The sequence below is a fragment of the Cajanus cajan genome, chromosome 4, assembly GCF_000230855.2.
Source record: "Cajanus cajan strain Asha chromosome 4, NIPB_CcT2T_4, whole genome shotgun sequence".
In the NCBI taxonomy this organism is placed as follows: Eukaryota; Viridiplantae; Streptophyta; class Magnoliopsida; order Fabales; family Fabaceae; genus Cajanus; species Cajanus cajan.
The window spans coordinates 22,342,402-22,414,490 of NC_138520.1; the positions used below are offsets into that span (position 1 = coordinate 22,342,402).

The 72,089-nt window shown below is 35.3% G+C and overlaps 1 protein-coding gene across 4 annotated transcripts; it reads right to left on the bottom strand.

Moving 5' to 3' along the window:
* Positions 1–40,869: 40,869 nt before the first annotated feature.
* Positions 40,870–56,899, bottom strand: SYN2 (Rad21/Rec8-like family protein). Of its 4 annotated transcripts, XM_083072401.1 has the most exons (14): positions 56,559–56,891; positions 55,659–55,792; positions 53,247–53,499; positions 53,113–53,150; positions 52,979–53,025; positions 52,693–52,751; positions 51,856–52,565; positions 51,617–51,731; positions 43,233–43,369; positions 42,877–43,160; positions 42,157–42,193; positions 42,024–42,045; positions 41,810–41,942; positions 40,870–41,291 (listed from the first exon to the last, which is right to left on the bottom strand). In XM_083072401.1, the coding sequence occupies exons 3-14, from the start codon at positions 53,315–53,317 to the stop codon at positions 41,196–41,198; spliced, it is 1,749 nt and encodes a 582-aa protein (XP_082928527.1). In that variant the 5' UTR covers positions 53,318–53,499; positions 55,659–55,792; positions 56,559–56,891; the 3' UTR covers positions 40,870–41,195. The 4 variants fall into 4 exon arrangements, 3 of the variants coding, with proteins under 3 accessions (XP_082928527.1, XP_020239334.1, XP_029124648.1); XM_020383745.3 differs by lacking the exon at positions 55,659–55,792 and having other exon boundaries at positions 56,559–56,892; XR_002241430.3 differs by lacking the exons at positions 42,157–42,193; positions 55,659–55,792 and having other exon boundaries at positions 56,559–56,899.
* Between the last annotated feature and the right edge of the window lie 15,190 nt (positions 56,900–72,089).

Consider the following 72,089-nt stretch of genomic DNA (forward strand, 5'->3'; position numbering starts at 1 on the left):
TGAACACGTTTGATATTTTAAATTATGAAAGATTACGTTCTTCAAATTTTATTATTTATGTGTTATGGTGTGCTGGGTAGAGGGTGTCACATTTAGTGGTATCAGAGCTGGTCGATCCAATCGGTCATGAGTTATGAGTCTACTATGCTTGTTTGGTAGATGAATGATGGAATGAATTGATTGTGGAACTTATTGATATGCGTGTGTGATGATTGATTATATTTATGTGTATTGTTTTCTCAGAATTTGGCTTATAGACATTATATTGCTTAGATGATACTATTTGTGATTGCTTTTCTTCATTCTCATGATTACTTGTTTGTTTTGATACTTCTTGCTTACGTAAGAAGTAGTAGTGGAGGAAGCATCGTCCTAACCAACTAGAAACTATTGAAATCTTGGATGTGGGTCAGACATTGATTTGTTGAGTGTTTTAAGATTTTATGGTTGATGGAGTTTCTAAAATCTATAGTTGTAGCGATTGAATCTAAGGAGGTTGTATGTTGAGAATTAGAGTTTTGGTATTCTTGATGAGAGATTGAAATGTTGGTAATTCCTTGAGTGATGGTGCTTGCATGTCAACCATTTATGGTTTAGGTAGCATGTATTTTTTATTTTAGTTTCTAAGCCTTTTGTACTGAATATGTGAGTTGTTTTGGTCGGAAGCTTGGATATGAGTTTGAGGTGGAAAGGAGTAAGTTTGGAAAGGTTGAGGTATTTTTGTGGCCTTAGATGTTGATACACTATTGTTGTCTGGTGTAGAGGATGTTTTCATTGCAGTTTTGTTGTGCCAGTATGAGTACCGTATTAACAGAATTAGATTTTGTAGTTTTCAGGAAAGTTGAAGCCTTGGATATTATCTTTCCAATGGAACTAGAATCAGGTAAAAAGGAGGTCTAGAACTCTAGTTATAGCTGCTTTGGTGATCAGAGGTCTAGCTATAAGCGTTGAATACATCTATTGTGGTTTTTGAATTTTTAGCTAAGTAGATGATCTTTTTAGAATTTCATACCTTCACAAGAGTTGTAGATTATTATCTTAGCTCTCTTGAGATAAGTTTGAGATCATTTGGATGAGTACAACTCTTTGTGTATCATGTTTCTTGACAGTTATTGAAGGGATATGTATGGTGTCATGATATTTTTGAGTTATTAGGCAATGCAAGGATAAAAACTGATTTTTGTTATGATGTTCTGAGGTGTTATCATGTAGATTGAAAGGTTGTTTAAGGTTGTATGATGCTATGTGGTAAAGTTGGTTCATGTACATGTTATATTGAGTAAATGGTGATTGATTCTTACATGCTTAGGGATGGTATATATGAATGTTTATAATAGGTATTCTAATATAATTTGATATCCGTGTATGTTGATATGAGGATAGATGACCTTATGGATCAATTAGTGGATGTTGTGTGTTTAGTAAGATAGACCTTAAGGTGTGATTTCATCATATTGGAGTTGAGGGTGAAGATATATCTAAGACAATTTTATGCTAAGTTAGTTGAGTATGACTTTTTTGATTATATGAAATGAGTTTTCTAGGTCCTGTAATTTCTAGTAGAGGTATAATGTAGATCTATCTAAGGTACAAGTTGTGCTTAAGTGGGAGATACCAAATTCGGTTAGTCAAGTTAGGAGTTTTCTTAGGTTAGCTTATTATTATAGGAGGTTGTTGAGGAAATTTCTGAGATAGCATTACCTTTGACTAGATTGACTAGGAAGAGTGTTGTCTTTGTGTGGGATAGTGTGAGAGTAGTTTCCATACTCTTAAGGAAAGATTGGCTAGTGTTAATCTTACCAGATTTTAGTAAGTCTTATGTGGTATATAGTGATGCTTCTAAGATAGATTTGCATGGAGTGTTGATGCAAGTGTAGACCCCTAAAATTGTCCGGGTCGGAAATAAAGCTAGAAGGCTCTCAAAGACTGAAGGAAGATCAGCCAGAAGGACTCCTGGAAGGCCCTAGGAGGGTTCTCTGTAGGTCTAGAGGTCTTAGGATAGCAAAAATAAGAAAAGTGGGAGGAATGAAGCTCAATACGGCCTCCCAGAGGATCACTACGGCCGTATTGAGTATTTTGAACTGCAATACGGCCGCGGCGAACTCAGTACGCCCGTATTGAAGTCTTTGAACTTCAATACGGCCGTACTGAATTCAATACGGCCGTATTGAAGTTCAAAAACTTCAATACGCCCGTATTGACCCCAGGGGCCGTACTGCGCCTCATTCCTATAAATATGACGTCAATTTGACGTCATTTGACACTTTTCCACTGAGTTTTGACTCCCTCCTTGAGTATTCTGGGGTTTTTGAGCAGTGTTCTGCCCTAGAAATCTCTCTGGGAGTCGATCCGACGAAGTTCTGGAATTCCGAGCATTTAGCTTGGAGATTCGAACTTAGTCGAAGGGAAATCCATCGGATTTCCAAGTCAAAAATTATTTTTAGGAAGGAGTGAGCGGGCTTGTAGAGCGAGGGAACGCCAAAAAGCTTCCCAGTTTTACTTGATATATAAAAAGCACGCTTCAAGAGGTTTCTTTTCTAAAAATCCCTTCTTTTACCGCTTTCTGTGTGTACATATTTAACTGTCATCATGTAGATAGTTAATTTATAATTGCTTAGAATAAATAGGGGTAATTTAGTAATTTTGCACTATTATTTTTAAATAATCTGTCATAGGGAACCCGAAAGGGGCGTTGTGGGGTGCTAACACCTTCCCCACGCGTAACCGACTCCCTTACCCGACTCTGGTTGTCATGGCCGAAGTCGATTTTTGAATCGATTGCCTTAAACTTCTTTTTCCAATGTTTTGAGTAAAACATTGGTGGCGACTCCATGAACCCTTCCTTTTTATGAAAACCGCTAATCCATGGAGGGTCCCGCTTGGGATTAACATGGATTGGTGAGCCTTTTAATAAAATTGCTCGTTTGACAAGGTCTCAGTTTGAGAATAAGTCATTCTAGCAATCCATATTTTTAAACAAATAAAAGAGTCCAACCATCCTTCGCGAATGCCGAAAGCCCGTTTCGGGCCGGTGGCGACAGATGGCGACTCCACTGGGGAAGCCTCGAGAGTCAGTCCCATTTAGTGACAGATTATTTTTAACAAATAAAAGTTAAAATTACTTCATTACCCCTTGCTTGTATGATAACATGTTTATCTATTTGGCTTTAATAACTGTTGTATGTTTAAATTCTCGCAATTGTTTGAAATATAAATTGCACACAAACCTTTGCACACAACAGTTCCCTCTATACCCGGGGGCATGAGTGGTAAGCCATAGGGAGTGGATGTTAGTACGGCCGGTTGTCGAATGGGTCTATAGGTGCCCGTAGACCGTTGTCGGAAAGCATCACTCAAGGTGATAACCATGAACTCGAGTCCGACAGTGCGTTGGAGCTTTCCATCGACTTACGACGAGAGGAATTGGGTCCCTATAATGGGGGGGACCTTGGGGGCCTCAGACCGGTGAGAACAGTTAGAACCACCTTGAATATGCACTTTTCTGCAGGATACCCCTACCTCGTGATTCGCTCGTGACTGTTCGTGGATGAGTGAATTGTTTGTGCATTTTTATGTGACATTGTATGAGCATACATTGCACCTTTTAAACATACAACATTCTTTTTTAAATAAAAAGAATAAATAGAAATAAAGATCTTCTAGTACATGGTGTTAACATCTACCTTCATTGCATTCATATAGGTAGTTTCCCTTTTCACCCAAAAAATACAAAAAAGATACAAATTAAATATCCAAAAGAAAAATGATATTTACCCAAAACCAAGCAATATCATGCATCATCTTAGGGACATCCCGAAAACATGATAATGCTTAGTTCAATAAACACAATGCATGCATATTCAACATCATCATCTCATATCATGCATATAGATCATGGAGGGATCTAGGAGTCATTCATTTCATACATCCCTCCTAGTAATTCATTAATAAACATTAATAAAAAGAAAGAAATAATCGATGCGTATGTTCAAGATGGATCGCACGCCATTTGTTATTAAGTGTAAGCCAACAACCGCGCCAAGCGAGCGCACGTCAACTCCGTTGTTGGTAATCAAGACAGACGAAGGGAAAGGTCCAACGCCATTAAGGATCATCGCTCCAAGGCCTTTTCCCTACGAATCAAATAAGGCTGTGCCATGGATATACGACATCCATTCTTCTGTCGACAGCGATATTTCCAACATCGCTGGACTTGGGGGCATGACTAGGAGTGGCAGGATCTACACTCCCGAAGATCTTCATGATAAAGCCCCCAAGAATAAAGAAAAAGAAGAAAAGAAAACCGAGGAAAAAGAATCCGAGGAGGAGACAGACGAGCTGTTAAAATATATCTGACAGAGTGAGTACTCCATCGTGGATCAACTTCATAAGACGCCAGCAAAGATTACGCTGTTGTCTTTGATCCTAAGCTCCGAACCGCATCGGCAAGCTCTGTTAAAAGTCTTGAACGAGGCATATGTGTCGCACACTATCTCCCAAGACAAGTTTGAGGGGATTGTTAGTCACATCACGGCTAGTGATCACCTCACCTTCACCGATGAAGAGATCCCCGCTGAGGGACCAAATCACAACAAGCCCTTGCACACCTCTGTAAAGTGCAAGGAGTATCACATCGTTAAAGTCTTGGTAGATAATGGATCTTCCTTGAATGTGATGCCAAAAAGAACGCTCAAGCAATTGGCAATCAAGGGAGTCCAAATGCGCCCGAGCAACATGATCGTTCGAGCTTTCGACGGTTCTAAAAGAGAAGTAGTGGGAGAAATCAATCTTCCAATCCAAATTGGACCCACTATCTTCAACGTTGAATTTCAAGTGATGGACATTACTCCGGCATACAGCTGTCTCCTTGGCCGACCTTGGATTCATGATGCGAAAGCTGTACCCTCTACGCTCCACCAGAAAGTCAAGTTCATAGTGGGTGACAAACTGGTGACCGTACAAGCTGAAGATGACATACTCATCAGCAAGCCATCCACCATACCTTATGTGGATGCAGCAGAGGAAGCTTTGGAAACCGCCTTCCAAGCATTGGAAATTGCCAATGTTGAGACGTTTCCCCGAGAAATGAAGAAAGTAGCCCATATGCTCACTAAGAACGGATACTTGCCAGGACAAGGATTAGGCAAGGACTCCCAAGGAATCCCGGAGCTACCCATTATCAAGGACAATCCGGGGAAACAAGGGTTAGGATACAACCCTGTTAATGATCAAAGAACGAAGAGGAATCAAGATCCTTCTCGACGTTCTTTAAGCCAGATCTTTAGGAAGGCTGGTTCACAAACGTCAAGGCCAGCTGTCGTCATCAAGTGTCCTTTTCCTTCTAATAGGGATGTGTAAATTCAGTGACTATTAGAGATCACTCCTCGGGGACAGCCCGACCCCCGAGCCTCGATAGGGCACATGTTTTCCACTATGATTATAATAAAATCATTCTTTCTTATTGCTTCTTTTCTTGCTTGCAATAAAATTCTAAACCACATTATTTAACCCTGTTTGAATGAACATAAGTGAGGTTAAAATCGTCTTAATAATCAATAAACCCGCATCATTTTTATGTGGAAGTGTGTGTGACAACTTGGAGCACCTTTCCTTGGCCTCAATAAGTGCCGTCATGGATAAAAAGAAATCCATTCAGGACAAAAATCCTAAAAAACAAAAAGCTCGGCAGGAAACCCAAAAAGGGGACTGCGCAAAAATAAGAGCAAAAGACCCGCTAGGAATCCCACAAAAGGGTGACCTAGGCAAAAATTAGGGTTACAAAATAATGAACAAAAACAAAAGCCCGCTAAAACTCCACAAATGGGTGTTTTAGGCAAAAGTTAGGGCAATCGAAAAACAGAATAAATCCATGATGGTACCACCAACTGAATTCAACAAAGGGGCTCAAGAAAAGCTATCCAAGTTGTCAAATCACAAATGTTAATAACCAAGACGTGCTTAACTTCATAAGTGTTTAATCAAACAAGTCTAAACACTTAAGCCTACCATTGGCCAAGCCATTCTTACAAAATCCATTTTTCAAAAAATAAATAATCCCCTCTAAAACACAAACTTTCAAAAAAGAATATACCTTTCCTTTCTTTTCTCTCTTGTCCCAAACGATTTTAGGATAATCTAGTGGAAACATGGAGATATAGTGGTCAATAGGAGGGTTGACATATCTTTTAAAGGAAGGGAAGGATCTTTTGGTTGATGACACCAAATCTCAATATAACATGCATCATTCCTCGGTTACAGAAATCGGCAGCACACAGCCCGTCTAGAGGAATGGCAAAAATCCAAACAGAAAAACGCATCGGTTAATTCTTTTGAAAAGTGAATCAAATAGAATTAGGTGCATCATACTGCATACATGCATACAGATGATAGGTGTAATGGAAGATCACTTATTCTCTGTTTATTGAAAAAAACAAAAAAAAATATATATAAACTTCAGAAAAACAATACGCCCGTATCATGTTCAGTATGCCCGTACCAAAATTAGGGTTATGAACAAATTTTCAATTCAATACGGGCATACTAAAATGAATAACGGCCGTATTGGCAATAACAGAAATCCTCCCTCACATCAATGACAAAATTCCTCCAAGAAGAAGAGGATAGGGGGAGCCATTCATTTTTTCCAAAAATAAAATAATTAAACTTGCATTTTGTGCATCGCGCACATTAATTGCACATTCAAAGACCTCATCATGAGGCAATTGCATAAAATAGAAAAAATAGAAAATTGCTTGTGTATGACAGCAGTCAACAAAAGCCGAAAACGAAAAAAGGCAAGGATACAAACAATACTCCTCAGTTTGTACAGAATGATTGAGCCTGGAGAGGCTTGCTGAAAAAATACTTCCTCAGAATAATTAAGCCTGGAGAGGCTTGCAGAAACAATACTCTCTCACCATACAGAATAACTGAGCCTGGAGAGGCTCGCCGAAATAATACTCTCAGAATAACTGAGCCTGGAGAGGCTTGCCGAAATAATACTCTCTTAGAATAATTGAGCCTGGAGAGGCTCGCCGAAATAATACTCTCACAGAATAATTGAGCCTGGAGAGGCTCGCCGAAATAATACTCTCTCAGAATAACTGAGCCTGAAGAGGCTTGCCAAAATAATACTTCACAGAGACATTTCTGTACAGAAAAAGCCGAAATCAACCAAAAAAGGCAAAAACACAGAAAAAGCCAAAATCAACAAAAAAGGCGAAAACACAGAAAAAGCCAAAATCAACAAAAAGGCAAAATACAGAAAATCCAACAAATTATACAGAATAACTGAGCCTGGAGAGGCTTGCCAAAATAATACTCTCCAAAAGACATCTCAGCTCGCATTCTTGGGCTGAACAAAAAACCAATTCATCATACAGAATAACTGAGCCTGGAGAGGCTTGCCGAAATAATACTCTCATCAGAATAATTGAGCCTGGAGAGGCTCGCAGAAATAATACTCCCCAGAGAAACCCCAACTCAAGCTCACGGAACAAATCCCCAGCGAGAGCTATCAAAGCAAGATCGACAAAATTCCCAATGGAAGCACGATCATCTAAACAGAATATCCAAGTCGAAAGGACTTAAACTTCCCCAGTGGAAGATAGCTCTCCAACTCAGGCGTTGAGTGAGTCTAAGCCTGTAGAGGCTTCCTAAATAATACTCTGGGATACATAAGATCCCCAAAATCCCCAGTCGCTTACTCAAGAGGCATTCCTACAAAAAAAGAAAATCAAAAATATCAATAAATATTCCCCAAGCGGAATGCGGCATCCAGCCAAGCACCAAACATCAAGATTATTTGCCTAACAGAAGAGGCCAGTCAAGAAATGAATGACAAAATCCCCAGTGGATAAACAGCCTACACAGAGGCTACAAAAAATCAAAAAAATCGAAAAGAGACACCCGAATAAGGACAACCGGGATACTCCACCAACGTCAAAGGACGTCAGCCAAACATAAGGCATCGCTCAACTCAAAGAGAGAGCATCTGTGTCCACACCCCAAGGATTCAGAAATTCCCCATGGGTACCAACAATGCAATGCAAGTTGGGGCACAGGAACCTATGAATGACTGCACATCCCCTAGACGGATCCCTGCGTTATCCAGCCCTCAGCGGCACAAAATCAAAAAAAACTGTCGAAGCAGCATAGTGGACTATGGAGACAAAAATCATCTCAAATCCCTGGAGAGGGTAAACTCGCATTGCCGAAGTGATCAGAAGACACGGACGCAGTCCCTGGAGAGGGCAAACTCAGCTGCCGATGTTAAGACGCAGTCCCTGGAGAGGGTAAACTCACCTGCCGATGTTAAGACGCAGACCCTGGAGAGGGCAAACTCAACTGCCAAATGTTAAGCGGCAGAGCCTGGAGAGGCGGTACTCAATCATCAGGGTGATGTTAACACACTGGTGTCTAGCTTCCGGCTCGGGCGTCGAGTGAGGCTAGGTCTGGAGAGACGGTACTCAACCATCAGCGTCATCAGAGGTGCGTTGGTGTCCAACTTCCGGCTCGGGCGGCGAGTGAGGTTGGGCCTGGAGAGGCAATACTTAATCATCAGTGTGATGTTAACACATTGGTGTCTAGCTTCCGGCTCGGGCGTCGAGTGAGGCTAGGTCTGGAGAGACGGTACTCAATCACCAGCGTCGCCAGAGGCACGTCGGTGTTCAACTTCCGGCTCGGGCGTCGAGTGAAGTTGACCCTGGAGAGGGTAAACTCAGCTGCCGAGGATGTCAGAAGCGCCGAGGTATGCACTCACCTGGAGAGGCTACTCAACAATTTTCCACCGGAAGACATTACAAGTCAGAAGGTCGGCACATCACCCGGACAATTGGATCAACTCCTTTACTTGTCAGCCGGTACACCAAAAGGCCGTCCGACTAAGTAAAGGGGGGGCAGCTGTAGACCCCTAAAATTGTCCGGGTCGGAAATAAAGCTAGAAGGCTTTCAAAGACTGAAGGAAGATCAGCCAGAAGGACTCCTGGAAGGCCCTAGGAGGGTTCTCTGTAGGTCTAGAGGTCTTAGGATAGCAAAAATAAGAAAAGTGGGAGGAATGAAGCTCAATACGGCCTCCCAGAGGATCACTACGGCCGTATTGAGTATTTTGAACTGCAATACGGCCGCGGCGAACTCAGTACGCCCGTATTGAAGTCTTTGAACTTCAATACGGCCGTACTGAATTCAATACGGCCGTATTGAAGTTCAAAAACTTCAATACGCCCGTATTGACCCCAGGGGCCGTACTGCGCCTCATTCCTATAAATATGACGTCAATTTGACGTCATTTGACACTTTTCCACTGAGTTTTGACTCCCTCCTTGAGTATTCTGGGGTTTTTGAGCAGTGTTCTGCCCTAGAAATCTCTCTGGGAGTCGATCCGACGAAGTTCTGGAATTCCGAGCATTTAGCTTGGAGATTCGAACTTAGTCGAAGGGAAATCCATCGGATTTCCAAGTCAAAAATTATTTTTAGGAAGGAGTGAGCGGGCTTGTAGAGCGAGGGAACGCCAAAAAGCTTCCCAGTTTTACTTGATATATAAAAAGCACGCTTCAAGAGGTTTCTTTTCTAAAAATCCCTTCTTTTACCGCTTTCTGTGTGTACATATTTAACTGTCATCATGTAGATAGTTAATTTATAATTGCTTAGAATAAATAGGGGTAATTTAGTAATTTTGCACTATTATTTTTAAATAATCTGTCATAGGGAACCCGAAAGGGGCGCTGTGGGGTGCTAACACCTTCCCCACGCGTAACCGACTCCCTTACCCGACTCTGGTTGTCATGGCCGAAGTCGATTTTTGAATCGATTGCCTTAAACTTCTTTTTCCAATGTTTTGAGTAAAACATTGGTGGCGACTCCATGAACCCTTCCTTTTTATGAAAACCGCTAATCCATGGAGGGTCCCGCTTGGGATTAACATGGATTGGTGAGCCTTTTAATAAAATTGCTCGTTTGACAAGGTCTCAGTTTGAGAATAAGTCATTCTAGCAATCCATATTTTTAAACAAATAAAAGAGTCCAACCATCCTTCGCGAATGCCGAAAGCCCGTTTCGGGCCGGTGGCGACAGCAAGAAGGAAGGGTAGTAGCTTATGTTTCTAGGCAATTAAAAACTCATTAGAGGAATTACCTTACCCATGACTTTAAGTTAGCAGTTGTAATATTTATACTAAGATTTGGAGACACTACCTATATGATTCTAAGCTTAAGATATTTAGTGATCATAAGAGCCTTAAATATCTTTTGACCAAAGGAGTTGAATATGAGACAAAGGAGATAGTTGGAATTTCTTAAGGGCTAGAATTTTAATTTTAGTTGTTATCTGAGTAAAGCCAATGTGGTGGTGGATGTTTTAAGTAGGAAACCTCTACATTTATCTTCCCTTATGACTAAAGAGATGAATCTTTCGGCTCAAATCAGGGATTTAAGTTTGACATGTGAGATTACTCCTAGTAGTGTGAAACTAGGTACGACTCGAGTAACGAGTTGATTGTTGAAGGAAAAATGGAGAAACATAATTAGTTGATTCATTTTGGTGACAAGACATGAGGCTATAGGACAAGGTAATGGATAGAAACTTACCTTGGGTGTGGATAGAGTGGTGAAATTAGAGATCTGGTATGTGTACCTAGTGAGCTTCCGCTTAGGTGCTTGATCTTTGGCGAGGCTCATAGAAGTAAAGCTATTATTATATCAGATGCCTTGAGTAGGATGATCATTCATCTATCGTTTTTATGATTTAATGGTTGGATTTGATTGAAGAGTTTAGAGACTTAAGCTTGGTGTGTGAAATTACCCTTAGAAGCATTGAATTGATTATGTTGAAAGTGATTGGTGAATTAATGGATGAGATTAGAAAAGCCCAGGAGTCAGATCCTTTCTTAGTGAAGTGAACCAAGTGGAGAAGATTGGTAGGAGTATAGATAACCTTTTCTGGGTAGGAATCGAAGTTGTTTTGAGGTGCAAGAACAAAATTTGGGCGCCTAGTAATCCTGAATTAAGAGAATGATCTTAGAGGAAGGACATAAGAGTACTCTTAGTATTCACTCGAAAGCTACTAAGGTGTATCAAGACCTTAGGAAGATGTTCTGGCGGCTTAAGGTGGAGAGAGAAGTAGAGGAATTTGTGTACTCATGTTTAGTATGCCAGAAATCTAAGTAAAACACTAGAAGTCTTTAGGACTTTTGCAGCCTTTAGATGTCCTAGTATGGAAGTGAGATGTTGTATCTATAAACTTAGTTGTAGGTTTGTCTGAGATGCTTAAGAAATTTGATTCTTTTGGGGTTATAGTGGATAGACTCACCAAGTTTGCTTGTCTTACCCTTATTGATGATAGATATTCCTTAGAGAGATTGATAGAGTTGTACATCAGTGAGGTAATGAGGTTACATGTGATTTTCTACTAGTATAATTTCTACATCAGAGTGGCGCAACGGAAGCGTGATGAGAAATATTTAGGAAAGTGTTATTTGGCACTAGAGAGCAAGATCCATGAAGTTCATCCGTTCAGGTTTTTGGTAAATTTTGGGGACGAAATTTCTAAAAGGGGGAGAATTGTAACACCCCAGTTTTCAAACTTTTTATGGAGGGTAATTTAGTAATTTTCATAAACTTTATTAAGGGTAATTTAGTAACCCAGAACGGGCCGTTCCCAAACTGGAATGGGCGTTCCAGACTACTAAAAAGACCTATTTTTGGTAGCTCAGAACGGGTCGTTCCCAACTGGAATGGGCCGTTCCAAACTACTAAAAAGGCCTATAACCCTAGTTTGGAACGGGCCATTCTGATTTAAGAACGGGTCGTTCCAAACATGGCCGTTGTGAGTTAAAACTTATCTCCAGAACGACCGTTCTAATTTTAGAAGGGGCGTTCCAGATGTGAATTTTACACATGATGAAAGGATCCAGAACGGACCATTCCGGATTTGAAACGGGTCGTTCTGGCCACTCCTAAAATCTATAAATAGCAGACTTTGGCACTAATTTTAGACACACTCTTTGAAGACCAAGGAGAGCCAAGAGAAGGAGATCCAGTAGATTTCGCTCTAGCTTCGTCTTCTACTTATCCAGGTAAGGGGGGAGTGAGAAACCTCGCTCTGGGTGTGGGAATATATGTTGGGTAGTGGGATTGGCCCCTAATCCTATGTTTGTTGCATGCTCATTTATGAGGGGTTTTTCCCAATTATATATGTTTCTTTTATTTGCTCTTCTTATATGTAAATAACTGTATGATTTGAGATCTCTATGGGTTCCTATGGGAAACCCTAAGGGAATGCATTGGTGATTGTAAGAGGAGATTGTTTGAAGAGGTAATTGTATGAGTAAATTGTATTATTTTAAATGTTTATTGTATGAATTAGAGTGCTCTGTGGGTTCCTGAGAGAACCCTATGAGAAATAGGAAAAATATGAATGTTTTCTATTTTGCTTTCTGATTGTTCTGTTGTATTGTTGAATGAGATGTACAAATATGTATTTAATTTTGCAAATAGACAAGTGTTGATATGAATTAAAGTGCTTTGTGGAGACTATGTGAATATGATGAGATAATGTGAAATGTGAATATGAGACATCAGATATGAGGATATGTGATAATGTTACATAATGATGTTATATGATAATGAGACATGATGATGTTATATGATAATGAGACATGATGATGTGATATGATAATGAGACATGACGATGTGATATGATAATATGATATGAGAATGCATAGAGTCGTGATTGACATGCATCATTTGCATAAATGTTTTTAAGGGTACGATATGAATACACCGCCAGGGAAGGCCCCCTTGTGTAAAAGCTTGGGGATTAGTCCTTGGGGACAGCTTAGTTTGTAAGTCCTAGTCTCGCCCATTGTGTGCATGGGATGTATCTTGCGCGACTTAGCTATCCCGACGAGACCCTGGTAGTATGTCCTTCTAGTGAGAATGCGCAGAGGGTGTGACCCGACATGTACTCCTAGACTACTCTCCTGTATTGCTAGCGGCAATATGCCATGTGATTTGTGTTACTGGCGCCACATGCATGATAATATGTAGTCCGTAGCCATTACATGTGCATTTTAATGTTATATGTTAAAGTGATTTTTATGCCTTTGATAAGTGGAATGTGATATTGTTGTTAATCTATCTATGTTATGTACATATACCTGTCTTGTTTGTGTTTGACTATCCAGTGTGTATTCCTACATTGTGAGCTAGAGTGAGAAGTTTCTCACTCCCTTTTCTTTTGTATGATTTTCCTTTGATTGATAGACAGGTCATCATCAGCATGAGGCTGAGGAAGTTGGTGACGAAGCTTAGGCTTCAATGTTAGGCTTTGCTCTGATAGGACATGTGACATCGGGGCATGGATAATATTAGATTAGGATGTTGTTTCTATGAAATTATTTTGCAAACCTTAGCCTTATTTCTTTTGTTATTTCTGCCAATTATGTTATTTGTTTAAGTCATGGATGTGGTGCTCTCTATCTGAACACGTTTCATATTTTAAATTATGAAAGATTATGTTCTTTGAATTTTATTATTTATGGGTTATGGTATGTTGGGTAGAGGGTGTCACAAGTGTAGTTCTTTGCATTAGGCATGGAGAGAGCCACGCCGGGTGAAGGAATACTAGAGAGGTCCCTAACTACTCTAAGTTAGGTGAGAGATGTCTTGCTTGACCCTAGCTTGATTTTATTTTTGAGAAAAAGGTGATGCCAAGCATAACTTAGATAATGCCAAGAGATTTGGTTCCATAGGAGTCTCTAACACCTCAATGCTAAGCATGGAAGTTACCATGTCAGATTCAATTCAAATAGAGAAGTCCTTAACTTCCCCATGTTAGGCATGGGAACCATCCTTAATGAGCATGAATTTGGTAGAGATACCCCAATCTCTCCATATAGGCTTGACTCTTGTCTTTTCAGGTGTCACTTCTTTAGAAAATTTTATTAGGTTTATAATGATAATAATTAATGGAGGAGTTTGTAAGGAGTGATTAAAATCAAAATAAAATAACTGAACAATGAAGTTAATATTTTTGATACATCTAAGAGGAGAAGGAAAAATTTGAGGAAGGGTTAAATGTATGTGATTTTGTGTGTATAATATGATGTGTTACGGATAATTGATAATGATATTATATGATGTATGATGATGAGATACCATGATGCATGATAATATGAGGATGATGTTATGGGGGTGTTGAATGAGGAGGTTGCGGTTGACAATGATGTAATACAAGCGAGGCTTGGAATATTGTGGTAAAGTCCAAACTCTATGGTCTAGTAAGAATAACTAATTGGTCATTAAATTTGTTGGGTGTAGTGTTGTTATGTGTAGAGTGCATTCATACTTTGCTTGCAAGGTAGTGTGAGTCTATGTAGAAGGTTCTTTATAATTATCTACCTAGATCTTGGGAGTGTTGTGTAGGTAGCCTCTAAAGTGGGTGTGACAACAAATGTCATGGTAGGCTAACACCCAAGTTGTAGTAATGAGTGTACCGTACCTTCCCAATTAAGTGGTAACATTTGAAAAACTATTCTAATTTGTTTATGGTTATTATGCCTATTGAGTTATATTTATGGACTAGAGGTGACAAGTCCCTACATTGTAATTTCGATATGGCCAAACCACTTAAACTTTTCACCATGTTGTAACAAATCTCAAAGTGAAAATATGTGATGACACATAGAGTTATAAAATGTTGGAAAATTATTATATTTTAAATTTAAATTATATGTTTTATTTAATCTTTATTTAATTATTTTTTAACTATTTTGGCCATATGCATCTCCTTTTTCTTATTTGCACTTGTGAATTTTTATTAATAATTTAATTATCTTAAGATACATTTTCTTGACCAAGTCTTGGAGCTTGGATTTGGTTTTGGGTGTTGAGGTTATTTTCCGATTTTGTTGCAACAACTATTAACTTCACATAACAACTATTTATTCTTCTATATATTGCTACTTTAAGAAATTCATACAACAATGTGATAAAATGATGTCATCTTCACTAAATATTTCTACAAGAACTTCATCTCCCCCTCTTTGATAAATATTTCTCTTATTACTAAAAATATATTTTGGAGTAATGTTTCTCAGTTTGAGGATTTTACATTGCACATGATCTATCTAATGGGTTGTTATATCTTAGGTGAAGAACACATCAAATTAATGAACCTACCAATATAGTGGGACATTTTATCTCTAAGGATAGCGATTAGCGTGCTTCAACTCAAGTTTATCTAAAGCTTCTACATGTAATTCATTGATAAATAATACATTATAAATTGCTCACTGTGTTGTAAGATATCTCCAAAGTTGAAAATGTGTGACAATGCATAGAGTTGTTGAGTTATAAAGTTGTGTATACATTGTTTCAATTGTTGAGTTGTGTGTGATGAGTTGTTGAGTTGGAAGTTGAGTTGTTGCTTGTGTTGAATTCGGGTTATTGTGTTGTGTTATGTTGATAATATCGTATTAGGTTGAAAGTTGCAAGATGATTCATGTTTTAAATTTTGATTGTTAGATAATTGTGTTTGTGTTGAAGTTGATCAATGTTGTGGAGTTGTTTAGAGTTGTTGTAGTTATCTTTTCAGCTTTATATTATATGTATTTTTTTGTTCCATAAGCTTGAATATTATATGTATTTTTTTGTTCCATAAACTTGACCTTATTTTCCCTGTGTTTAACTCCAATGATCGTATTTGGTAGGATAGTAGTAATAATTAGGTGGAAGGTGAGCTTGGAAGTTATTTTGGTGGCTTATGTTGGAGTTGTTTTGATAGAATTTTTGTATGGTTTGCTCGACCAATAATCAGATTTTATGTTTATAGTTCTTTTTGAGTTGTGTGTACCATATATATTCAAGGTTGAGTTATACAATTTTTTTGTATTTTAAAAATTAGAAGGGTAAATGTCTCAATTTTAAAATAGGAGAACCAAAATTGTTTATCAACAAAAATATGGGACCAAAAGTATATCTTAATTAAGAAATATTAAGTAAGTAAAAAAAAATCCAAATTATGTAGATAGATGAAATAATAAATGTTAGATAAATTACTATTCAATTTGGTCTCTCTATTTTAAAATATTTAATTTGATTATCTAATTTTTATTCTCAACAAACATTTTTTAACGTGTAGGATATCCTTTAACCAAAAACTAAGGACTAATACCTTGAGGTATTGAGATCCTTTTAAAGCGCTGACAACTCCAAACAAATATTTTTATTACAAATGGTTGAACTTTGACCACATGCTTAAGGAAATAAAATATTTACCAATTATGTCACACATTATTAATAATTATCTCAAGGTTGATTGGTCATGTCATAAATATACCTATTTCTTGCCCTATTATCATTATGTCATCATCCATATTAGGTAGTGACAAGGAGACATTTGACTCTACAACATCTACACTGATTTTTACATGTCCATTAGGTAAAGATCTACCATGAAGTGTATCACTCTGAATTTTGTGCAGTTTCCCATGGAAAACAATTCAGAGTAATAGCAATAAAAAAAATTACAACATGAGACCCCTTACACTATAAAAACAATTATATTATAGAATATTTAAATTAAAAAAATTTAGAGAGCTATAGAAATTTAAAGTATGCAAATTATACTAACATTGAAGCTAATATATAGAAATTAATTACCTTAGAAAAGTTATTAGATGGGATTATGCAACTACCTTTGACATTGTTCATACCAACATCAGGTTATTCCATACTATCTGATTAGTCCTTTCATCGAAGTGACAAAATCTCATTTTCCATTTGTGACTTTCTTGCAATCATGTCTCTCATTTGAGTGGTCAATGAACAAAGCTCTTGTTGTGTGTCAATTTTTTGGTGGAAATAACCTTTGTGAGTTACTCTAAATCTCATTGCCCTAATAAGGACAGATTCAGCTTATCGAATGGAAGGGAAATTGCCCCGACTACTTTTTTATTTGTCTATATATATATATATATATATATATATATATATATATATATATATATATATATATATATATTGCATTCTTTTCTTCCACAATAATTGGTTTTTTTATTTTCTACTTTTGTATAATTTACATAAAGGATTGTGTTTGTTTTCAGTTTTTTTTAAATAGAAAAACAATTTTGAAACTTGCCTCATGCATTTCACTTTTTATTTTTGAGTAACTCATTTGTTTATTCTTTTCAATCCTAATTTTCTTTATTATCTGATATTTATATTTGAAGGATAATTATGTATTTAAAAATTTAAATTCAAGTGTACAGTGTGTGTGTTTTGGTTTTTCATTTATTTTCATCATTCCAAATAGACCATAAGAATAGTCATGAAAAATCAAATAAGGTGAATACTCAAATAAATTTTTAATTATTTATATAAAGAAAATTTACACTATTAAAAATAGAAAATTCATTAATTATTTTCAAAATATTAAAATCTGTAGTAAATTAATGATGATATATATTTAAAGTTTCAAATAGTATATCAAAATTTTAGTATTATAGGTTTTTCTTTTATAAGCATTGCCCCATAACTTGAAATTTTTGAATTTGTCACTGCGTCCTAACACGACCAAGATATTCCAGGACACATAAAGCTTGAAAAAGAATGTCACAACGAGCATCACTTATGCCTTATGGATTATAGTTTAGGATAATATTTCCTTGAATAGATAAGAATCAAACATACATCCATGATAAAAACACATATCATAACTATTTTTAAGCTATATTTTATTGTGAAAATAATTTACTTATACATTTATCCCAAACTTGTTGAACATTTTCATTTTCAATTTCCCCAGTCTTGTTCACACAAGCATGCTTCCACAATTTAAGACAGAGAATACTTGTAACATTTGATCTCTATTCCTTTATCTAATTTTTGTGACAATAATCATAGAAGTTAAAATTCATTATTAGGAACTTGTATATTATATATTTGTGTATATATTGATTTACCATTTCTTACTCGAGGCATGCATATACCACTTACGCGAGGGCCCTTTAAGGGTACTTAGTGTTTGACGCTCTTTCATTGTTTTTTTTTCACATATACAAAAAGGTAGTAAACAAATTTCATGTACATATTATGAATCAAAGGGTAAAGATACTATAATTATACTTGAAGATTGTGACAAATTTTCTCCAAATATTCTCAATTATCATGGATGCATACTTCTTAGGAGCCTAAGTAGAAGGATTATCTAAATGATTTCTATTCTCATCCTTTAGATAAAAACTTGCCAACTAAGTTCTAAAATTCATAAGCAACTTACCTACCATCTTTAATACATTTTTCTTGCGACATGCATCAACATTAAAAGTTAACTGGCAATAAAATAATAGTAAAGATAAGTTGGTTAACCATAAAATTAATTTAAAATAAATAGATAAAATTCATTCTCATATTTAGTAGTTATGCATAAACAGTTGGTCCAACTTTGTTTGTCTAACATAATCCATGTAAACCTCTCTTTCTAATACAAGGTGTGGCTCTATCCATTCAGGAAGACAGTTTTTTATACTTGATTAAGAAGTAAAGGTCAAGTCTCATACATTAAATTTTTAAAAAACAATTGGCAGTATTTTACATTGGTCTCTCAGTATACAAAAATGAAAGTGGTGACATCAAATCCACCACAATAAAGTTTGCACTTAGAAAACAATAAATAAAAATACCATAAATTGAAATCTTGTTAAATTTAAAATGAGATTTAACCTCTACATATTAACCAACTATTAAAAAATACATATTTTCAAAGTGTCTAAACAAACAATTCAAGATTCGATAATGATTATACATTAATGGTGCAATCATTTAGTTTAATCTCAAATGAAAATTTGAGGTTCACTCACAATCTACCAATCTTAAAACCTAATTAAATTACAATTCTAGTTAAACAAACTCAATAATATAAATCATATAATTAAGCACTCAATAAATGTACTTATATTTTTTATTGGTAATATTAATGTATCATCTAAGCTTACGCAAGGGTACCAAAAAAAGCTAAGTTTGTAGGTACTTAAAATATTTCTAAGTATCAAAATTCAACAAGTATTTCTAACTTATAATGAAACTAAATATACTCAAAACTTATTTTGGATTTACTTTACTTGATTATGGATACTTATATAATTGTTTAAGTTAATAATACAATAAATTAATATTTTTAACTTATGTTTTCTAACTTATAATCTAGGTAAATAAATTCAAAATATGGCTTTATTTAAATAATATGTCACTACAACCATTATGTTCAAGACTATACAAACTTATAATTTATTTTATAAACTTAAATTTTCTATATTTTTTAACTTAAGTTTAATTTCAAATTTTCAAGTTCCATCTAGTTCCTAACTAAGCATGGTACCTTTAACTTCCTCAAATAGTCCCCAACTACTTATCATAAGATTAACTAAAACAACCCCCAAATTCTTCCTAAATTTGTGGGTGTACCTAAAAGGTTTCTCTAAGTATAAATATTTTACAAACATTTCTAACCCCAAACTATTAATTAAAAAAGCTCAAGAATTTGTCTCAACTCATCCATAAAAGAACCCCACAAAAGTTTGCAAATGCATCTAAAGGAGCCAACACACAAATTATATAATCAATCCATTAATCAAACAAAAATAAGTTACTAAAAATAGAAAAAATAATCATTGTTCATACAAAAATTTGACTTGTGCATTTATATAAGAATTTGGCATGCATAATTAGAAAACCCCCAAACCACAACCATTTTATTATATCATCCCCTAAATCATTAACAACTTCAAAATAACACAAAAGTAGTGCTCTTCGTCCACTGCACTTTTGAATATCAAACGGTTGTGTAGAGTTTGCTTAACATACGATCAATACGTTTGAAGGGTTTATCATCCACTAGGGAAAATGTCTCGTAAAAATATTAATTGAAGTTCTTACATTTTCCTTTTCAAGATAGTTTTGTTTGAGGATGAGTAGCAGATGAAACTTTCAGTGTAATAAGTTTGTCAAGCAAGGTTAGTGTCTTCGTCTAAAAGTTGTTTTAAAGATATATAAACACTGGACGAAGTCTTTCACAAATGTTTAATCAGTAAGGAAGATTTGCGTCTAAGTAAATAAAGAATGAATCATTTTATACTGGTTCACTCAACAGAACTACGTCCAGTCTCCTTCAACTTGAAGGGTTCCACTAGATATGAAATGAAGTACACAAGTATTGTTGACCACTTCTGGCCCGTTGACTTCACTCATCAACGCTAGTATATTCTTCACAACCTCTTCAGGCTAGCAGTGAGTATTATGAACCACCCAGGTTAGAACCACTCCTGGTCCAAGTATTCTCGACCACACCTGGACCACCAGCTTCACTCACCAGCACTAGTATTCTTACACCACTTCTAGTTCAAGTATTCTCGACCACTTCTGGCCCTCCAGCTGTTAAGTCAGACGAAGAAACTCCCAAAAAGGTTTTGAGTGAGACAAATATAATATATGTTGTTATCTCTAACAAGTGAGTTAGTGTTTCAAAAAAACATAAGAATAGGTAAAATGACGAATAGACATAAGCATCAGATGATACAAGACATTAGTCAAAAGGCTAACTGAAGCATCCAACAAGCCAGATCAAGAACAAGACAGAAGCGCATCTAACACAACCTAAAAACGAATCATAAAGATTCAGACAAAGGCTGGTCAAAGATCATTTGAAAGTCTGATCATATATGAGTTAACCAGACAAAAGGTCAAAGTATTGAACTAAAAGTTGACTACTAGACGTAGACGAAGAATGACATGCAATCATCTGAGTAATCAAGCTTCAAAAGATAGTTTGAATATTGTCTACACTCACAAAAGAACACACGAAGTCAGTCGAATTATGAGAAGAGAAGAAGAAAGAAGAAGAGCATACTCAAATGTTAAATCATGCGTATGTCAAAAAAGTATATCACTTTTTTAGACAAGGACAAAAGCTCCACAGCTATAGGGTCAGAAAAGGACAAAATTTTCCTAGGACTCTGCTACATTCAGATATAGCTACTAACTGAACAAGAAAACTTCACGCATTATCGATGAACAGGAAGCCACATTTAATGCAAGAATCAAAGCATTAAATGTGAAGATCAAACTAGTCGTGAATGACTATATTTGCTTCAACGGGAAGTTGTAACGGGCAGAACTCACAAGACTATATATAAGCCTCAACATCAAACCTTAACAAGCTGGCTGTTTGGCCCGAAATGGTGCAAGCGTAAAGAAGAGTGATATCCAGCCCATGGTTCAACGAAACCAGAGACAGAGACCAGAGATGAGCATACATAGTCATATGTACAATGTTATATTGTATTTTTATCTCTGTAGACTAAGGTGTTCAAAAATGTTAGTGATGGACTAAACCTTAGTGAGTGTTGTAAATGTATGTATCCTCTCCATGAGAGTAACTCACACACTCAAAATCTCTGTAAAACTAAGGTAGCAAACCTTAGTGAGTGTAGGAAATTTCCCAATCCTCTCTTGAGAGTAACCTAATACACTCGAACCTGACTATACATCTATCAATTGTAAAACCTGAAGAGGCTAGGGAAAGAATACTTGTAAAGCCCAGAAGGGCTTGTCAAAAAATACTCACTACTAGTCAAAAGTGGTTGATAATAATACTAGCATTGGTGAGTGAAGCCGACGGGTCAGGAGTGGTCAAGAATACTTAGAGAACCAGAAGTGGTTTAAGAATACTAGCATTGGTAAGTGAAGCCGACGGGCCAGGAGTGGTAGAGAATACTTGGAGAACCATAAGTGGTTTAAGAATACAAGCATTGGTAAATGAAGCTGACGGGCCAGGAATGGTCGAGAATACTTGGACCAGGAGTGGTTTTAACCTGGGTGGTTCATAATACTCACTGCTAGCCTAAAGAGGCTAAGAAGAATATACTAGTGTTGATGGGTGAAGTCAACGGGCCAAAACTGGTCAACAATACTTATGTACTTCATTTCATATCTAGTGGAACCCTTCAAGTTGAAAGAGACTGGACGCAGCTCTATTGAGCGAACCAGTATAAAATGGTTACATTCTTTTACTTACTTAGACGCAAATCCTTCTTATTGATTAATTCTTTGCGAAAGACTTCGTCCAATGTTCAGATATATTTAAAACCACTTTTAGACGAAGATGCTAACTTTTCTTCACAAATTTGTTACACTAAAAGTTGATCTGCTACTTATCCTTAAACGAAACTATCTTGAAAAGGAAAATGTAAGAGCTTCAATTAATATTTTTACGAGACATTTTCCCTAGTGGACGATAAACCTTTCAGACGCATTGATCGTAAGTTAAGCAAGCTCTGCACAATCGTTTGATATTCAAAAGTGCAGTGGACGGAGAGTACTACTCTTGCAAAAAGGTTTTAAAAAATACCTTTGTTCATACACACACATATTCAACCCCCGCTTCTATGTGTTTTTCTGCTAACATCACCAGTTTCACTCACCAGCGCTAGTATTCTTAAACCACTTCTGGTTCTCCAAGTATTCTTGACCACTCCTGGCCCGTCCACTCACCAACGCTAGTATATTCTTCTTAGCCACTTCTGGCTAGCAGTGAGTATTCTTTGACAAGCCCCTCCGGGCTTTACAACTATTCTTTTCCTAGCCTCTTCAGGCTTTACGATGATATATGCGTAGTCGAGTTTGAGTGTTTACATAACTCTCATAGAGAGGATTGGGAAATTTCCTACACTCACTAAGGTTTGCTACCTTAGTTTTACAGAGATTTTGAGTGTGTGAGTTACTCTCATGGAGAGGATACATAACTTTACAACACTCACTAAGGTTTAGTCCATCACTGACATTTCGAACACCTTAGTATATAGAGATAAAAATACAATATAACATTGTACATATGACTATGTATGCTCATCTCTGATCTCTGTCTCGTGGGCTTGATATCACTCTTTTTCTTCCAATCAAAAAGCCAACCTCTCAAGGTTTGATGTTGAGGCTTATATATAGTCTTGTGAAATCTTCCCATTACAATTGTCCCTTGAAGCAAATATAGTCGTTCACGACCAGTTTGATCTTCTCATTTAATGTTTAGATTTGCGCATTAAATGTTGCTTCCCGTTTATAGACAATGCGTGAAATTTCCTTTCTTTGTTAGTAGTTGTGTCTGAATATAGTAGAGTCCTAGGAAACTATTTGTCCTTTTCTGATCCTATAGTTGTGGAACTTTTATCCTTGCCTGGAAAAATGATGTACTTTTTTTGACATATGCATGATTTAGTGTTTAAGCATTCTCTTCTTCTTTCTTCTTCTCTTCTAATAATTTGAATGACTTCGTGTGTTCTTCTGTGAGTGTAGACAATATTCGAATTCTCCTCTAAGGCTTGATTTCTCAGATGATTGCGTGACATTCTTCGTCTGCATTTGGTAGTCAATATTTAGTTTAATACTTTGACCTTTGTCTAATCATCAGCGTTTTGACTTTTCCTTTCGTCTTGGTCAACCTTGTATATGGTCAAACTTTCCATTTCTTCTGGAGTTTCTTCTTGGTTGTTTGACCATCTTCCGTCTGAGTCTTTATGTTCTGCCTTAGATTGTGCTTGGCATGGTCTTGTTCCTGATTTGGCTTGTCGAGTGCTTATGTTGGCCTTCCGTTTTGTAGCGTTTGATACTTATGCCTCTTCGTCATTTTACCTGTTCTTATGTCTTTCTGAAACATTAACTCACATGTTAGAGATAACAACATATATTATATTTGTCTCACTCAAAACCTTTCTGGGGATTTCTTCGTCTGACTTAACAAGTAGCATTTAATTACCCATAAAATTTATTCTACTTGATAACATATATATCAACTATTAGTTTAATGCCAATTGGAAGGAAATAACCATCATTTCTTGTGAGATCTCTTAAATTCATATTCATTATTCATCGGATATGGCCTTTGGGAACATGTTCAAATCATTCTTGAATTTAGTCTTTACAGATGTAAAACTTCAAGAAACCTCTTCAAAAAAAAAATACAAAGGAAATAAAAGGAAAATATTTTGATTCATAAACTTGAGGGTATTGCAAGTACTTATGAGGGTATTGCAAGCACATGCATCAACTTATGTGTCATAAGAAGTTCATGCTCTAGTGGACAAGAATCATGATAATATTATACTAAAAGAACTACCTCAATTGAAGATGCGGCCATCTAAATTTATGGAAAGTCAAGTTATAAAAGAACATATGATGGAGGCCCATGGGCCAAGGGCCTAGTTACTAGGGCTATGGTCAAGAGGTTGGAGGAGGAATGGGCCAATTCTCAAGAAAAGCCCATAATGCTCTTCAGTTGGGTTGTACATTAAAAGCCCATGTAGATTAGGGCTTGGCCAAGAAGGCTTGTAAATATTTTTAGTCTTGTATTTTGGGCCATGTAGTGTAGGATTTTTCTTGTCCATGTATTTCCAGACTTGAGATGCATAGGATAAGGTAATTACATGTGCATCTACATTTGTATGTAATTTAGTCTTACATTTAGGGTGAATTTGGACCAATGTGCATCACTCACATGGTGTGGCCGAAATTCACTCCTAAATGAGAACTAAATCACATGCAAATGACATTAGCACAAGGAGTTTCCGGGTTTCTAGGAAGGTTAGCACCAAATTTGAATTTGAAAATTCAAATTTGGTGCCTAAGGTTAAAATTAACCATACAATGTATGGTTTAATTTAAACCTTAGCTTAGCTTAGCTTCCCTAACACTCTACCTTAGCCTATAAATCTCACATTGCCGTGTAATTTGAATCACTTTGGATATTGAATGAGAATTTTATCTTCAGTAAGATCTAAATTCTCTCTAGCTGGAGTCACCAAGGAGAAAAGCTTCTCCACCTCGCCTTGAGCTTTCCTCTCTGTAGTTCTAGGCGCAAGCTTCTTCTACTTGAGAAGCTTGGTTCACCTTGTTCATCATTGCATTCCTTCTTGAATGAATCATTCCTTGAAGATCCTCAAGGAAGCACAAGAAGAAGTGTTTGGATTCTCCATGGAGTCTAAGCTTACCAAGGCTCCATCAAGTGGTATCATGAGCTCAGTTCTTCCAAGATAAGTTCACTATTTATTTTCGGTGAATCTATCTTCTTTGTCTAATCAATTGTTTCACATGTCTTGAGTAATTTGCTGCCTAGATCTAATTTTTGCTTCATCAATTGACAAATCTAGTTTTTCCAGAAAGTTCAATTTGATTCATATTTTGCTTCATATGAATCATGATTTGAAAATGCCTTAGGTTTCATGTGTTTGTGTGTTTTATATTTGTTGAGTCTTCTTAATTTTGAATTTTATTCAGTCATATGCTATATTTGAGTCTTTGATTTTTGAATCCATCCGGTTTTGTCTTTAGAGTCATGTGTAGTCTTTTATATGTCAAATAATTCCTAGCTATGCTTGTTGATATGAAAATTTCATGATAAATGATATGTATTTTATTTTGAACGATTGAGTTTGAGCTTTGGTGCTTTTGTTTTTGATCAATTTGAGTTCATGAATTACTATTAGATTATTAGTAATTCTCTTGTAGAGTTAGGTTTCCATTATGTTTTGTGAACTAACCATTCACAATAGAAGCTAGAACTACAAGGGTCATCAAAAGGAAACTAAGGAAGATTTGTGGAAGCATTCATACTAGGTTGATCTCTTAGCTAGTCTTCACAAATACTTAAAACACTCATATACAAGCTTGGAGGCAAACTGCAGTTCAACATTGGAATTTCAATTCCAACAAAAGTTTAAAAAAAAATCAAAATCTGAAAACAGAGTTTAGAGACTGAAATTAGATACGAAAATTTGTCATTACAAAATTATGTTGCAAAATTCATTGCTAAATTAGTCTTTAAACCAGTGGCTAATTGTTTTGTAATTTGTAGCTACTTTTGATTCATTCTTGGAATTTGTTCCAAATTCTTTCTTTGTAATTGGCCTTTGGCAGTGTCTCGGAAGTGTTTCAGGTACACAACCATCTTTCCCTAGTAGCTTTAGAATTTGTTAGACTTGGTGAAAATGGTCCTTGAAGGTCTTTGGTACCTTTTAAGCTTTCACCTTAAGATTTCGGCTAGGTAGCTTGAATTCATTCATTGTTTCATTCCTTTTGTTATTACTTCATGACTAGATAGTATACTTCTCACTCATAAACAAAAATATTTTTTATAAAAAAATTGTTTTGGTAAAAACTAACTACAAAAGGGAATAGTAATTTTTACCTGAAGAGACTTGGTTATTAAGTGGCTCTTAGTAGCTCACCTCCCTCCAAGGTTCAATTTGTATACTTAGTCCTCTAAGTACTTAGTTATTGCTTTACAAAATTAGTTCTTTTCAAAAATCTTTCATAAAACAAAAACTTTTGCCCATAATGGATAATCTTTTACCTCACCAAAGTGATAGTGATGTAAGTGCATATAAAGACATTTCAAAGATTCACATGAACTTAGATCACTAAAACTTTGGAGAGAGCAAGAAGCCTTACAAAAATTTAAGGAGAAAATTGAAAGAGAGGCTCAACTTGCTATTCTTGAGGAGGAGATTAGACTATTAAAGCAAAAGGAAGAAAAATTGAATAAACGACACTAATCTAGGAGTCAACGTTCTCACTCTCATAATTCTACCTTAGGGGTCACTATACATGAGGATAGCCTAAATTTAGGTGAATAATATCAATTCCCCCTCCTAGGAGAACTCATAGAGTACAAAAGCCTAGGGAATCCAAGGTGGATCTCCCATACTTTCATGGTAAAGATGATGTAGAGGCTTTTCAAAGGTATGCCATGTATTGGTGGACCTCTCTAGAAGAGAAATACATCTTTACAATGATCCTCCAATGCAATATTGGAATGAATTGAGGAGTGCTTAAGAAAAAGACACATTCCCTCCTATTATCAAAGAGAGCTTATGAAAAAACTCTAACAACTCCAACAAAGGACTATGTCTGTAGAAGAGTATAGGCAACATATAGAGTTATATATGATGAGGGAAAGATTAGAGAGGAAGAGAATATTACCATCTCTAGGTTCCTAAGTGTTCTTAATGTTGATATAAGAGATAAAGTGGAACTTCTACCTTTTAGGGACCTAAATGATTTGGTCCAACTTTGTATAAAGGTAGAACAACAAAAATTGAGAAAATCTTCTTTCAAGAAAGAAAGTTCCTACTCTAACTCTTATGCCAAGAAAGATTACAATAGGGAGGGCAAAGTTTTTGAAAAAATAAATAATTTGGAGCCTTCCAAGGGACTAGAGAAAGGTAAAGAAAAAGAAAAAGGAAAATACACCTACACACTAGCACTAAGTCTAGTGAAATCAAATGTTTTAAATGTCTTGGGAGAGGCTACATTTCTTCTCAATGCCCCAACAAGAAAGTGATGATTTTAAGGGGTCAAGACATTTATAGTAGTCAAGATGAGGCTACTACTCCTTCATCTTCAAGTGAGGATGAAGAAGAAATAAGTGAGGAAGAAAAGTGTGAATCCACTTATCCTTATGATGGGGAGTTTCTTATGATAAGAAGACTTCTCAATAATCAACCTAGTGACACTAGTTCACAAAGAAAGAACATCTTTCATACAAGATATAACATTTCAAATAAGGCATGTTCTCTCATTGTGGATAGTGGTTCTTGGTGCAACTGTTGTAGCACTAGAATGGTTGAAAAGTTGGATTTAACTACCAAACCCCATCCTAAATCTTATCAACTTCATTAGCTTAATGATGATGGTGATATGGTAGTTAACCAACAAATGGAGGTAGAGTTTTCCATTGGTAACTATAAGGATTAAGTTACATGTGATGTAGTGTCAATGGAAGCTTGCCATATTTTATTAGGAAGACCATGACAATTTGATAAGCAAATTATACATGATGGCCTTACTAATAAAATAACCTTCACACATAAGGGTAATAAATTTGTGCTTCATCCCCTCTCACCATCACAAGTGATTGAGGATCAAGCATAAATGAAAATCAAAAGAAAATGAAAGAAAAAAAATTCAAAAAAAGAAAATGAGAAAAAAAAAGTCCTTAATAATTAGGAGTAGCTAGTGAGGACTCTAGAGAGTTTAGTGTTCCTTCTCTAGAGATAGTTCAACAAGAGAGAAACCTTGAAAAAAAAAACCTTAAAACAATCTCTCTTAGTTGAACCATTTTCTGATGTTCTCATTTGTAGAGGAACGCTCACATGCACTGCTACAACTTCTTTAACTTCGTCTCTACCTCTTGAAATTCAAAATCTTTTAAAAGAATTTGATGATGCATTCCCTAGTCAAGGACCTCATGGTCTTCCACCTTTTAGGGGAATAGAACATCAAATAGAATTTGTTCTAGGAGCTAGTCTACCAAATAGACCAACTTATAGAACAAATCCTCAAGAAACAAAAGAGATAAAGAAGCAAGTCCAAGAGTTGTTAGATAAGGGATGGGTTCAAAAGAGTCTAAGCCCTTTGTGTTGTGCCTGTGTTATTGGTGCCCAAAAAGATGAAAAATGAAGGATGTGTTGTGACTGTAGAGCCATCAACAACATCACCATAAAATATAGGCACTCAATTCCTAGACTTGATTACATGCTTGATGAATTGCATGGGTCATCCATATTTTCCAAAATTGACCTTAAAAGCGGTTATCACCAAATAAAGATTAAAAAGGGGGATGAATGGAAGATTGCTTTTAAGACCAAATTTGGATTGTATGAGTGGTTAGTGATGTTTTTTGGTCTTACTAATGCCCCAAGCACATTCATGAGGCTCATGAATCATGTTCTTAGGAATAATCAATTGTTTGCCAATGTAGATAAATGCACCTTTTGTGTTGATAGTAGTGTTATATTTTTAGGATTTGTTGTGATTGAAAAAGGGGTTCATGTGGATCCCGAGAAAATCAAAGCCAATCAAGAATGGCCTATTCCCACTAATGTTAGTGAAGTTAGGAGCCTCCATGGATTGGCAAGTTTTTATAGAAGATTTTTTTCTAACTTATCAACATTAGCTTCACCACTCAATGAGTTAGTGAAGAAGGATGTGGCTTTTCAATGGCAAGAAAAACATAATTTAGCTTTTCAAGAGCTTAAGCAAAAGCTCACCCAAGCACCAATTCTAGCACTATCTGATTTTAATAAAACTTTTGAGCTAGAATGTGATGCTTCGGAGATTGGAATAGGAGCGGTGTTGTTACAAGGTGGTCATCCCATAGCCTATTTCAGTGAAAAACTTCATAGGACTACCTTAAACTACCCAACCTATGACAAGGAGCTACATGTTTTAGTTAGATCCCTTCAAACTTAGAAACATTATCTTGTTACCAAGGAGTTTGTCATTCATAGTGATCATGAATCACTTAAATATTTGAGGGGCCAAGGTAAGTTAAATAAAAGGAATATTAAATGGGTTGAGTACCTTGAACAATTTCTTTATGTCATCAAGTATAAGAAGGGCTCCACTAATGTGGTTGTCGATGCTTTATCTAGAAAACATGTTTTGTTAAACATCCTTGGATCTCAGATTCTAAGGTTTGGTGACATGAAGGAATTGTATGAGAAAGACCTTGATTTTGCTCACCTTTTCAAATTATGTATAGAAAACCTTACCAAGGTTACTATATTTCTTAGCAATTTCTTTATAAGGAAAATAAGTTGTGTATATCCCAAGGATCTATTAGGAAACTTTTGGTTAAGGAAAGTCATGAGGGTGGACTCATGGGGAATTTGGGATTAAGAAAACTCTTTTAATTTGAAAAGAGAAATTATTTTGGCCTCACATGAAAAGAGATGTTCAAAGGTTTTGTTCTAGATGCATAGCTTGTCTTCAAGCTAAATCTAAAGCTAAACCTCATGGACTATACACCCCCTTGCCTATCTCCAATTCTCCTTGGGTAGATATATCTATGGACTTTGTCCTTAGATTACCTCGAACCCAAAGAGGAAAGGATTTCATCTTTGTGGTAGTGGACCGTTTTAGCAAAATGCCACACTTCATTCCATGTTACAAGATGGATGATGCAAGCAATATAGCTAAATTATTCTTTCAAGAAGTAGTTAGGCTACATGGGTTGCCTTAAATCATAGTCTCTGATCGAGATGCTAAGTTCCTAAGCCATTTTTGGAAAACTCTTTGGTCTAGGTTAGGAACTAAGCTTTTATTTTCTACTACATGTAACCCACAAACAGATGGGCAAACTAAAGTGGTAAATAGATCTCTTGGAGCTATGCTTAGGGTGATTCTAAAGGGTAATAAAAAGTCATGAGATGACTATCTACCTCATGTAGAGTTTGCCTACAATAGGGTAGTTCATAAAACCACAAAAATGTCTCATTTTGAAATTGTATATGGTTTTAATCCTCTCACTCCTTTGGATTTACTACCTCTCCCTAATGTTGCTTTTTTCATTCATAAAGAAGGATCATCTAGGGCAGAATTTATTAACAAATTGCATGAGAGGGTTAGAGATCATATTCAATCTCAAATAGAGAAATATACAAAATACAATAACAAGGGAGAAAAGGAAGCCAATTTCAACGAAGGGGATTGGATTTTTTTCAATGTCAAGTGTTGAGTCTTCATAGTCATCAGTATTATGCATGATTTTTAATTATATTTTAAGCACAAAAAAAACCCACATGCAATACCTCATAATAGTCCCAAACCAACACATCCTATGGAACAACTAATTAGCACATTGCATAAACACAAAATACCAACAAATTATATACCTAAACCATGCCAATAATACCTCAACAACACTTGGCAGCACAACAAAAATCATACACACAATGCCAACAAAAATATAAACACAAAAAAAAACTCAAAAATCAAGGCAATACAACATTCTCAATCAAACAATACCAACAATGCCAACAACATCTCAACAACACTTGACAGCACAAAGTTCCCAATCAAATAGCAACAATGCACAAAAGTAGGAAAGAGAATGAACCTAAGAGTATAAGTGAATGAGAACTCTTTTACAAAGGTGGTCAAATATAGGGGAATTAAACAAAAACCTAGGAACCCAAAATGAGAAAACCCTAAGATAAGCATGAAGAAGAAAAAACCCTAAAAACAATATGGAAGAAAAAGAAGATGAAAACCTACGATTTTTAGGAGCGTGCACAAAGGAGAACCCAACACCAAGGTCACTAGACTAAAGAAGAATGAGTCATTTTGGTCATTAGAGCATTTTGGTCACATCGATTGTCGGTAACAAGGATGGAGAGCTTGCAAAAAATTGCCTCAAATGTCGTTGTTGGAGAAGATGAAATAATGGAGCATGAAATGGCTTTGTGCTCTCAACGTGGGTAATAACAGGACATTTTATGACAAATGAGGAAGCATTGTTCATAGAATGTTCACATTCTATGACAGATAAGTCAACACCCGTTATAGAATATTTTTTGTATATTTATAAGTTTGTCACCATGTCACTTTTTATGTCATGTGAATGACACCCAACATAAAAGGTGCATCAAGAAATGTATAATTTGAACTAGTGTGTCAGTAACTAAGCCAACACACATTGCTCAAAAACCATTGTAAGGTATAGGAAGAAAAACCCCTAATAATTCAAACACATCAGTCAAAGGCACTTGAAAATTTACAACAAGAATGATTTTTAAAAAAGGTAGTTAATTACCCATTAAATTTATGCTACTGGGTAACATATGTAGTAACTATTAATTTAATGCCAACTGGAAGGAAATAACCAACCTTTCTTGTGAGTTCTCTTAAATTCATAATCATTGTTCATAAAATTTGGCCTTTGGGAACATGTTCAAATCATTCTCAAATTTAGCCTCTGCAAATGTAAAACTTCAAGAAAGTTCTTTAAAAAAAACAAAGGAAAGAAAGACAATAAAAGGAAATATATAGGTTCATAGAAGTGAGGGTATTGCAAGTACTTATAATGGTATTGCAAGTACATGCATCTACTTATGCGTCACAAAAAGTTCATGCTCTATTAGACAAGCATCATGCTAATATTTTATTAGAGGAACTATCTCGGATTAAGATGCGGTCATAAATTAAGATGACCACATCTTCAACTAAGGTACTTTCTCTAGTACAATATTATCAAGTTTTTCAACTAAAACATGCAACAACTTCTTGTGATGCATAAGTTGATGAATGTACTTGTATTCCATCATATGTACTTGCAATAGTATCACTTCCATAAATCAAAATATTTCCCTTTATTGTCTTTGTTTTTCTTTTTAAAGAGCTTTTTTAAAATTTTACATACAAACAGAAACTTTTAGCACAAGGAAGCAAGATAAATAAGCTTCAAAAGATCTGTATCTCAGAAAATGGCATGACAAAAGAACTTCAGATATTTGAAAAGAAAAAGAAATTAAAAGGATAGTATGAATATTTTATACAATTATTATTACTTACAAAAACTTTTTTATTATTTAGGACAACATTTCTTTTCCTTGATGTAGAAATACTTTGATGTAGTAAAACCTACAAACAATAATAGATTTTTTTAATGAAATAAAAATTATAAATTAATGATCAACATGCAAAAAAAAAGGACAAAAATATGTAGCTATTGTATTTTCAAGATTTCTAAAGGATAATTATTTTATGAAGCTCATTTTTAGTCTTTCAACTGAATCAACTTGAAAATTAGACTGAGTTATATAAGGATGTATTAACTTTGGTGGAATAAATTTATTGACTTCAATGTCCATGTCAACCAACAATTGAGATAGATGAACATAACCAACTATATTACACAATTAATTAAATAAGTTCAACAAAGAAATATGCAATATTTCCAAATGACAAACAGTAATAGGTTATGATGAAATAAATTCAAAAAGTTCAAAAATTTGATCGACATACTTTTCCACCATATGGTGATTAAAAAAGCGTGTTCTTTAACCAACATCAAACTTCTCAATTTGAAAATTACAAAATCTAAGATATTTAAGATGTGCAAATTAAATCAAGAAAATAACGTAAGAGTTTGCACTTTCTATTTTATGTAAATTGAAAATGATCAAAAAAAAAATGAAAAGGTCCTCAAACAACAATTATCTTTAAACAATTAAGAAAGAATTCAATTTGACTCAATCACTCAGTCAATCATTGATGATTTGGATTGTCAAAAACATCTGTATTAGTGGTGGCAAAGTAAGTTAATCTTGTTAGGTCAACTCATTAAAAATGATAAGAAAAGTTAAGTAACTCCACCTATAAATAAACTAACCTATAAGTTAAAGCAAATTGGCCTCCTAAACCACACATATCCAACATATTAGAATTCTTGGATAACTAATTGTCAATAAGAAAATTTATTAAAAAGTAAAATAATATTAAAATAATTTGAATAAGAAAAAAATTGTCTTCTATTTTAAATTTAATTTTCATGTAATTTTAAATAATTAAATTTATATACTATACATATATAAGAATTATTCCTTATATATAGTATAATATATTAAAAATTATTAATAATATTCCCCTCAACATATTCCATTATATTGTTTCAATCGTACCCTACATATTATTCCAAAAATGACTATAGTTTTTAGTTATTATACAACTTTATTAGTTAGCATCATATTCCTTCATTTAACTGTATAAACATTCTATTTCATAGATACTAAAAAAATATCATTAAATCTTACATGTTTTACTTTTTTACTTGAATAACATCAATAGAAAATCTATAACTATTGAAAATGAAAATAAAAAAATAAAGACATTAAATATAATGGAGAACCAAGATACCTATTGCAATAGAACGTAAATAAGTCAAATCGCGGTGCAACTCTTGAAAAAAAAAATGAATGTATAGCACTAATTCACCTAAAAGTTTAGGCTTTTATTAGGTACATATATTATACATTATGTACACTGCATAATCAATTAAAAGGCCTACAAATGAACTTAATAAATTAGATTACTTATTAACCAGCTTGCTAGTTACAATCCATAAAAGATACTAATAGGTCAAATTTTAAATTAAGTAGTTATAGTTTTGTATTTTATTATTGTACTGGGGAATAGTATAGTGGGGAATAAAAATAACCTTTTAATCTCCATATAAGTCAGACACCCAATACCTCACCGAGTACCCTTTCGGCCTTGGCACGTCCCGAGTAATCCAACTACACTTGAATAGGTCAAGCCATGTACCTACTTAGAAATTATGAGAACCGAATACCCCTTCGGTCAATGCGTAACCCAAAGGGATATTCGGCCACTAGAAAGGCCAAATTATCCCTTGCTAACGAAATCACATTACCCTAATCATCATTAGACAACAAGAATTCACGTCAACCTAAATTAAGATATAAAATTCAGGTTATTAACTCGCTAACCCAAAAGGCCCATCAGGCCCAAATACATCACTATAAATACAACATTAATAAGACAGAAGAGATAGGTACGGTCATTTAACACTATAGTACTTATTACTCTAAACCGAATATTCACTTGAATGTTAGAGTGCCTTTGCAGGTACTCTCCCCACCACTCAGATTGAAAGCTCGGTCGGTTCTTAACTTGGAATTCAACGGAAGAATAGGAGTCAAAGAGAAGATTAACAAAATAGTGTTTCTTACAAGAACAATTATCATGCAGCTACTTTGATGATAATTTTGGATCACTAGTTATAGACTATGGTGTGATAGTTATAGTGATGTATAAGTTGTGCAATAGGCTTTTCTTTACTAAACAAGAATAACTCGCCTAGTGATGAGCTCTAAATAGTTCAACTCACACAATGAGACTACTCGCACCTAGTGAGGCAACTCGCACCCAGGGAGAACCCTATTTCAGAACTTTTTTATAGTATGTTTTTACTTATCACGTGATGTTGTAAGTTGAGTAGTTGTTGAACTTTGTTGTAATATGTTGTTTTTAATTGAAGAATCATGTTGTAAAATGTTGAATAAAAAGTATGTTGAGTTTATATAAGTTGAATTGGGATAATATTTTCAAGTGTTGCACGTTATATGTTGAATGAGTTGAGATTGTTTGAGTTGAACTAAGTTGTGTTGAGGAAATCATGATGGATGTTGTTGAGTTGTGATGTTGAACTTAGGACTAGATAAGAGTTAGTTGTTTTATAAGTTAAAATATCTTATTGTGTGGATATGAAAATCCTTTAGAGAGAACCTTGCCTCTTGAAATGGATTGTTATTTTAAGAAAGTTGTCTCGTCTAGAATATTAGTTGAAACAATATGGAAGCTAGGTTGACATGTAATGTTATTGAAGTGACTTGTAGAGTAAGGTATGAACTTAAGGGGTAAAATCCCTAACTGATTGTTGAAAAGGAGTGAGTTATTTGGAGGATAGTCAATAGGGTAATTCTATATAGGCTTGGTTAATTCATAATAATGTCATGATAGATCCACATTCAAACTATTATATTCCTGATAGTAGTATGAAACTTTTCCAGTTTAAGTGGTGACATATGAGAAATTAGTAAAATTATTGAATAAGAATTAGTTGTTAAGTCAGACGAAGACGAAAGCAATTCCTAGCAAGGTTTTGAATGAGACAAATATAATACATATTGTTATTACTAACAAGTGTGTTAGTGTTTCAGATACAAGTACAGGTAAACTGTTGAATAGAGAATATACATCCGTACCAGAATCAAGGAGATGAGAGGCAAGCATTGGATAAAGGTTGAGCAAATAAAGGGAATACATCAGATGAAGACTCAGATGATACAAGACCATGGACGATGGGCAAATCCTAGCAAGAGCACCCTAGATAGATTCAAGTACTTACAACAGCCAACTAGACAGAGACTCGAATACATAGATGAAGATCAAGAAAACTGTATTGCATCTGAAAACACAACGAGACGAACTACCTAACATCCACACTTTCAGAAGAATGCATGAAGACATCAAAATAGAAGAAGGAAGATAAGATAAATGGACGAGCGTTTATCCACAAATCAAAACAGTGAGTGTCAGAGCAAGTACACCTACCAGTCAGCAAAGGACAACGCCTCTGTCGCTACATTACCAACAAAGTACAAAGATATCTTAATGTCAATCATAGAAGCAAACAAATGGTACAAAAGATCTCGAGAAGCGCAGATTTAGCAAGCAAACATTAAATGCAAAGTCAGAAGCATTAAATGTCACAATCCATGAAGATTGTACAAATCAGATGATTGATAATCAAGCATAAGAACGAAGTCTGCTCATGGACGAAAGATGACTACTACCAAAATAAGACACTAAAGTATCAGACGAAGCCTATAAGGAATAGTCAAGGAGAGACACGAACCAGAGAAGACGAGACAGATGAAGCAAGAGACATAGGAAATCAAGCGTCAAGAAATGGATAGTTGGAATACGAATATGTACCAGATGATCACAAAATATCCATACAAAGTTGTGACAAGTGCAACCACTCTAAAAGCACAAATTAGACGAGGCCTATGTCTAAGGCTAGAAGAAAGTCAATCGTGCCTTAGGACCAAGATCATCATAGACTAAAAGAAACTATGGATGAAGAAAGTTTTCTTGTAATGCTAACTACACCATATAAGACGCCAAAGCATCAAAGACAAATACTCAGATGGAGAACAAGATGAGAGACGAAGACTACTGAGCAAGCACTTATCTAGTCTCAAAATATTATTCAAAGCATCATCTACGATCACATAGGTGTTCTCAACGAAACAGCAGAAGAAACGAAGATGAAGAGAAACACGAAAAAGCAGAGCATGCATGTGTCAGAAAAAGAGCATTACTTTTTCAGAAAAGGACAACGGCTATATTGCTGCATGACCAGAAAAAGACAAATAATTTCTTGGTCTCAAATAAAGTCATACATTGCTGCAATAGGACAGAGAAGAATACACGCAATGTCTAAGAATAGGAAGCAACATTTAATGCAATACCAAGTGCATTAAATGAAAGGATCAAACTAGTCATGAACGACTATATTAGCTTCAACGGACATATGCAAATGGGCAGATTTTACAGGCCTATAAATATGCAATAACATCAAACTGAAACAGGTTAGGCAAGAAGCAACGAAAGAATGATTATATGTCTTGTCCTGGGCTTTTTGATTGGAAGAAAAACAGTGATATCAAGCCCACGAGACAGAGATCAGAGATGAGCATACATAGTCATATGTACAATGTTATATTGTATTTTTATCTCTGTATACTAAGGTGTTCAAAATGTCAGTGATGGACTAAACCTTAGAGAGTGTTGTAAACTTATGTATCCTCTCCATGAGAGTAACCCACACACTCAAAATCTCTGTAAAACTAAGGCAGCAAACCTTAGTGAGTGTAGGAAATTTCTCAATCCTCTCTATGAGAGTTATGTAAACTCTCGAACCTGACTACACATCTATCATCGTAAAGCCTGAAGAGGCTAGGAAAAGAATACTTGTAAAGCCCGGAGGGGCTTGTCAAAGAATACTCACTGCTAGCCAGAAGTGGCTAATAAGAAAATACTAGCGTTAGTGAGTGAAGCTGACGGGCCAGGAGTGGTCGAGAATACTTGGAGAACCAGAAGTAGTTTAAGAATACTAGCGTTGGTGAGTGAAGCTGACGGGCTAGGAGTGGTCGAGAATACTTGAAGAACCAGAAGTGGTTTAAGAATACTAGCGCTGGTGAGTGAAGCTGGCAGGCCAAAAGTGGTCAAGAATACTTAAACCAGAAGTAGTATAAGAATACTAGCGCTGGTAAGTGAAGCTAGCAGGTCAGGAGTGGTCGAGAATACTTGGATCAAGAGTGGTTCTAACCTGGGTGGTTCATAATACTCACTGCTAGCCTGAAGAGGCTGAGAAGAATATACTAGCGTTGATGAGTGAAGTCAACGGGCCAGAAGTGGTCAACAATACTTGTGTACTTCATTTCATATCTAGTGGAACCCTTTAGTTGAAGGAGACTGGACGTAGCTTAGATTGAGCGAACTAGTATAAAAATGATTGCACTGTTTTACTTATTCCTCATACGCGAACACTTCTTAATTGACAAATCTTGTTGAAAACTTCGTCTACTGTATAATTCTCATTAAAACCATTTTTCAGACGAAGACGCAAATTTTGCTTGACAAACTTATTACACTGAAAGTTTCATCTGCTACTCATCCTTAAACGAAACTAACTTGAAAAAGAAAATGTAAGAACTTCAATTAATATTTTTACGAGACATGTTCCCTAGCGGACGATAAACCCTTCAGGCACATTGATCGTATGTTAAGCAAACTCTGCACAACCGTCTTATATTCAAAAGTTTAGTGAACGAAGAGCACTACTCTTGCGAAAACGTTTTTAAAATTCTTTTGTTCACACATACACATATTCAACCCCCCCCCCCCCCCTTCTATGTGTTTTTCTGCTAACCTCATTAGTCTGATTGTATTGACTTGATCTCCTTCACAAAGATCAGACATAGTGATTCAATAAGATCAAATCAATTAAACTGGTCACCTAGGTCATAATAGATCTCTTAGTCAAAAATATGTGATAATGTATAAAGTTATTATGTTGTAACGTTGTAGTGTTATAAAGTTGTTAAAGTTGTATATTGTTGTTGGATGTTGGGTTGTAAAGTTGTTCATATATATATATATATATATGAACAAATGTGAATCTTATATTCTTGAAGGTGTTTTGTAAACTATTACTTATCTTAATTAAAGTTCTATTTGAGCAAATTTTGAAGTTATCTTTTATTTATTTATTTATTTTGGTATGTGGGATAAAGAGTATCACACATTAATAGCACATCTAAAGATTACAACTATATGCTCTCAATATCCTACCTTTAAGACTAAAATACTAGCAAGTTTTATTCTAATATTTTAATATTATAATAATTAAAATTTATAATAAATTATATATACAAATAAATACTACTCTCTTTTATTCTTATTATAAGACATAATTTAAAAGACTTCTTTTGTTTTTTAATTAGGCATCTTATAGTTTCTAGAAAGTATTAAATTATTATTTTTCTTTGTTTTTCTCTATTAAATATTTATAAATATGAATTTTTCTCTCATTTCTTAAACTCTCTCCAATTAACATTTATTATTTCTTTTGGTATCGGTGCATAAGTTTAATATATATTCACCTCATGAGAATTTAATGATAAGTAAGAAGGGTAAAATTGGTAAATTATAAATTCATTTTATAGTCTAAAAAAATCAACTAACATAACTACTTATATTAATCCGTGTGATTCGACTAAAAGTTCCTTATAATAAAGTCCCAAGGGAGTATATTTAAATATATAAGTTATATCTAAAAAAAATTATATAAATAGATATTTTTAAATATAAAATATAAGTTATATATATACATATGAATATTATATTTATAATTCAGTATATATTTTTATTAAATATAATAAGTATTTTACTTTTGCATTACACGTGTTAGAATACTAGTACTAATAAATTATTATTATAATATTACAAAATAACCAAATTACTGATATAAAAATTTAAAATATTATTTTAAAGATGTAAAGTTTTTTAAATTGCTAAGAAAGATATAAATATACATTATTAAAATCAAAATATTTGTGTTTTATATGAAAATTAAAATTGTTTTTTAAATTTCTGAGAAGGATATAAAAATACATAATTAAAATCAAAACATGTGTATTTCATATGAAAATTAAAATTTCAATAACTAAACTTAAACTAATATTTTAGTATGTATATTTCACAATTTAAATGTTTATTATATATATATATATATATATATATATATATATATTATATATTTTAGATTTATAATAAATAATTTATATTGTAGCATAAGATCATTTTATGTATTGATAATTTATTTTAAAAATATTCAAATTTAACATAAATAAATATGATAAATAAAAAAATTAAATTAAATAAAAAAGTTAATTAAAAGAATCTCAAAACCTTCTCATAAAAATATTTAAAAATAATAATAATAAATAATAAAAAACCTTAAAACCTCTCTAATGCAAAATAATCTTTCATGCTTAATATATAAGGGTTGATAAATATAATAAATAAAAATTTGAATTAGATAATAAGTATAAAAAAAATCATACAAATGTGTCATAAAAGTTCGTTTTTCATTCGGCTTATTGGCTTAGAGAATATTATACATTTTTTATGGATTATGTTTTATGGCTTATTGTTCTTGGTAATCTCACACACACACACACCACTTCCATCCTTAATTAAAAAATCTCATTCAACTAAATTATACTTTTTAAGAAAATTAGTTAATTTAGTCAAGATTATTAAGCTTATCAATAATTTAAATTACTTTTCAAAATTAACCTTTTTTCATTTCACTTAATCATTTTTCACATAATTATTTAATATTTAAAAAAGAGATAGCAATATCTTTATTCATCTTCTTCAATCCTAATAAGAGAAAGAAAATTTTTATTCAATTAATTCAAGCATTTATTATCTTTTATCTAAAAAAAATTAATTAAATAAAAGTACTTTAGAGAAGAATTAAGCAATGCAATTACAATTAAAAGAATGTCTTATAAAAAATTGTAAAAGAGGGGGGAAAATCTTATATATAATGACGAAGGTATTAATCACTTATTAATATATTTAAAAGTAATCTTGTGTTCCCCATAATTAGGACAAAAATGAGACCCCATTTGTATCTTATATATAGAGAGACGGCGTAGTATATCACTATATCAATAGAGTTAAGCTAGGCATGAGTTTGTACGTGCTTGACCAGTTGATTGTGGAACTTTTCTTCGTTTTTTTCTCTATTCCAAGAAACAAGACACCCATCAAAGATAATATAAAAACGTTTTCCGAATCATACGTTAAATGGCGCACTTGATTCACCCACTCAGAAAAGACTATGAGTAATGAAACAAGTTTAGACAAGGCATTCTCTAGATTTCAAAAACATTTTTGAAATTTTATATAACCACTCTCATTTGCCGAATGCGAGAAATTAGAAGTTCTGACTTTACCATCACTTGCATATTAAAGTTTCTAACTCTGCCCTGTACAAAGGAACTTGTGGCAGAAATCCACAAATTTGGCAGAATGTTGCTAACATGAAAAAGGACAGGTAAAATGCTGTACAGTTATAAGAATAATTCTACAATGAAAAAACTACTACAAATAAATCTACAAGAATCCTACCAAATCCTACCAATTTTCTATTTCTATATCACCTTTGATATCTACCTATGTCAGTTAATTTAATAGACTATCAAATCAAAAAGTTTGGTCTAATTTTGGGAGCTTAAAGATTGCAATATCACCATAAGCTTCCTTTTGCTCCACATCTACATAGCCTGTACTTTTCAAAACCTGAAAAACATTAGACAGAAAACAATGTTAAAAATCATTTTCTCTCCACTGATCAGGTGATGAGCTGAATTTCTATTCAATAAGAAAACAACTTCACAAATAACATCCATAAAAATTGTTAATTATGAGGTCCATTTCATGAATCATGAGCAATTGCAGTCTTACGTTTGCAGTCAAGAATAAAAAATGCTGCAGTCCTACTTTAAACTAAGAATGAACTGGTAGTTTTCCCAAACGTTTTTCCTCTAATTATGGTGGTCAAAAAGCAAAAGTATCTTATACCACCACACAGACACAGCTACATACATTCAACCAGTTTGTTTCATGTTGGGGTAAAATGATTAAATTAAATTTTTATAAAGAAAATTATTGAAATGATCAACTGCTACCAAATATGATTGCCAAGAATGAGCAAAAGAACTGATATAAGTCCCTTTTGCCTTGCATTGTAGAATTATATTCCAACCTGAGGACCAAGTTGTGAAATAATATAATCTTAATACACAAATGGAACGTACCAGTATTTCATAAAATAGCTTTGCAGATTCTTTCCGCATTTGGCCTCCAAAAACTTGTGAAAAGTTTACAACATCCTCCTCTCTGTGTTTCTTTGAATGTAGAAAACTTTGATGCAAGTAACTTGCAACTTTCCTGTACATTATCAAGAAGACAAGCCACTCTTGTAAACAATATTTGAACCTTTGACAATCCAAAAGCCTACTGATATCTCACCTGGTACGACCAGACCACCCACCTACAGTAAAGAAAAGAAAGATTAAAGAAATTATATATGCACTACTATGCCAAACACAAATTTTTAAAAAATGATTACAATTTATAAATGAAGATTTGAAAGAGTTCTCACATAATTCTGAATTCTCTATAACACTTGAATTTATCTCCTGAGACAACCATAATGTATGCAAGGATACATCAATTAGATCATAGTCCAAGAATAATGAGAAAACAAGAAAAATAAAGAGGGGCTTATTAACTCAATTAAATAAGCTTGTGAAGAAAATAACATTGAAGGAGCAAAGGAAAATGGAAGGGTTCGTAATCCCCTAACAGAAAATTGTGGGGGTAGGGGTGGGGAATTTCAAACAAATGAAAATACAATTGAAAAATGGATTAATGGCAAGATAGGATACAAAGGATGATGTAGATCTGATATCATGCTGAATTATAAGGTTTTAGGTATAAAGGAAGGAAATTGAAAAAAAAAAAAATAGAAACTATAAATAATATACCCAAGTATTCTGATGTGTTATAATATGATTATTAAACCTAGATTACTAAACTTTATTTATACTAATCATAATAGTATAATGCTAAATAAATGGGAAACAAATCAAATACAGAGTAAACTAATCCTAAAGGATAACCTATAATCAAATATATTCTAACAATCTTCTCCCTTTGTCATATAATCTAAAGTTTCATACAAATTCAAGGTTACTAGATTAAACAGCAATGTTTTTCTTTACGTTATTTGTGTGAAAACATTGATGAATGTAAGGAAAACTAATTACAGTGTTCCTGTTACAACATCAAAGAAAATTTTCATCATTTAGTTATTCCTTACCTCATCCATCAGATTAAACACTTCATTCCTTTCCAAAGATTGCTCCGTCTCTATGTTTTCATGAGGACTAGAAGCTGCTATATGCTCTGGACTGCCAGAAGCCTGAGATTCAGATATATCTGGGCAGTGGTGGCAAGGGGTTGGTAGAATATTTGCTATTGGCTGTGGACTGCCAACAGTTTGAGATTCTGACACATCTAAGTTCCCTAAAGTTTCCATAATCCGAAGGGAATCTGGTATTTTCATTTCCTTTTTAGAGAATAGGAGTTGAAGATTTGAGGAACCTGGAGAAAAACAATGTTAGTAAAGATACAAGAGTTTATGAACAAAAAGAAAAAATGATAAATCAGACTTACAAGGATGCAATGGCTCATAGAATCTATTAGGAAGACTGGCAATGAGAGATTCTCTCAGCACAGTATGTACAGTACGATGGGATTTTCTTCGGTCAGAAACTAAGCTACTTGCATCACGTATATTCTCTTTAAGTACCCTGAAATGTTTCAAAATGTAGTGTACAATCAGAGTTCAACGCAACACTCAATTGTGGGCAACAAGACTTGCATGTACAAATAAAAATTGAATATTCTATCATGAATAGAACAACTGTTATTTCATTTACTAGATCACATAAGCTACAGATAAATAAACCCTAAACCCTAAAAGACTAATTCTAAGAAAGTGGTTACAAGCAGAGGAGCATGAGACAAAGAATGATGAAAACAAATATTCAACTTACTCTAAAAATAGGAATCAAAATGGTGTTTGGAGCTTTTTTCCTCCCATATCTCTATCAAAATCTTAAAATTCAAAATTTATAAGCACTATCTAAGTCATATCCGACATGGAACTAAACACCACCCTTAAGGCTGCAATTAAGACAACCACCAAAAAGGCTGTAACTAACCACAATTAAGATGACTTTCCAACACTCCCCCTCACACCCAGGGTTACTGACCTAGAGTGTGGCAAAGGCAAGTGTCTCAATAGTGGATCTAGAATAGGCTTTTATAGCATTTTAGAATAAAGTCTTAAAACCTAACTCAACCCCACAATATCAACTTCAAAAGTAAAGATTGCCCAAGCTTTGTATGCCCTATTTAAGTCATATTTCTAGTCAATGTGGGACTAAACACCATCCTTCATATTACAATTAAGACAACTCCCAAAGAGAGTACAACTAAGGCGAGATAGGGATGATCACAATCAAGAGGGCTTTCCAACACTCCCTCTCATGCTCAGGGCTACTAACTTGGAGCATGGCAAATGCAGGTGGCCAACAATAAATCTAGAATAAACTCTCATACCATCTTAGAATTTGGACTTGGTACCTAACTCAACCAAATAACTTGGCTTGATCTCTATATCAACAGTCTTGCTTGAAGTCTACCTAATCTCCACCGAGGCTTGGCTAACATTTGTCTCTAGTATTATTGCCATGAAGATGATGACCTTTCTATTTCTCCAAGTTGTAATACCTAACATTAAGCAAAACCCCCTGCTCTTCTACCTCAATCAAAGTCGCTAAAAGTTCAGTTCTTGCCTTTGTCATTAAAAAAAACCCTACTGGAAGCACCAATGATGATTGAAGGTTAGACACTTCTTGTGAACCTTCCAGCAGTTTGGATTGTGAGTTTGAAGGATGTTCTAGTTTAGCCTAAGGAAAGTTGGTATTAGTAACATGCTTTGCACTGTTATGCACTTATGCTGAGTTAATCCAACTGCATTAGCTTTTAGGTTACTTAATAATGCTTATGAGAAACTTGGTGTGCATCCTATAAAGACTCGGACTTAAGAACAACATCACAAACTTGATAAACAGGTTGAACAAATTCATTTTACCTCACAAGTGGAGATTCAAATGCACTTTTCCTTCTTTTGTGCATTTAATTTAGCATGAAACAAAGCCTTTATTTTGGCTTGTGCATCCATGTCCAGTTGCTTGGAATAGAAAAAATTAGAGCTGATACCACTTCTGTTGTGCCAATTTTGATGCTCACTCAAATTTGATTCATCCCCTTGCCTCTTCTACCCAAGTGAGCTCCTCCATAGGGAAAAGGTCCATTTGATAAGCACTTGAGGAATCTGTCAAATAATCTGCCATCAATTCTATGTAAAACTTAGAGAAATTGAGGTGAAAATTGTGTGTTCTCCTCCGGAGAATTCTCTATTAAATAATAAGATTCCAATCTGAGTTCTAGCCTTTAAGTTTGCTAAAAAATGCTAACCTACAGCAGGGCTAATTAAGAATATAATTACATAATTACAGCTATACAATCATGTAAGATATGTTGTTTTAAAGGGTCACCAAATCAGCGAAAATAATGTCAAATAATCTGTCATCAATTCTATTGACAGAATCCGCACTACTTCCCTCCAAGACAAGAAGCCAAAGCTGCTTCAAGGGTAGTGACAAGGCTATCTTGACGGTGCTGCTTCATTGTGGCCTCTATCAAAGACTGTTTTGGCATATATATGCAATACAAGGGGCATCCTAACAACCTTCAGCCACTATGCAAATGCTCCTACCCTGGACTATTTGAAAAAGCCCAAGAATTTTCTGCTGTCTGCTTTCGAAACACGCTTTTGGTGAGAGATACCTGCCTGTGGGGTCTCACGTTCAAACATACCCAAACCCTAACAATGAACCATTAACCCCTCTTTTCAGTATTGTGTGAAAATGTTGAGACCATTTCAGATAATATTTTCTATTAAACCTATATGCAGCCTAAATATTCTACAGTTCACCAGGCTTTTGCAATCAAGCATCCTCCATTGATTGGAGAGCACAGGAAGCATCCACTTCATTTGACACTAGGTGAAACCCAGAAAAGACAACTGACCGATGCTAGGAATCAGCAATGAATGACAGCACCTAGCAGCAAAGTATCATTGTTAAGATAATTCTATAAGATATAGTTTAGATATACTAGTTTATCTTCTCCTATTTTCTAGTTTAGTTTCCTTAGTCAGTTTTATCTAAATCCCTAAACTTTAGGGATTGATTATGTTTTATGCCTATTTATTTTATTGTACCTATTCAGATTCAATAATAAGAAATTATTCATATTCAAGTTGGTACCAGAGCTCTCTGGTCCAGGAACCCTAATCCAGCCGCCAACATCTAGGGTTTCTAGGATTTTTGAGTTTTGTTCGCGGTTGCCGGAGTTGACACCGTCTGTACACTCAGAGGTCACCGATCGGCCTCTCCGTCGAGAGCTACCGTCATCCGCCGTCTCACGCGCTCTCACGCGCGGTTCTTGTTGAGGAAGCTCGCCGGCGCGTGGGCTTCACGCGCCGCCCTCCCAGCCTCCGTTTGCGACGCGGTTCACTCCGTTGGAATCGCCGGCCCTCCCTCTTCTCGTTTTGACCCTTTTCAGGTTGTGGGTCACACTCTAGGTGGTCTGTTGGTGGTCGTTTGGTTGCGGCCTCGGAGTTCCGTGGTCGTTTGGTTGTTGTCTCGGAGTTTCGTGGTCGTTTGGTTGCTGACTCAGAGTTCCGTGGTTGATTGGTTGCTACCTCGGTGTTCCATGGTTGATTGTTTGTTGTTTCTGTGGCTTTTTGATTGAGGTTTTCTTTTGTTGTTTTTTTCTCCTTTTTTTCTCTCTTCATGGCTCAATCTCCAACTTCGGCTCTAGAGCTCAAGATTGAATCTGAGGGCAATTATCTAATCTCATTATCTACCGATGATTACAAAGAGTATCTTCAACTGAAGGCAGCGCAACAAGCCTCTTCCTCTGTCACTGTTGCTCACACTGGTAATTCTACCGTCTGTCTCTCTCACTCTACGTCTATTGGACCTTGGGTTTTGGACTCTGGTGCTTCTGATCACCTAACTGGTAATGTCTCCCTTTTCCATAGCCTATCATCACCTAAAACTCCACATCATATCACTCTTGCAGATGGGTCAAAAGTCCAAGCCACTGGTATTGGCCAAATATCACCTACCCCTTCACTACCATTAAAATCTGTTTTACTAGTTCCTGGATGTCCTTTTAATTTGATTTCTATAAGTAAGTTGACTCGGTCACTAAATTGTGCCATAACCTTCACTTCCGATTCTTTCTTGATACAGGACCGGAGTACGGGACAGACGATTGGAGTCGGATATGAATCACATGGTCTCTACTACCTTCAGTCTTCTACCTCTACCATATGTGCATCTGTTGAGTCTCCTAGTTTAATTCATTGTCGCCTGGGTCATCCAAGCTTGAATAAATTAAAGAAAATGGTACCTCATCTCTCATGCTTGGAATCCTTAGAGTGTGAGTCATGTCAATTAGGGAAGCATGTTAGAACTTCTTTTCCTAAGAGTATTAATAGTCGAGCTGTGTCTCCCTTTGATGTCATTCATTCTGATGTTTGGGGCCCTAGTCGAGTTCCTTCTCTTTTAGGACATAGGTATTACGTCACCTTTATTGATGATTTTTCTAGATGTACTTGGATATTTTTGATGAAAAATCGTTCTGAGTTATTCAATATTTTTCAAAGTTTCTATTCGGAGATCAAAACTCAATTTGGCAAAGTAATTCGGATTTTACGAAGTGACAATGCTAAAGAATATTTTTCAGATTGCTTCAAATCATTTATGACTTCCCATGGCATTCTACATCAATCTAGTTGCCCTCATACACCTCAACAAAATGGTGTAGCTAAGCGAAAACATAGACATATTGTGGACACTGCTCGTACTCTTTTATTGAATGCCAATACACCCCCAAAGTTGTGGGGAGATGCTGTACTTACTGCAGGGTATTTAATAAATCGAATGTCATCCTCTGTCTTGAATGATCAAGTACCTCATTCCCTATTATACCCATTGGATCCCATTTACTCTGTTCATCCTCGTGTCTTTGGTTGTACTTGTTTTGTCCATGATCTTTTCTCAGGACGTGCTAAGTTGTCTGCTAGGGTTATCAAATGCGTGTTCTTAGGATACTCCCGTGTTCAAAAGGGGTTCCGTTGTTACTCTCCAGCTACACATCGGTTTTACACTAGTGCAGATGTCACTTTCTTTGAAAATACACCATATTTCGTTGCTACAGATGTCTCTTCGGTTGACTCAGATCTCCTTTCTCAGGTATTGTCTATTCCTCATTTTGATCCCGATGTGCCTTCTACACCTACTACTTTAGAGGCACCAGAGATTCCTAGCACACCACCAGGGTTTGATCGTCCTCTACACCGATTTGGGATAACCTATGAGCGTCGGTCACATACTATTGTTCCTCCCAGTACTTCTACAACTGAGTCATGTGATTCTGCCCCTGCTCCAGTCTCCTTACCTACTCCGGCCCCACCTACCTCAGTTGACTTGCCCATTGCTCTTCGTAAAGGTAGTCGTTCTACTTGTAATCTTCATCCTATTTATAACTTTCTTTCATATCATCGTTTGTCTCCTACCTATTATGCTTTTGTCTCTGCTATTTCCTCTATTACCATTCCCAAGACAGTACAGGAGGCCTTAACCCATCCAGGATGGCGACAAGCAATGATTGATGAGATGGCAGCTTTAGACTCCAACCACACTTGGGTACTTGTCCCACCTCCGCCTGGAAAATCTGTTGTTGGTTGTCGGTGGGTATTTAATGTGAAAGTGGGCCCTGATGGACAGGTGGATAGATTGAAAGCTCGTCTTGTGGCTAAGGGATACAAGCAAGTATATGGTTTGGATTACAGCGACACCTTCTCTCCAGTTGCGAAGATGGCCTCAGTTCGTCTCTTCTTAGCTATGGCTGCTATGAGGCATTGGCCTTTGTTTCAATTAGACATCAAAAATGCCTTCTTACATGGTGATTTGGAGGAGGAGATTTATATGGATCAACCTCCTGGGTTTGTTGCTCAAGGGGGGTCTGGTCTTGTATGTAAATTACAAAAGTCTTTGTATGGCCTCAAACAATCACCTCGTGCTTGGTTTGGTCGGTTTAGCAAAGTTATACAGGAATTTGGAATGATCCGCTGCGAGACAGACCACTCTGTCTTCTTTAGACGCTCATCGACACATAGATTTATCTATCTTGTTGTTTATGTAGATGATATTGTGATTATAGGTGATGATCAGGAGGGCATCAAGGCTCTGAAGCAACACTTATTTAAACACTTTCAAACTAAGGATTTAGGTCCCCTACGTTATTTCCTTGGGATTGAGGTCGCTCAGTCAAAGTCCGAAATTGCTATTTCTCATAGAAAATATGCCCTTGATATTCTAGAAGAAACCGGACTTACAGATTGTAAGCCAGTTGACACTCCCATGGATCCTAATGTAAAGCTTATGCCTAATCAGGGGGAGCCTTATCATGACCCAGGGAGATATTGGAGATTAGTGGGAAAATTGAATTATCTCACCATGACCAGACCTGATATATCCTTTCCTGTCAGTGTTGTAAGTCAGTTTCTTAACTCTCCCTGTGAGAGTCATTGGCTTGCAGTTGTTCGAATCCTTAGATACATCAAAAGATCACCAGGAAAAGGACTTGTTTACAATGATAGAGGACATACAGACATTGTTGGATATTCAGATGCAGATTGGGCAGGTGATGCAAGTGATAGGCGGTCAACATCAGGCTATTGTGTCTTCATGGGTGGTAATCTTGTCTCATGGAAGAATAAAAAGCAAAGTGTTGTTGCACGATCAAGTACAGAAGCAGAATATCGTGCTATGGCTCACACCACATGTGAGCTCTTGTGGCTAAAATTCTTAATTCAAGAGTTGCAGTTTTGCAAGGTTGGTCATATGGAACTAGTTTGTGATAACCAGTCAGCTTTATACCTCTTCTCTAATCCAGTTTTTCATGAGAGAACAAAGCATATAGAGGTTGACTGTCATTTCATCAGAGAAAAGATCCTCTCCGGTATCATCAAGACCACCTCAGTTTGCTCTAAGGATCAACTTGCAGATATCTTTACTAAATCTTTACGAGGTCCTAGGATAACATATGTATGTAACATAGTTGTCAATCGCGGCCGGAGCGGCCGCTATCGCGGCGCTCTGGAGCGGAGCGACCCAACACCGCAATGGTGATGTTGTCGCGTCTTGGATTTCCGTCACAGCTGGAGCGGCCGCGTCGGTCGTGGAGCGAAGCGGCCAAAAATGGCGGAATCGCGCCGCGTCTTGGACAGACCATTCATTAAGGGTAAGTCCGTCATTTCAGTTGGGTTTTTCTTGCCCTAAATCTTCCTCTCCCTCTCGCGGAACCATTGTTGTTGGTTTCTGAACGTCTCGCGCTCCCCCTCCTCTCTCTTTCTCGGACTCGATTCTTTCTCTCTTGAGGATGACCGTTGGCACACTCCGGTTGTCTTCTTCAGGCGTCTCTATCAGACGCTCCTCCAGTTCTGATGCACTTCGTCAGTTCCGACCGACGCTCCTTTAGTTCCGACGCTGCTCCTCCAGTTCCGACGTCGTCTGTCTTCTTTGTTTGTCTTCTCATCTTCTATTTTATAATTCAGCATATTTTTATTTTTAATTTGTGATTATATTTAATTCAGAAAATTTTTTTTTTTATTTTTGATTAAATTTAATTCAGCAGATTTTTTTTAATTTTTGATTAAATTTAATTCAGCAGTTTTTTTTTTATTTCTGATTAAATTTAATTCAGTAGATTTTTTTTAATTTCTGATTAAATTTAATTCAGAAGATTTTTTTTTAATTTCTGATTAGAATAATTTTTTAATTTAATTAAGCAGATTAGAGTTATTTTTTTTGCTTTTATATATATATTATTAATTATTTAATATATATAAATTAATATTAAAATAGTGGTTATCCCGCTCCGCGTCATCCCGCTATCCCGTTTTTAGGGTCGACCGCTCCGCTCCGCTATCCGGGATTGACTACTATGGTATGTAACAAGCTAGATGCATATGATATCTATGCTCCAGCTTGAGGGGGAGTGTTAAGATAATTCTATAAGATATAGTTTAGATATACTAATTTATCTTCTCCTATTTTCTAGTTTAGTTTCCTTAGTCAGTTTTATCTAAATCCCTAAACTTTAGGGATTGATTATGTTTTATGCCTATTTATTTTATTGTACCTATTCAGATTCAATAATAAGAAATTATTCATATTCAAGTGCCCAGGAAGGCCAATTGATTCAGAGAGGTGTTTAGACGATTTCATTGGAAACAGAAGCAATCAGAGATTGGAACCATGCTCTTAGATATTGAACAATATGGGATATTATCATATTATTCAAAATTTGGATGATACACACATGGTCTAGATGTATACACCAACAACCTTGATAGGAAAAGGATAGAAAAAAGAGTCAAAACCAATTATTTGTGGGATTTCCTATAAGAGTAAGAAATCAAAGTAAATAAGCCTAATTCTAGGGTACAATCATATACAGAATATTTCCTAAAATAACTATAACATTTTTTCACATCATTCTCTAACAATAAGCAAAATTTTCAATTAGGTTAAATAAAATCCTCATATACTTGTGACACATTAATTACAATGTATTTTTTTCTTGAAAGGCATTTATTAATTACAATGTGAATGGACATATTATACTAAAAATTTAGAGTTACAGTTTATCAAATAGATAATAGCTTCAAATTCTAGATACATGGCAATCCTTTACCACTAGTCTTATGCACAAGGAAGCAAGGTAAATAAGTTTCAAAAGGTTTGTATCACATACAATGGTGTGACAGAAGAACTTCAGACATTTGAATAAGAAAGAACAATTAAAAAGGGCTAGTAAGAATATTTTATATAATTATTATCACATACTCATTAGATAGGACAACCCTTTTATTATATAACACAACTTTTCTTTTCCTTGAAAAGTGAGGACGCTCTCTCACAGCTGGTGTAGAAATAAGCATTGAGTCTGATAAAGTAGCACCTGCAAAAATAAATTTTTAAGAAAAAGAAATTGAAGTAGGATAATGATCAACATGCCAAAAACAGACAGAAAATATTCAGCAGTTGCATTTTCAAGGCTTCTGCGGAATAATGGTTTTATGAACCTCGTTTTGGTCTTCCAACTGAATCAACATTAAACTTGGATTGAGGAGTTGCATCAAGATTTATTGACTTTGGTGAAATAACACTAAGCCTTTCATCTTCTAGTGAAACCTGTTCTTGAAACACTAATTTGCCTTTGTTATCATGTTTTTCAACAGACCCTTCAATGTGTTCTTCAGGGATCTCCTTGTCAACAAATGAATTGCCATGGCGCACACATTCTTTTTCATAGGATTTTTCATTTTGAGGCTTTTCAATACTTTCTTGTAAACATCTTGCTTCATGAACTCCAATAATTTCCTGATTCATTTTGCATAATGAGCTTGATGTTTCCTTGTTGGAATTCTGATCAATGTCAACTTGATGAGACTCATTAAATGCTTCAACAAATAACACGTGTTCCTTCTCTCTCATGGAAAACATATTGTTATCCATAGGTCCCTCTTGAGAGATTCTACTACTTTCTTCCTGTATTTCATCTTCACATGGTACAATGTGTTTAATTGACCGATCTTCAATAATTTGTTGATTTTGACCCAACAAATTGGCTGATTCTTTTTCTACTCCTGCTATTAGTGAACTATTGTCAAAGTTTGTTACTTCATTTGGAGAAAATATGCTACTTTGACATGTATCCCTGCTTTCCAGTAAACCAATCGGACTCTTCTGTGGAAAAACTTCAATTTCCATCAACATTTGAGATAGACGAACACTGCCAAGTATATTACACAATTAAATAAGTTCAATGAATAAGATATGCAATAATTCCAAATAACAAACAGCAGCAGGTTATGATGGAATAAAGAAAATAAAAATCTTCATAAATTTGAAGGGCATACTTTTCCACTATATGGTGATCAAAAGTGCAGGTACTTTCTCCAAAATCAAACTCCTCAAACTGAAAATTACAAAGACTAAGATATTTAGGATGTGCAGAATCAAGAAAATAACATAAGGTTTTTCTCTTTCTATTTTATGTAAATTTAAAACCATCAAAAACATGAAGAAGTCCTGAAACAACAAGCCTATAACATATAATGAGTACAATTAAGAAATAATTCAATTTAACTAGGTCACCCTGAAACATTTCAATGCAGCACCTATCAACAACTATGGAATGCATACCTTCTCATGAGACAATAGCCCAAATCCCTCAGTTCTAGACACAACCTCTGTTTCATTTCACAACATATTACTTAAACAATAGAATAACATTAAACTTACTATGAAATAAAAAAATAGTGAAATAATTCCAATACCTTTAAGAGTAATTTCTTCCGGAGCAGCAATATGGTCTCTGAAACAACAAAAGATAAGTAATGAAATGATCAAAAACCAAAAGAAAATTCCATAACCATTTAAACTTCTAAGTTCTAACCTAATAAAACCTTACCCGACAGCATCTTCAGGTATATCCAACTCAAAAGCATCCAACTCTAATTTGTCTGGTATAGTAATAGACATACGCAAGGTTTCCACATGTGTAATGTCTTCTGTGTTGATCACAAATTTATTGATTTTAATGAGCACCTCGCAATCATGGAGAACATATTCAACCTTTTTTGAGTATATTCTGACAACACCAAGAAGAAGATAGCCCAGTACTCCATATGATACAACATTCACTTCATCTTGCAAAATCTTGTCTGTAGAAGGTAAAAATGAAACAAAAAGAATGGCAAAACAATAGCATAACATTAACCTGAAATTCCCAAGGTTGATTATAAACAGAACTTAAAACATTCTTAATAATTTTTTTTAACTGACAGGACCAAGCACCAGCAAACATAATCTATATAAAAATGCTCTTACCAATCTCTAATATAAGTAACCACTTGATAAGAGAAAATAAAACTAACTAGTTTAACATTTTTCATATTTGACTGAGTAAAGAAAAAATAAAAAGCTAAATATTACAGTTGCTGCATGGGTTGTTCCAAGAACACAGGGAAGAGGGTCCCTTGTCCCCAACAAGACCTTTCCCATTGGCAAATATAGTCTCCTCTAAATCAGGATTGAACCAACAACTCCACACTCCACACAAAATCAATACGATATAAACATCCATATGGCAAAGACTATAGAATAAGGAGAAGTTAGGAGGAAAAATTTGTGACTAATCAGTCAAAACATGTGTATCTTCATATAATTTACAGTATTAATCATAAGAGCAATCGTCTCTTAAATTAGAGTTGATCAGTACTAAATAGTAATCACCTATGAGTAAATAAAGCTATTACTATTTATCATAAATGCTTAATTCTAATACTCAACCAAAAATTGGAGTATATATGTCATAAGCACCAAGCTTGTGACAAATAAAATCAACCCGAGGCCCTCTAGGGAACTTGGTTAATATAACAGCTGACTGATTATTGGAGTTCACAAAACCAGTAATTAACTCCTGAAAGAACCTTTTCTCAGAAGAAAAAAAATGTTAGTCAATATCTTCGTTTGTTTCATTTATGAAAGATTAGGTTAGAAGCAATATGTAAAGCAACTTGGTTGTCACAAATCACTACCATTTCCTTATTCTCACCCAGTTTGAGCAGCAGAAGTGGTTGCCATAACCAAGTATGTTCACAGGTTGCTGCTAATATTGCATGATACTCAACCTTTAAACAAGACCTACCAACTATGTTCATTTTCTTAGTTGTAACATATTAAGCACAGACTTTGACATGAATACCTGACACAACACGGACACATAGACTCCAACATGGCAAATGTCTAAAATATTGAGCCACCACATATATATATAAACCAACAGGGAAAGAGATACACAAATGAATACTTTTTATTATTAGTATGGTTCCATCTATATGGACGTGTTGACTCGTGTCTGAACTAACAAAAATAACTTTGTAATTAAACACCTAATGAAGAATAATCTCCCATGAATGTTAAACAGGTGGCGGTATCAAAAACATTCCCTACTCTGCAACACTTCAAATAAGAGAGGCACACTTCATAACTTTTACATAGACAAAACCCAAAACCTAGTAGAAACATGAAATGGAAAATCTGAGAGTAGATTATTCATCCAAAATGGAGAAGTCACAACAACATTAAAAGAATCATCACAAACTACCTAACCTAAACTCTTCCCCGATGTAATAGGGACCATTAGATGCAAATGAAAAGATCATAAAGGACTGTTCTGAATGCAGAAACCATTAAACAGAATATAGAATTAAGTAAATTGCAAAAGTAAATAAATAAATAAATAAAATTCAAGGTTAGCATAATTCCAGTTTAGGAATAAATAATAGACTCCTCATTTATAAGTGGTTGATGAATAAACACTTTAGTAACTAATTGTCCTGAACTATAAATATTTACCAAAAAATTACTGTTTGTAAATTTCGCTATAAAAATAGGTTCTGTTTTGACTCTGATTTTTAAGCTCTCTATCAACATAAATTTTTATTTTATTTCATCTTTTTGTAAACCAACGATAACACCAACACCACAACATTAAGAGTCAGTTTGTATGAATTTGAAAAACTGAAGGATGATTTTTCATACCCCTTGTCTTATGGCCAGGAATATTATTTGTCGTAACTAGCCATCTTGTAACAACTAGAATATTTCACTGAAATGGAAGGCCAGTTCAGTCAGTTGGGTGAGTGGCAGCAGAGGTTTTTTAATACTAATACAAATGAAACTGGTTCATGAGCTTTACACATCCGTTTTTAACCTCATAGCAGACATACCATAACATGATATAATCATCATCCATGTAGATAAGTTGTTGACAATGTTAGTTGATACGAGTATCAAGTAGCAGTTTTGCGACATGTACCTCCTTCTACCTTCTACGTGGATGATTGTAATGTAGATCAACGTTAGTTGCCTTTCCATTAGTAGCAGTTTGTAACACTCTATTAGGCTACTGTTAAGTTAACTTCCCCTTGTATACATCCGTAAGTTCATACACTATCAATAGAAAATTAGAAATCAGATTCATTTTCTCCAAAACCCTTTTTGTTTTCAACTAACAATGTGACCATGATCACATCCAAAATCGCTGCTATTTGCTCTCCTTAAACTCAAATTCAGTTCCAATAACTTCCACACTTTAAGAGGATTTAGGATTTAACAATCATGCCTACTGGCACATAGGATAACTGCTTCATATATATAACAGACATGCAAATTGTAAACAATCATTAAAATTAAAATAAAATAAAAAACTGAAGCCACGGAAGTTTCATCATATTTTACCACACCAGCTATATTTTTTTTTTTTTTTTTTGCTTAGAGGGTTAACAGTTAACACCATTCTGTTAAACCAAAAGCCAAAGGGTATCTTGGGACCAATAAAATAATTCAGAATCCCATAATCAAAAATGCCTCCCACCACTAATTTTCACCGGCCAGCAGAGCTACATCAGCAATTTTGCAACTAACCCCAACTAAAACTGCCCCTTACCAACCAATTTCCCAAACTACTAATAATCACAGACAACATAAACAACCACAAAAATGTCAAAACACCCATCACCATTCTGCGGAATTAAAGCAACAACAAAAGCAAAAACAAACAAACACCTTCATGTCTATCAACGAAAAATGAGACAATCCAACCAAAGTCTAGAATTTTCCAAAGCAAAACAATAAAAATATGAAAGATATCCGCCATTTCCTCCAAAACCACGTAAAAACCGAAAAAGAGAGAGGAAAAGGGAGACAGAAGACTAACCAACTGTAGAGGAAATGTCAGTGTGAAGGATTTGAGCTCTCTTGAGGTTCTTGAAGAAGAAAGCTGCGATTCGCAGAGTATCATTTCCCGAACGAACCAACTTGGCCCTCAACATTTGTTTATCTTGGTTCCACCCTGCGAAGTGTTTGTGTGTGTTTGAATGGAAAGTGAAAAGGGACTTTACGACATGAGTTTAAGGTTTTGTTGCTTCTGCTATGAGTGTGTGAACCTTGCTTCGAAACGGTCGACTAGAGTACCCAGCAACCTCTTCAGGCCAAAAACTAACTTGTAAAAGGAAACGGAAATCGTTAACGTCACCGTCTAAAAAAAAAATTTGTCTGAGGTGTTACAATTTTAAGCGGGTTCGTTAATTCACTTTGGAGGAAATAGACTTTTATTTTAAAAAAATTTTTTATTTTAATGATCCGGGCCAGTTTTTATTTACTTAAATTACCCATTTTTAGGTCTAGATAATAAATCGGTTACTAGGTAACCAATTTTTCAACAGGATTTGAAAAAATAATTTCAAGATCCCGATGAGAAATCGAATTTCTCACTTGGACTTTTTTTCATTTTTTATTTTTTGATTTTCAGATTTTTAAAAAAAATATTTTTTTTATTTTCAGATTTTTTAAAAAAATTTATAATTAATTTTAATTTTCAAATTTATGTATAATATTTTTAATTTATGTTAAAAATAAAGATAATGTTAAAACTTATTTATTTTATTAAAAAGAAATTTATTTTAAAAATAGAGATAATTTAATTTAAAATTTACAACTTTAAATAAGAACAACTATAATTGAGATGAATAACTTTAAATAAGAACAAAATAACAACAACAAAATAGGAGATCGAATATGTGATACCCTCTACCCCAACATTAATACACAATAAATGTAAACAATAATTTTTTTTCTTTTTGAGTAAATAAAATCTTTCATAGTTGATAACATCTTTCATGGATAAAATAAATGTCTCAAATATCATAAGATAGAAGGTTCACATTCATAACTCATAAACCATAAAAAAAAGTCAACATGTAAGTATCAAAACTCAAGAAATCATAAAAAAAATAATAAAGGAAATATAGATTAATTCCAGTAAAGGTGGCAGTGCCTCCTAGTTAGGAATTAATTTATAACTTCCAAATCATGTAATAAAAATATAACAAAGATACACACTTTGGCATTTCATCAAGAACATTCAAAATTACAATTCTCAACATACATTTTCCTTGGATTCAATCACTGCAACTATAGACTTCATTTACGTTATACCTTCGCTAGAAATTACAAAAGAAAAGAAACTAAGGTTTTTAAAACAATAACATCCTAAACTAAGCCTAGTTATGCCCCGATGTCACATATCCTATCAGAGCATGCCCAACTGAAACCTTAAGCCTCATCACTAACATCCTCATGATGATGATCACCTGCAACACAATTTAAACATGTACAAGAATAACAAGGGAGTGAGAAACATCTCACTCTAATTCAGATGTAGAAATAAATGTTAGATAGCACACACACACAACAAATATAAGTCACATGTAAACAATACACATACACAATCAATATCACATGCACACTCATTTATCATGCATGATGTCATGGACTCGACTCATAAATGCATGCATGTGGCGCCATACGGAAGTTTCACATTTCTCATCATTTCATCACATAGCTTGTTATATCACTGGTATGCGGCATAAGCGGCACACTTGGAATAAGTCATTTCATCACATAGCTTGTTATATCACTAGTGACCCTAAGGTACACCTTGTTAGCTTGTTACATCACTAGTGACCCTAAGGTACACCTTGTTAGTTGATTACATCACTGGTGACCCTAAGGTACACCTAAAATATCTTTGTACATCACTGGTATGCGGCCTAAGCGGCATACCTGGAGTTATATATGTATATGATGCATGTCATACATTCACTATTTCATTAACTCAACATTTCACTTATTACCTCATAAGGTTCGCACAGGAATTCATAGAGCACTTTAGTTCATATTGAAATTTATCTATTCTCAAAATTAATCACATATTCATTCATCATCTCTAACAAGGAACATAGCAGAGTAATCAAAAAGTAAAACATAACATATTCATACTTTTCACATTCCTAGAAACATGCATCAAGCAAGGGATTAGGGGCCAATTCGACTACTCAACAATTATTCTCACACCCTCGAGCGAGTTCTCTCACTCCCCCCTTACCTCGATAAGCAGAAGCTGAAACTAGAGCAGAACCTTGCTAATCTCCTCCTCTGAATTCTCCTTGGTCTTTAGAAGGTTTAGAAGAAGAAGAAGTCAAAAGTGAATAGTATGATTTCAAAACAAGCCTGAGCCTCCTATTTATAGGCATTTAGAGGTGGCCGGAATGGCCCGTTCTCAAACCAGAACAGCCCGTTCTGGACCCATCAGTTATATGCAAAATTTACAACTAGAACGGCCCGTTCTCAAAACTAGAATGGCTCGTTCTCAAAATTAGAACGGCCCGTTCTCCAAATCAGAACGGCTCGTTCTAGGGTTGATTTTAACACACATTGACCATAATTGGAACGGCCCGTTTCTAACTTAGGATTTTAGGCCATTTTATTATTCTGGAACGGTCCGTTCCACTTTTTGGAACGCCCGTTTTGCTTATGGGAACGGGCTGTTCTGTTTTTTGAAACGGCCCGTTCTAGGCCTAAAAAAACATAATTTCATATAAAAATTAATTTTTTTTATAAATATTTAAATTATTAAAAAAATCTTTAAAATGTTCTATAAAATCTCTTTTATTAATAAAAATAAATATAAGAAGATGATTTCCATAAATATAAAAAATAATAATTAACTATTGTATTAGTAGAAAATTCGGGATGTTACAGAATAAATAAGAACAACAACACAATCACAATCCACCAAATTACATAACAGCAAGGTAGTTTAATGATGTTTATGCCCACAAGTTTCACACCTCGAAGGTTGTCGGTTCCTCATTGGGTTTCGACGACCAATGTGTGGTTGTTGTGGTTTAACTTGCCCTTCATCATGTTCTATATGAACAATATCCGTGGCTGGATTTGACGAAGCATTTCCATCGACCTCAGAGTGATAAGAATAAAATGAAGGAAAATTCATGCTTTGCATGTAATTATATGCACTATGTGGCGTGTGTATGCCAACGCCAAAAAGATTGCTCATGAAGTCCCCTGTTGGAGTTGTTGTTGATGGTGGGGTGTACATGAATTGTTCATGGTGTGTATGAAATGGTGGATTCATTGAAAGAGACTGGGGATGTTGTTCCAAACTATAAGGTGGGTGGTTATCTCCAACAACTGGGGTTTGTGATGGTGTTGGAAAATGTTATTGAAATCCTATAATTGTTGGGAGTTGTGTACTAGAAGTGGATGCACGAGATGAAGAATATTGACTACAAAAAAATAATTTTGAATTAACACGAAACCATTGCAAATACTCAGGAGTGTGTTGGAGAGGCCCTTCAAGTGGTTCCCCAAAAATAACATGTTTGCGTCTGTCTTTCCAAATGAAAATCTAACCCGCATGTTGTTCATCCTAGTTGGTGTCGCTATGTCATCTCATGTCTATTTCATGCATTTTATCAAGATTATGGGCTTCATTGGGGATTGGTTGCCACAAGACAAATTGTAATTGGACTCTGTCACTTTGATGTCAGACTACAACTGCAAATAAAGTTAAAGCAGTACAAGAAGTCCATATTCTAGAATCCTTATAAGCATGTGTTGGTAGCGAGGACTGAAATTCCTTATATGGCATCTATAGAAACTGAAAAAGAAAAAGGTTTAGGGTATAAATTAATTGAATAAAAGAGAGTATGTGTGAGAGAATTTGACATCGTATTACCTCGTTATGATTCATATTGTCATATCTTAATCTGTAGCCAAGTAAGTCTCAATGGGGCATGCCTGTAAATCTTAGCTCTCTTCCTGACCACCTAAAAAATTTGTACATTGATAAAATTTTAGGTAGAATGTAGTTGTTCGATGTATTAAAGTGATATAAAAATTAATTCATACCTCAATGCTAGTGGAAATGTAATATCTCGTTGAACTCTTGGTTGGATGAAGGGCATGCGATACTAAGCCCAAGACTACAGAAGCAAAGGACATCCACCCATTTTCTTTAACGATGGATAAATTTCCTTACACATTTCTCTATACAAATGTGTCGAACAAACAGAACCCCCAACTATATCATCATGCACGTTCCAAGTCAGCCAACAGTGGTAAATACATTAAGTAAAGTTTGTTACCTGACTTGTCTGGCATAATGACACCACCAATCAACCCTAAGATATATGCCCTACAATGTTGGTGCAATTGTTGTTCAGTGGATTCATCTAGTAGTACAATTGTATGGTCTCTTAACCATTTTAGTTTTATGGTTGAGCCAACTAGAGCTTCCCCTTTCAAAGGTACGAAGCTTAACGACTCATAACACAATTCATCCTAGTCAAAGAAAATTGGTCCTGTGACTGCTTTGTCATCAATCCTCAAACCCAATTGTAATGCCACATCTTCCAAAGTGACCGTACACTCACCAACTAGGAGATGAAAAGTATGTGTCTCAGGTCTCCACCTCTCCACCAAAGACATTATCAGACAATCATTGATTTTAAAATGTCTAATTTTGGCAACTTCGCCAAAGCCAGCAACCTCCAACAAATGCTCAATTCTTAGGTTAGGTGTAGGCATGGAATGATAATAAGATTGAATTACTTGAGAACTTGTTGTCTGCGAATATGGTAGAATTGAAATGTTAGTAATGAATAATATTAGTTGTAAAAATTATGCAATATATATTAACTTACCATAAGATGAGTTTCATTTGATCTATGGAGGTGTTGTTTCCACAACATAGTTTAAGATGAAGAAGACATTCTTGAAAAACAATAGCAACGAAATTGAAGAGTGCAATAGCTGAAGAGAAATGATCTTTTGTTGTGTGTTTAGGGTTGGAACGTATGTAGTGTATATATAGTGCAAAAAAATTGAATTAATTTGTCTCATTGCGTCAGGAATCCAAAGGCTTTGTGCAGAGTGTCATTACCTTGGTCCTAGAGCGTTAGGAATCCAATGACTTTGTGCAAAGTTGAAGTTAGACACGAAACACATAGAAGGGGGTTGAATATGTGTGTGTGTAAGAAGGAATTTTAAACCATTTTCGCAAGAATAATGTTCTACGTCCAATGCCCTTTTAGATACTAGACAGTTATGCAGAATTTACTTAACACAAGGTCATTCCGTCTGAAGGATTTATCGTGTGCTGAAGGAAAATGTTTCATATAACAATTATGATTAAAGTTCTTGCATTTTCCTTTTCAAGATAGTTTCATTTAAAGATAAGCAGTAGATAAAGCTTTTCAGTGCAATATATTTGTTAAGCAAAATTTGCGTCTTCTTCTAAAAAATGATTTTAATGAAGAATAGACAGTAGACGAAGTTTTCAACATGATTTGTCAATTAAGAAGAGTTTGCGTCTGAAATATAAATAAAACAATGCAATCATTTTTATACTGGTTCACTCAATTGAGCTACGCCCAGTCTCCTTCAACTGAAAGGTTCCATTAAATGTGCAATTAAGTATATAAGTATTATCGACCACTTCTGGCCCGTTGACTTCCCTCATCAATGCTAGTATTTTCTTATCAGCTTCTTCAGGCTAGCAATGAGTATTATGGACCACCTAGGTCAAAACCACTCCTGGTCCAAGTATTCTCGACCTCTCCAGACCTTAAGTATTCTAGACCATCCTGGTCACGACCACTCCTGGTCCCGAGTATTCTCAATCACTCCTGGTTGGCTAGCTTCACTCACCAGCTCTAGTATTCTTAAATCACTTCTGGTTCTCCAAGTATTCTCGACCACTCCTGGCCTACTAGCTTCACTCACCAGCGCCAGTATATTCTTATCAGCTACTTCTGGCTAGTAGTGAGTATTATAGACCACCCAAGTCAGAACCACTCCTGGTCCAAGTATTCTCGACCACTCCTGGATCGCCAGCTTCACTCACCAGCACTAGTATTCTTTAATCAGGCTCGTAGTGAGTACTCTTTGACAAGCCCCTCCGGGATTTACAAGTATTCTTTTCCTAGCCTCTTCAGGCTTTACAAGTGATAAACGTATAATCAAGTTTGAGTGTTTGGGTTACTCTCACAGAGAGGATACATATATGATTTACACTCTCTAAGGTTTCACTACCTTAGTCTTACAGAGATTCTGAGTGTGTGGGTTACTCTTTACAAAGAGGATACATAAGATTACAACACTCATTAAAGTCTCCTTCCTAAGAAACACTTGGAACACCTTAGACTACAAAGACGAATACAATGATACATTATAGATTTGACTATGAAGAATCAATCTCTGATCTCTCTGTTTTTCTTTTGGGCTTGATATTACTTTTGGTGCTTAATGCTCAGAGCCCAAGGCAATGCCTATAGTTATTCTTTCGTTGCTTCTTTCCAACCTTTTTCGGTTTGAGGTTATTGCATACTTATAGGCCTGTAAAATTTGCCTATTGCATATGTCCGTTGAAGCTGATATAGTCGTTTATGACTAATTCGATCCTTTCATTTAATGCATTTGATCTTACATTAAATGTTGCTTCCCGTTTATGAACAATGCATATACTGTTCTGAATCTGCAGATTCTAACTTTCACAAAATCCTAGGGATTAGCTGCAGAGACGTTATCTTTATCAAAAAAGTAGGTGTCCTTTTTCTGACACACTCAGGATTTGACGTTTTGTGCTTACTTTCCTTCTTTCTTCTTGTCTTCTCACAATTTCGATGACTTCGTGTATTCTCCTGTGAGTGTGGACGATATTCAAATTGTCCTTTGAAACTTGATTCCTTAGGTGATTGCGTGACAATTTTTGTCTACGTCTGGTAGTCTATATGTAGCTCAAGCCTTAACCTTTGTCTGAGCATTTGTTATTAACACATTGACTTTTCCTTTCGTCTAGTCAACTTGTATTTGGTCAGACTTTCAGATTATCTTTGATCAACCTTCGTTTGAGTCTTTATGTTTTGCTTTAGGTTGTGCTTGACGCGCTTTTGTCATGTTCTTGATTTGGCTTGTTGGATGCTTGTGTTGGCCTTTCGTCTGTCGTCTTGTATCGTCTGATGCATATGCTTGTTCTTCACTTTACCTGTACTTATGTTCTTCTAAAACACTGACATACTTGTTAGAGATAACCACGTGCATTATATTTGTCACACTCAAAACCTTTCTGGGAATTGCTTCGTCTGACTTAACAAGAGTGTCATCAATTGCTTTGTCCCAGAGCATCAGAAATTTAATGTTTTACGTATAGTGTCATTGCCTTGGTCCCAGAGCATCAGGAATCCAATGACTTTATGTAGTGTCATCAATTATTTTGTCCAAAAACTTCAAAAAATTAATGCTTTATGCAAAGTGTCATTGCCTTGGTCCTAGAGCGTCAGGAATCCAATGACTTTGTGCAGTGTTATCAATTGCTTTGTCCCAGAGCGTTAGAAAATTAATGTTTTATGCAGTGTCATTGCCTTGGTCCTAGAGCGTCAAGAATCTAATGACCTTGTGTAGTGTCATCAATTGCTTTGTCCTGGAGCATTAGAAAATTAATGTTTTACGTAGAGTGTCATTGCCTTGGTCCCAGAGCGTCAGGAATCCAATGACTTTGCATTTGTCCACATTAGCTTGCTTTAGTTCTATATAATGTTCTGTAACAAAGGCTAAATGCATCAGATTGAAACATCCAAGCAATGGAGTCGTTAACTATTCTGACCACTGTTTATTATGATGGACAAATTGTCTCCACTGAGTATGGAGATACGTTTGTTAGCAACAAGGTTAGAATCCTACTGGTAAGCAACAGGATGACTTATGAGCAACTTAAGTAGGTTATTAATAATAACCTTAATCTTCCTCATTAAAAAGTTGTCATAAACATCCACTACCGATATCCAATTTCATGTATCGATGGTGTATATAAATATACAACGTGTCATCTTAGGGATAATGAAGATGTGAAGTGTATGTTTTCATTGTTCACAAAACTGCACGACCTAACAAGTCTCGAATTGTATGTTATGACGACGTATATAGGATTATTGAATGGGATGGAAGCGATTGAAAGATACATTGGCCAAGCAATGAAGTTAGACAACTAATGTTATATGGTTTAGGGTTTATGTTATTCATCTACTATATTTGAAGTTTGTTTAAGTTATTTTTTTTAAGTTATTTTCATTTTAATGATGTAACCGTTGTAATTATTGTACTTAATATATAATGTCAATAATATTTAATAAAATGATATTGTTATTTATTTAATAATAAATTTAATTATTTATAATTATTAATACAAAATCAATATATTTATTATTAAATTACATTATTCAATTTTCTATATTTAATAGATTTAATTTAAATAATAAATTCAATTTTAAAAATTTAAATATAAGTATAATATTCAATTATGAAATTTAAAATAAAATTTAAAAATAAAAATAATATTAATTTCATTATTAAATATTATTTTTTATTTAAATATTAAACATGTTTTTCATATTCAGAAAATTAAAATAAATTATTTTTTTATTTTTGAAATTCAGAAAATAAAAAAAAAATAATGAGAAATCGGTTATTTCTAAATGGGATTTTGAAGAAAAAAAAACTCAAATCCTATTGAGAAATCGGTTACTGGCCAATTTCTCACCTGAGCCTGAAAATGAGTCATTTAGGTAAATAAAAATTGGCTTAGACTATTAAAATAAATAAAAATTAAAAAATATGTTAAAAAAAGTCGAAGAAATAAGAGTTATTTTAAATTAGTAAGGCAAAAGAGATCTTGCAGTTTTAAAAAAATTATAAAAATAATATATTAGTGGATAGTTAACAAAAGGTATAAATAATTTGTAAAGTAATTTAAAAAATTGTTAAAATATAAAATTGAAAAAAAAATTATATGTAAAAAAAATTATTGTCTTTATTTTAATTATACATTATTAATTATAGATTATGGATTTATGAATATTAAGATTGTATTATTGACGTTTTATTTTACTATTCAGTGTCGTAAATATAATTGTTCGTAAATGATTTAAAGAAATAAAAAAATAATTTCTTAGATTAAAAATTTGGCCTGAATTAATATTTTTTTCCTAATTATGACCTTGAAAATATTTAAGTATAAAATTATTATATTTTAGGATGAAGATTAATCTCTTAAGTTGTCCAATAATTTGTATATAACAAATGATCCATAAATTATTCACTTACTCAACTCAATAACTTATATTTTATATCAAATTTCAACGATTCAATTGTTAAATTAAAAAATTTTAATGTATAAATTAAATCTATAAATTTTAAAAAATATTTAAAAATCATATGATATTTCATTATATATATTCAAATCAACATATAAAATATTTTAATCAATTTATGATTATTTTTCAATTTAAATTAATGAAACAAAATATTAAATAATTTTTAAATGTTTTAGAAATTTATAAATTTGACCTATATATTAAAAAAAATTTATTTAACGAATAAATCGTTTAATTTGATATAGAACGTGAGTTATTAATATCTACCAAAACTTATTCTTGATGGAAATATACTCCTCATATATACAAAATAACATCAAATGCGTAATAATTAAAGAAATGTTTTTAAAAATAATTAAAATAAAAAGGAAAGGAAGTAAGTAATTAAATAAAGTTTATTTATTTAAGTGTAAATACTTACAAAAGCAAAGCAGAAAGAAAGTTTAGGTGCATAGGCTAGGAGAGATTGAAGGAGAAGAGAGTTTAAGGCTTACGAGAGTTGTGTCTCTTCATCTCAAATTACAAGGTATTTATTACCAAAGAGTCTATAAACAGATCTCCAAGGCAAAATTCAAAAGTAATTAAATTACAATTGGCAACCCTTGCTTTTGGCTATCGACACACAACTAATGGACAAAATTATAAAAATAAAAAAAAAATAAAAATAAAAAAAAACATCTTTTGAGCGATGTAAGAATCACGCTTTCTTACTAGAATGTTTTTCTTTACTTTTGTTGACACAGTTATAGTTGGGGCCAAATAGCTTTCCAACACAAAATTCTTAAAATATTTTGTCATCTTAACTTGAGCAATTTGAAAGTTGACATCAAAGAGATTAATTTCATGAGTCTTAAAGAAACATTCTAGTCACAAGTCTTCAAAGCTAAGATCAAGATCTTGGGCCATTTGTTATTGGTAGCAATCATCTTGTAGACTTCTATTTACTTATGTTCCGGTTAAGGGATGGACTAGGGTTTCTGCCTAGGTCAAGCCTCAAAGCCAGAGCATTCAAAAGTGTAATCTGTCGTCCTAGCTAGAGCTGTCAAAACGGGTAACCCGGTCCGGCACGGCCCGGCCCACCACGGGTTGAGCCTTTGGTGGGCCAACCCAACCCGGCTCGTTTATTGGTGAGCTGGAAAAAATTGAGCCCGGCCCGGCCCACCACGGGTTGGTGGGCTAAACGGGTTGGCTCACCTAATTTGAAAAAATCACCTAATTTAAAAAAATGTAATCAAATTTAATGCCTAATCCTGCAAAAATAGTATGCACATAAGCTTTTCTAGAGAAAAGTAAATAAATTCCTACACTAATTACATAATTTGAAGAAAAAATACATAAAATTGAGAACCTATGATAGTCTATGAAGTTTTATTTGGCCCAACCCAATAGTAGAAGTTTTTTTTTTTTTTTTTATGGGCTGGTGGGTCAGCCCGGCTCACCGCGGGTTGAACCCGGGTGAGCCGGGTTGTTAGTGGGCCGGGTTTAAAATTGGCCCACACTGAAATTTGCAAATTTTTTTTAGCCCAACCCGGCTCGTACCCGTGGTGGGCCGGGTTGGCTCACCGGGCTGAGCCCATTTTGACAGCTCTAGTCCTAGCCCTAGGGTTTTGGGTTTTATACTTTTGTGTTATGGGCTTCGTGGGCCCCGCGATTATCGGGATCCCCCTTAACCGTTCTTATCTCGAAGCCCTGGGAGTGAGTGGTGGTTAGTCAAGTCGGGATTTTACCGACAAGGCCGCTACAAGGAGACCTGTCGGGAAAACGGCGAAGGCCCTCGTGGGTGCATGTAATTGGGTTAGAGCCGAGTTGCTGCACGCTGTGACGGTCCAGACGGGTATTAGGCGAGTGGGGGGTCTAATCGGAATTTTACCGGGAAGGTACACTTGCCTTCCAGCCCTGAGCCGATAAGGCGAGAGGGCTTGTGGCCTGGAAGACCAGTCGGATATTAGACGAGTGGGGGGTCTAGTCGGAATTTTACCGGGAAGGTACACTTGCCTTCCAGCCCTGAGCCGATAAGGCGAGAGGGCTTGTGGACCGGAAGACATTGATCTTTGCACGATATCGGCGGATAGCCGAGGTCATCATCGGGTAAAATTCGTAAGGGTACATGCGTCATCCCTTGGGGTCGTGGTTTCTCGAATCCTGGTAAGACATGTCTCTTCCCCTTCCCTAGGGAGGGACACGCATTTAATGGAAAGTCGGCGTTCCAGGGGTATCAATAATGTTCGAACCACGTGGCCCTCCCCTATTTTCCCAAGTTAATGAGGTAGGGCCCCTTTGGGTAAGGGTCACAACGCTCCATGCGCGCTGTGGCTTTTGGGCTTTTCCCTTCACGAGCGGCTCTTCACCTCTATAAATAGAGGTGCCTCCCACTTCTCTCGAGTTATTTTGCTTTTCCCCCTTTTCGCGTTTATTCTTCTCCGGCGGTCCTCCTTCTTCCCCGTTCTGAGCTACGGCGGTCAAAGGTGGTTTACCCTCGTTTTTAGTGGTGTGAGAGCCCTTTAGGTACGCGTATTTATTCTGCTGTTGTAGTGGTTTTTCTGTAGGCCTTTGGGTGGTAGGCTAGTCTGAGAGTATATATATTTGCCATGGCTACTGTTAGTTATAGGGAGTTGTATAAATGGGTGAAAGATGACGCGTTAAAGTGTGAGTCTTTGATAAATTCCTGGGAAGCCATGGATAACTTTTGTAGGGACCATGTGGTTTGTCGTGATGGGAACGACGTAGTCATATGTGAGCCTTGTGTAGATAGAGAACCAGTATGTATCAGTTCGCCCTCGACGGAGAGGTTTACCTTTTGTTATACGACCCTCATTTCCAAAATTAGGGTGAGATGGCCCCTTACGGACTGTGAAAAGGGGGTGCTTCGTGCCTTGGATGTTGCCCCGACCCAACTGCACCCAAATAGTTGGGCCTTTGTTCGTGGTTTTGAGGTTTTGTGCGCGGGGCTCGATATAACCCCAACTGTAGATAAGTTTTTCTATTTCTTTGAGAGCAGGATTAGCAAGCGCACCAGCTGGGTGTCCGTTAGTGGGGTTTCGGGTCGGGGCGTGTTGTCACTATTCCAATCGTCCTATAAGGACTTTAAAAAATCGTTTTTCCAAGTTCGTAGCATGCCGGGTCATGAAAACGTGCTAGAGGGGTTCCCCTTGTACTGGAATCCGAGAACGGTAGCATTTGGTGGTTTAGATTCTGAAAACCTTTGTGAGAGCGATCGGTGTGACGTTAAGAAAATTGAAGAGTTGAAAACCTTATTCAATACTGGGAAACTCTTAGATCTAGAGAGTAGACCTCAAGAGTTGAGAATTTACATAGGTATATTGTTTTTTTTTCTTAATGCTTGATAATTTTCTTTTCTATCTGGCATTTTGTCCCCAATACGATTTGTTGGTGTATTTTTGCAGAGAGGATGGCTAGCATGAGTAACCGAGAGATGATGAAATTGTGGAAACAACAGAAAGCTGCTCAAGTAGCCGCCGCGGTGAACGAGTTGGCCACCGAGAGGGTCGAGGGGACCGGGAGTCCCGTGGTGGTGTCGAAGGTTGTTGGGGAGGCTTCGCATAAGCGTCGCCGAGAGGCCGACAAACCCGTATCGGTGGTGAATCTGGAAACGGTAGTGGGAGCCGAGATGGAGAAAGGCGACGCAGAAGTGCAATCCACCGAGAGGACTGTGAGCCTGTGTCTCGGCGAGAATTGGGAGCCAGTGAATCATGGAGTTGAGAATGTTGAGGTACCTTCTTTTTGGGACGAGAAGTTTAACCATAGCGCTCACATACGTGGTACCGACCTGCTAGAGGGGGACCGAGATGACTTGGAGAAGATGAGCGCTTTCTCCATCGCCAAGGGCGTTGAATCGCTGACGAACCGCCTTTTTGCCCTTTCACTCATCAACGAAGACAAAATTCGTGGGCTAGTGAGAGAGAACAAATTGCAGGGAAAGAAGATATCCTCTTTGGAGGAAACTTTGAACAAAAGTAAGGCGGATTTTAAATGGGTGGTTAATGAGCGGGATAAGTTGCTGGAAGGGCGTCGCGTCTTCGAGGATGAAAAGCAAGCTTTGGCAGCCGAGAAGGTTGCACTGGAGAGTGAGCTGACCGAGACACGCCTGGCAAGGGACAAGTCGGCCGATGCCACTAATGCCCTTGAGAAAGATTTGTCCTTGATGAAGCTTGAAGTAGAGAAACTTCAGAACGACCTTCAAGCGGCGAAAATGGATTCTCTAAAGAAGTTTGTTCAAGGGTTTGATGCTGCCACTGCTCAAGTGAAGTTTTTGTACGCCGATGTCGACCTTGGAGGCCTTGGCTATTTCAAAGAGATCGTGGATGGGCAGCTCTTAGATCCCCCCGAGGAAGATTGAATCTGTCTTTACAAACCTCTCTTGCCTTTTGCATTTGTTTAGCCTTCTAATTTCAATTCTCTGTGTAATTGACTGACTTTTGCGTATCAAGAATTTGTCTTTTTTACCAAGTTTAGCTTTCATGCTTCGTCGCTTTGTGTGCTGTTATTCTTTCCCTTGGTGAGACGAGTGTGACTTAATGATAAAGGAGTGTTTTTTCTGAACCTTTGCCTAAAGGAATTCAAAGGAATTCAAAATTTTTCCAAGTTAAAAATGAATATCAAATCATCTAGTCGTCCAAATACCGATTAGGAAAATGTCAAAAATTTTCTAAGTTAAAAATGAATATCAAATCATCTAGTCGTCCAAATACTGACTAGGAAAATGTCAAACTTTTTCAAAGTTAAAAATGAATATCAAATCATCTAGTCGTCCAAATACCGACTAGGAAAACGCCAAACTTTTTCAAAGTTAAAAATGAATATCAAATCATCTAGTCGTCCAAATACCGACTAGGAAAACGCCAAACTTTTTCAAAGTTAAAAATGAATATCAACTCATCTAGTCGTCCAAATACCAACTAGGAAAATAATTAATTTTTTCTAAGTAAAAAGTTGAACGTGAAAATAGTCGTCTAAATACCGACCAGGAAAACGCCAAACATTTTCAAAGTTAAAAATGAATATCAACTCATCTAGTCGTCCAAATACCGACTAGGAAAATAATTAATTTTTTCTAAGTAAAAAGTTGAACGTGAAAATAGTCGTCTAAATACCGACTAGGAAAATAATAAATACATGAAAATGATTGCTTCAAAGTTTCAAGCTTCAAAATCAATGGATCAATTGGCCAAATACCGGCTGCAAAAGTGATGAAATTTTTTCTAAGTTTCAAACTTCAAAACCAACGGATCAATCGGCCAAATACCGACCGTAAAAGTATTAAATAAATGACATTTTTTCTAACTTCAAGATCAATGGATCAGTCGGCCAAATTCTGACTGCAAAGATGATAAATGAATGCAAATTTTTTCTAAGTTCAAGTGCAATTTAACCATGCAATCGGCCCATTGTCGACTCAAAATAATGAATGAAAATTTTTCCAAGTTCAAGTGAAATTTAACCATGCAATCGGCCCAATGTCGACTCAAAATAATGAATGAAAATTTTTCCAAGTTCAAGTGAAATTTAACCATACAATTGGCCAAACGCCGACTCAAAATAGTGAATGAAAATTTTTCCAAGTTCTAGTGCAATTTAACCATACAATCGGCCCAACGCCGACTCAAAAACAATAAGTGAACCTTTCTTTAGATTTAAAATGAACTAGTAGAATTCAAATAATGGAATAGAACTGTCAGATCAGCATTGAGCTGCAATTATATGCACGGGTCGTCCAAACTCCGACTTGTGTGTTTGGAATCGTCAAAATTCTGATTAACAAGGGTGAATAAGATGTGCTAAGTTAAAGAAACTGCTTGTACCGTAATCTATGTCTTCGAGTTATTTATACTCGCCCAGCCGGCATTTTGCCGACAATCACGAGTTTGGTCTTCGAGTTATTTATACTCGCCCAGCCGGACTTTTGCCGACAATCACGAGTTTGGTCTTCGAGTTATTTATACTCGCTCAGCCGGACTTTTGCCGACAATCACGAGTTTGGTCTTCGAGTTATTTATACTCGCCCAGCCGGACTTTTGCCGACAATCACGAGTTTGGTCTTCGAGTTATTTATACTCGCCCAGCCGGACTTTTGCCGACAATCACGAGTTTGGTCTTCGAGTTATTTATACTCGCCCAGCCAGCATTTTTCCGACAATCACGAGTTTGGTCTTCGAGTT

What these genes read in the sequence shown, in the direction of transcription:
- SYN2 (XM_020383745.3), bottom strand. Translation starts at nt 56,673, where the DNA reads ATGTTGAGGGCCAAGTTGGTTCGTTCGGGAAATGATACTCTGCGAATC. An exon ending in TGACATTTCCTCTACAGTTG is followed by an intron (nt 53,500 to 56,558) that starts GTTAGTCTTCTG and finishes TACCTTCTACAG; the next exon opens with ACAAGATTTTGCAAGATGAA. An exon ending in GGGTGGTCTGGTCGTACCAG is followed by an intron (nt 41,943 to 42,023) that starts GTGAGATATCAG and finishes GATAATGTACAG; the next exon opens with GAAAGTTGCAAGTTACTTGC.